The sequence below is a fragment of the Cryptomeria japonica genome, chromosome 3 (assembly GCF_030272615.1).
Source record: "Cryptomeria japonica chromosome 3, Sugi_1.0, whole genome shotgun sequence".
Taxonomy (NCBI): Eukaryota; Viridiplantae; Streptophyta; class Pinopsida; order Cupressales; family Cupressaceae; genus Cryptomeria; species Cryptomeria japonica.
The window spans coordinates 244881661-244953749 of record NC_081407.1 but is presented as its reverse complement, the minus strand read 5'-3'; positions in this window follow the sequence as shown (position 1 = coordinate 244953749).

Here is a 72089-nt window from a genome sequence, read left to right as displayed (position 1 = left end):
TGCAAGCTTTTTTCGGAGACTTTCTTTGTCTGCAAGCCGTACGAATGATAACACGACGTGTTGGTGTCGGAAATCTGAGAGCTTCTCGACTGGAAGGTATAATCTACTATACTTAGGCAGTAAATAGGCATAAATTACATAAATCATATTATTAAAGAGTGAATCACAACTCTAAATCCAATTATTACTCCTAAATAACAATGAAATAAAGATAATTATCAATTGAATTAAAATGATCTATCTAAGACTCCCTCAATTGGAACAACAAGGTTTCCATTTCTCTTCTCCATTGTTGTTGATGTAGGTGGCTCTCAGGTATTGCACTTGATTTCCTGCATAAGATAAGCAACAATATTGAAGACTGTGATTCTATGATTCTAGAAAAACTAGCTTGAAATGATGAAAAGAGGTTGGATTTATAGATTTTCAACACAAAGGGGATGAGAAATAGAACTCAAGTGTTGATTGATAGACAACTGAAATTCACTGATCAATGAACTCAATTGATTGATTTGTTAACTCATTTGATTGAGTAGTCAACTGGATTGATTGAAGAGTGAGATGAATAGATGGATTAGTCAACTCACTTGATTGATTAGTGAACTGAATAGATTGGGGAGATGACTGAATTGATTGATTAAAAGATTGAATTAATTTTCAGTTAAAAAGGATGATTGATGTGTTAACTGAGTTAATTGATTTGATCTATAGTTCTGATTTTAGTATGTGTTGTAGGAATTTGAAATTGAATTTGATTTTCATTTTCAATTTGGATTTGAATTTGGTCATTCGAATGCTAAAATGCACATGAAATTAACTCAAATTCATATTTGGGGAAAATGTGAATTTGGAAATATGAAATTAGATGAAATGAAGTGAAATTCATATTTGAGGAAATATGAAATGAAATTAGATGGATATATTGGAATTATAATTTGGGGAATTGGAGGAATAATTAATTAATTCAAATAATTCAAATGAAATTATTTAATCGTAGGAAATAGAGTTAAATAAATAATAAGGATTATTTAACTAAGGAAAATGTTGTAATTAATTAAATAATTCATATTTAATTAATAATTGTGATAGGGTTAACTGATTAAAATGATTTGATAATAGAAATTGAATAGTTAGAAATATTGAATGTGATGATCAAAATAAATAGTTAGTTTAATCAAATAATTAAAGAAGTACTTAATTAAATAGAATAATTAGTATGCGATCAATTAGACATTTTTAGGTGTCTATATTTTCCGCTCTTTGAGAGAATGTCGAAACGACATTGTTTCAAAGAAAATGAAAAGAAAAACTATCACAGTATATGCTCCAGTGACACTAGGGTATAACGCCCCCTTAGAAAATGTGTACGAAAATTTTTGGATCGAAGACCAGTTTTTCAGAAATATGCTAGATAGTGATAATATGAAGTTTGAAAGAGTTTTGATCTTGTTTGCTATGTCTAAAACTACGCTAAAGCTGGAGGGTTCCATGGATGTTTATGTTAAGAAACCCTAATTTTTGAGCTTATAAATTGAGGATTGGTATGGGTTTGAGCTCATTTGTATTTTTTGTTTTAAAAGAATTTCTTAGAGAAATTAGAGCTTATGGCATCCTTGGAGCAAAATGGTAGGTCATAGAGTGAGGCTGCATTTATCCGAGAGAGTGTGATCTTATCAGAGACCTCCCGACACTGGTGGCATGGTGAGTTGCTTGATTTTCTGCTTGTTTTTATCTGTATTTTGCAAAAACAATTCATCAGTTTTTGGTGTGTTATTTTTTATGTATGTCGTAATTGTGTATCAATATTGTCGCAATTGACTTAATTATGTTGCTATTGAGTTTAACATTTCACACTTGATGTTTTATGTCGCATATGTTAACGTTGTGTCGCACTTGACAAAATTATATCGCAATTGAATGTTTTGGATCACATTTGCTTATATCATGTCGCATATGATACATTTGAATCACAATTGGCATAAATATGTCACATTTGCTTATTTTAATTCGCATATGATAATAATGAATCACAACTAATAATAAAGGTCTTTCTTCTTTCAGTTTATGCAACCTGATCATTTTGATGAAATAGTTGACTCATTTTTTATATTTTCCAAATGTAGATGCATTATCCAGTACTTCTTGCTAGGTAGACATGGCCAGATAGTCTTGATTGACGTCATGAGTTGGATGCAGAGGATAGCGCTTTGTTACGATAGGTTGGATTATATTATATTATGTGTTTTCCTGAGGTTACAACCAATAGGGCTATGATTACTGCTTTGGTTGAGCGGTGGCATTCAGAGACATGTTCTTTTCATCTACCCATTGGTGAGGCATCTATCACACTTGAGGATGTGTGGCATATTTTACATATTCTGATATCTAGTAGATAAGTTACTTTTTATCGTGATGATGGTATTTCAGATTTGTGTACTTTGTTCGAGTGGGAGGAGCATGATCTACATATCTGTGGTCGTTATGATATTTGTTGGGATGATTTTGATTATGATGATCTCACCATTGTTCTTGCTTGTATTGTTGTTGGATTATTGATTCCTAATAGATGTGCCCATGGTTTTCCTATTGGATGGGGACCTATTATACATGATATCATTATTGACAGATGTTTGTTTTCTTGGGGTCCTTGTCTTCTTGCCACTTTGTATCATCAGATGTATGGGGTCATTTAATTGCAACAAAAATCAGTTGGATGTGGTATTACTTTTGTTCAGACATTGGCTTGGGAGCACATAGATATCTTCTATCCTATGTTACATATAGATTTAGAGCCAGAGCAAATATATGCTTATGAGTATACTATTGGTGTGAGGCATAGGGCATTAGGTAATATCTTATATTGGCATCACCAGATTTATATCTTATAGTACTTCTCATGGAGACCTTATCTTACCTGTCCTGGTTGGACTTATGATGCTCAACATCTTCCTTTTTGTCGACAATAAAGATATCTTATTGGTCAAGATGTTGGTAGTCACAGGTTTATTGATATGCATCTTCTTGGCCATGTGCTCAGACAATTCGGGGAAGTACAAGGTATTTCAAACATGACAACTTATTTTGCTCACACTACTCAAGAGGTTGGTGATTGGGCTTCTTGTATATAACCTCATGTTTCTATTGTTGAGTTTTATTCTCTTGCTCCTGTTTTGTGGGGATGGTGTCTTGGTGTAGTAGATCTAGGGTCCACAACATAGTATAGTATATGGTGGATACAACATAGGCCTATACCTTTGACATATCCAATAGTTCTAATTGGTGCTCAATAGATTAGACACAACAAGGGTCCCAAAGGGAGAGGTGGAGAAGATAGGTGTAGAGGAGGTAGAGATGGAGGAGGTAGAGGTGGAGGAGGTAGAGATGGAGGAGGTAGAGGTGGAGGAGGTAGGGATGGAGGAGGTATAGATATGATAGAAACAGTTGCAAGGCAGGTGGATAGTGATAGGGAGGATGTGGATATTGGTGGAGAAACTACATCCATTAGAAATTTTGATGATAGTGATGAGTTGGGATCAGGGTCATCGAGAAGCAATGGAGATGAGGGAGGGGATGATGGTTATGATGTGGATATGCCCTAGCCTGCAAATTCTATAGGTGTAGATAGAGGAGATGAGGAGGGATTGAGAGATCAGGTTAGGCATTTAGAGGACTTGGTTGCTACTTTACGACAACGATTAATGGAGGATAGGGATCAGTATCAATGTGCGATGGAGGATTTGACTACGGAGAGATTGGATAGGTGCTGATAGAGATTGATTACAATGGGAGTGGGATGAGGCAGTTAGGAGGACTCAGATCACTATGGATGCATATTACTAGTTATTTGGGCCAGTGATGGGGGCATGTAGCTAGGCAGATAGATATTTTGCTGTAGCACAAAAGACTATTTACTATAGGCATGTTTATGAGAGAGATATCCCCAAGGGTCAGAGGGAACCTAGTTTTAGTTCTTTCATGAGGAGAAGATCACGTCAATCTACCTCTCGACAGACTAGCAGTGGGGGAGTGATGGGTCCACCTAGAGCATCGTTAGGATAGGCTGGAGCTAGTCAAGATGCACCTACTGATAGAGGCAGTATAGGTTGAGAGATTGGATATTAATTTTGATGTTGGAGATACCATGTATTTTGACATATTTTTATATGATATATATAATATGCGTTCTTGGTGATCTTTTTGATGGTGAACTTCATGGTCTAATGTCTCCTTATTTTGATGATGAATGCAATATGAATGTGATATCATGCAGTGATTTGATGTTGTGATGCATAAATTTTGATTAAAACTTTATTATGATTATGAAATGGTAATGAACATGTAATGTGATGATGCTTATATATTTTTGTGTGTCAAAATACATGTTGAAGATCTTAGAAGAATTGTTAGGTGTTAGACGTAGAATAGATAGAAGATAATCAATCAATTGAATCAATCTTTTTAAGCCAAATTTTGATGTGATAATGGGTGATATGATAGAAAATTTGATGAGAAATTCTTCATTGTTTTATTCGTAGTGCAATACATTATCATCATTGAGCCTTATTATATAACAATGGAGCTTATTACACCAAGGTATGAGGAACCAAGATGTATAGATATCTCATTGCAAAGAAACAAACACATAATAGACAAGGAATGAACCCTCTATTCTGGGAATTACACTAGGGGTCGAGGTATGTGTGACATTCACAAGTGAATGCTCCTATCATAGACACCCACTAGAGAAATTGCCCCAGAACTTCATTGGTTCAAACCACAAACAAAAAACCAAGAAAAGGATCATGCCCATCATGGCTTATCTAGTCAGTTTTGGATATCCTTGAGTAGCTAAAAGCAATGATCTTTGCCAATTTGATAAAAAAAAGTCAACCAAAATAGACAAAACTCATCAGTTAGATTGACTGTTCCTTTGCTTTGATATGTTTGGTGTGATTTTGATAATGTTTGGTTTCACAAGTTTGGGACCCCACATAAGACCAATCTATGTGATTTCAAGTGTACCAATTCTATTTAAGACAAGATGTTGATCATGTTGATAGTTTGATAAGTCGATAGATTAGACAGTTGATCAATGTGATTGCAGACATCTTGACAAGATAGTTGTATCCTTTCTTTAACTTCGTGCAAAGTGGTCGCTGGATAGCTACTGGGGTGTTTGATTCTTGCGAGACAATTTATTGCAAGTTTTAAATTGGTATTTGAATATTTTTTCATTTTGCGGATCGATATTGATTTTTTTAGGATTTTTTCAGAATCGATTTTCGAGTGTTTTTTATTTTTTAGGATCATTTTTTGAGTGTTTTTGAATTTTTTTAGAATCATTTTTTTTTAATGTTTAGGATTTTTGTAGGGTATTTTTTTTGAATGTTTAGGATTTTTCAGAATTGTTTTTTGAATGTTTAGAATTTTTTTAGATACGTTTTTTGAATATTTTTTATTTTTTCAAGATAATTTTTTGAATGTTTATAATTTTTTCGTAATTGTTTTTCGAATGTTTAGGTATTTTTTCAAGATAATTTTTTGAATGTTTTTGAGTTATTTTAGATATGCCCCCAAGTATGCAGACCTTACATGATGATACGTAATTTGATGGAGACAATGAGTTATGCTAATGCAGGATGCATGGCAAAAATGCAATTCCTATTCAAACAAGGATGAGTGTGTGTGTCTTTCATTCTGAAATGCACTGATTAGATTAAAGGTGTGAAAAATTTCAGAGATAGGAGCTCAATCCATTCTCAAAATACTTAGAACATCCAACCTAATACACTATGTAACCAAGATTTATGAATGGAGGTGCGGAAAACTTCTCCATCAGTTCTTGAAATTTTGATCTTCTTTTGCCTATATGTGTGCAATTGAGTTCATGCTGACTCTTATAATCATCAAAGACCCTTGGAATCCTATCTGGCTAGCAAGCTTTAAGGGCTCCAATAAGGTTATGCACTCTAATCTCTCAAATATTGCTCCATTTCCAGTAGGTTCCCATAGCCTTGATGGAGTTACTTGCATGTTCCCATAGTCAAGATTTCTCTTTTCTCTTGCATTTGTATGCATGATATTTCAATAATATATCATTTTTAAAAAAAAATTATTTTATTTTGTTTTATTTTTTTGAGATTGACATAACACAGTTTTCTTTTATTTTCTTGCCTTGACTTGTAAGTAAAGAAACCTACTTGGGTATGACAATTACAATAGTGCTAAAGCAGAATATTGGATTTTTCACTAGCCACATGATCAACTAGGTATCTTGTAATGACTTAGAGCTTTTGATTAATGTGTAAGATATAGCAATTGATAGATATTGGGCAACATGAATTGATTAGGAAACCTCTACCCAACCAAGGATAAAGCATAATCAGAATGTGACATTGAAGAGGAATGATCTACAGACTTCCTAAGGACTTCATGAACAAGTTTCTAGGAAATGAGGTAACTTTCATTCCTTCAGGTGCTTACAGGTGAATAACTTAGACAATCACCTTGTTTTATTGATGCAACTATATGAGAAAGGGATAATGCTACATGGTAAAGAAATGTGCAAATGCACTACTAAAAATGAACTCACCCTTAGATGTAATATCTTTTTAGGTGCATATTGTTGATGGAATGAGGGAGTGAATCTTCCTCCATTATTTGCAAATGATAAGCGCCATTTCCAATTACTTTTGTTATGACAAAAGGACCTAGATTTGAAATCCATTCAATATAATCTATAGGTCTAGTGAAACCCACATCTAATCATTTTTGTAATTCAATTTTGGCTAACAAGGCTATGTGAGGGTGCATTTACCTGAGCTTTTATTTGTATGGATTTACCCTTGGAAGTAAAGGCAAGTGATGTAAGACTAATTCTAGGTCTAATCCAGGTATATTTGCATAAAACCATGCAAAATTGATGGGTCTTTGCTTAAATAATTTGATAAATTTCTCTTTTTCCACTTGATCGAATGATTTTTCCAGGTGAATGTTGCGAACCTTCCCAGCATCGTGGATGTTGATTTCCTTAGTTTCTTCTACCAATAATGTTGACTGTTCTTTATCAATAGGTAGGGCAACTATTATGTGTTCAACTTTATCATCACTATGATGATTAAGAGAAGAGCTTGCTTCTCCAAAATATGCAGTTCTATCTAGATCTACTGCATAGCCAACTTTGTGATCATTTTAAGGGAATCCATCCCTTGCACCCAATAATTTTGCTATAGCTTCGTTATTTTGGAACCAATCTAATTGTGGCTCTTCTTCTTTCCCCCAATCAATCAGACATGGATGCACGAGGGGAAATTCATTGTCTCTTGTCATTTTAGAGGATCCAGATATAATGCATACTTGATTATGATTTGTTGTTTCTTCATCATATATTGGTGATGAGTTGTCTTCATTGTTAGATGGAAATTCATAGTCATGAAAATCTGTGATGCTTTCCATGTATATTTCACCTTCTAATTTTGTATCACTTATCTGCTCTTGTTCTGGTAATTGAGTTTGTTGTAAATGAGTAGGCCTCTTTTGTATTATAAATAACCTTCTTAAGCCTGGTATTAGTTTTTTTAGTCTTTCTTCATCTAATTCAAATGGAGGTGCTGAAGTTGTTTCTCTTGGAAAGAGTATTGACAATAACCAAGGATTTGGTTCATCTACTGGTGTTAAGCTTGTATCTGTTACCACGTTTTCTTGTGTAGATGATTTAGGTATTGTACTGCTAGTTGTCTCTATGTTAGGTTCTTGCAGAAGTCATCTCATGTCTTCACCAACTGATTCTATGATAGGAGATGTTGGTAGTCTCTTTCTTTTTTGAGGTGGAAAGAAATCCATCTGGCTTATAGGTATGAAATATGAGGGTACCTTTGGTTTGTTCAATATATCCAATGTTCATTATCTAGCTTCTTTTATTGGTGGCACATATTTATATCCCAAGCCTTGATTCTCTGGGTTTTCATTTGGCAAAAGAGGTTCTAATATTCCTTTCTTTTGTAGCCCTAATCCTGTGGTGCCATCATATCCATGCTTTTGTAATATCTTGAATCGATTTCAATATTGATGTAGAGGTATCCTGGGTACTACCATGTCATCCTCCTCTCTATATATCCAGTAATTAATATCTTCATTTAGAGATTCTTCTTGTAGATCTCCCCATCTAATGAAGGAACAAGAATCTGAATATTTTACTATTTCTTTGCCTTTATCTTGCTTCATTGTTGTGTTATGAGGCTTTCCAAAGGACCTGGGAGAAAATGATAATTGTTTTCCATCTGATGTGCTTGAAATGGAATATTATCCACAACCAACTTCTTTATTATGCAAAGAAGCTGTGGTTGGTGTATTTTTTTTTGTTTCTTTAATTGATAATGATTTCATTTGTAGGTGTATAGGAACTTCATGATTGTTTAAGCTTTCCCTTAAATGATTACAATGTTGGAAAGGGTTCGGGTCACCATGGACAGTGATCTCTATACCATTGTATGGGAACTTTACACATTGGTAAAAAGTTGATGGTACTGCTTGTATTGTATGTATCCATGGGTGACCCAACAATATGTTATACCCCAACTCTCTGTCTATTACTTGGAAGGCGATATTTGTTGTAGTTGGTCCCACTTGTACTGGTAAAGCCACCATACCTTTGGAAGGGTGTTCCTCATCATCATAGGATTTTATATTGATTCTCTTAGTAGAGTCAATATAATGTTCAGAATATCCCAGAGCTTTGATCAAATGTACAGTGCATATGTTGAGGCCCGTGCCATCATCTATTAGTACTCTTCAAACCTTATTTTAGTCAATGAAAGCTTCCAAGTGCAACGAGTCATTATGCATGAGTCGGTTTGCAGGAACATCTTATTCAGTGAATGTGACCTTTGAGGCTGACAAGTTTCCCACTAGTGATTGAAATGTGTTCTCATCAATGTCCCTAGCAATAACCGAATCTTGTAAGGGTTTATCCAGGACTTTTTATGGGCTGGTGATATGCACATCAACTCAAATAATGAAATTTGGCCTGGAGTTCTCTTCAATTGATCCACTATATTATAGATGCTAGTTATTGAAGGTTGGTTTAGAGGTACTTCTTGTAATGTGATTTTCAATCTTCTTGTAATGATGACACAATCTCTACTTTTAGGATTCACTGTGATTGTAGCTATCATTTCATGTCCTTCACTTAGTGTGTTAATGGCATAGTCAAATGCTATATTGCTATAATTGGCAGTATTGTCTTTTGTATTAGAACTGGAAGCCTTCCCTTTATCATGTTTGACAAAAGGATCTTTGAAAATGGTATTATTTATATATGGTGCTTTATTATCCACTGTAATATCACCTTGATTTATGAGATCTTCGATGAGGTTCTTCAATTTGTAGCAGGTTGTTATGTTGTGACCCTTATTATGGTGATATTCACAGAAGTCATTGTCATTCCACCAAGCAGGCTTAAATGGACCTACTTCATATGGCCTAGCTTCCAGTAAAGTTATAGCATTACTTTGTATCAACTTCTTCAGTGCTGATTCAATAGGTTCTCCAAGGGGTGTGAAGTTCCTTCTAGGTGCGCCTATCCTTGGAGTTCTTGGATTATTTGATTGTAGCACATTGATTTCATTTGTCTAAGTTGGTCCTTGTAAATATATTGTTGGTTGAGCTTTATTCACAATAGGTGCATCAATAACTCCATTGTTTGTGACATTTTTGTTTCTAGACCAAAATTTTGATCTTTCATTGCTTGTGATGAATAATGAGAGGGGGGGTGAATCAGTACAGACAAAAGCATTTTCCACAACTCAAACATTAGAGACTTAAACAACATTACCGATCTAAGTAAGGACACTATCTATAAAACACAGTGAGATTGTGAAAAACTCAAACCGATAATACCTAGATCAATTCAAGACCTAATACCTTATCACAACTTCACCCAAAAGCTTAAGAAAGTAATACATTAGAAACACTTATGATCATTGAATCAACTTGCATTACCACTTAACATAAAATAATAAACCATCACATGAAAAGAATCACAGATGATACACTCATAATTCATGTGGAAACCCAACTGGGAAAAACCATCGTGGGGATGAATACCCACAAGCTATTATTTGAACTCTTCTGAAGTCCACTCTGTTAGGAACCTAGTCTGGTTAAAGACTTTTATAATAGGTTATTCTAGGAACCGATCCTACAAGGGATTACCTAGTTAAGGGATGGCTAAATACCCAGTTAAAGGTTAGAACCCTGTTAAAGGTTACCTTGCAAGAGGATTTGAAGAACTCATTGAATTGAGTCACCCTGTTAAAGGATTTACACAAAATCCTGTTAAAGCTACCCAGTTAAGGGATTTTCCAACAGCTGAAATGACTAGAAGTCAACAGGTAATACACTGATCTGATAACAACACACAATGCCAAGGCAGATCCACTTTAGCTCCTTTATTTCTGCAATCACACTTTGCAGGTAACAACACACTTCTCTGGTCTGGCAAGAATCGAGGATCTCTTCACTAGGATACACACATAACATTTGCCAACAACTTCAAAATGCAAATCATCATTGACCTTATAGGAAACAGATAGGTCGGTAGCATAAACCCTAAACCCTAAACATTTAGGTTAACAATACAATTGGTCCAATCTCGACCGTTCAAACACTTTGCATAAGGTAAAACAATATTGAACACATCTCAAGATGTTCTCCATCGTTCATTCTTTGCCGCTTCTGGAAGATGATAACCCATCACGCACACTCCACCGTTTACAGAGACCGCACAATCCCAAGGTAGATAGGATCAATCTCCATGCAAGATCCTCAAGAAAATCCTTCATGTGCACAAGGATGACATGGCAACATGATCTAATCTTCATCTCAATTCTAACCCATCATAGGATGTCATCGGTCGAATCACACAGACTTGACATGCATCAACTGGAAACCCTGAGGCTGAGACTACGAATCAATAGTCATACTAAATTAAACCCTGAATCAAAACTTCCACATACCGGTTCTCATTCCAACATACCGCTTCACTTGAACCAACATATACCGGCTCACAACATCATACCAGTTGTCTTGCCAGTTTGCTTACTTCAATATACCAGCTCACTCTTCAGCACATTAACATCAATGACAACATACAATTTCACCATGTCATCAAGCTCTACATAAATGCCAACAATCTCCCCCTTTGGCATTGATGGAAATATACAAAGATATCTCTCTACTTCACATATTCTCCTCAATACTGCAGATATCTTCTCTGCTTCACATCTTCTCCCCCTTTAACAACAATGCCAAAGTGGAGGCACACACATCCATGTTCCACTATGCTGCTCCCACTGAGGAGTAGCATCTTTCAACACACCAATCCTGAAAATATTTGACAATGCAATACCAACCTAATGTGGAGCACATAGCTTAGTTCACCTCTTGAAGGGGCAACATCCCTAATTCACATCTTAAATAGGTAAATGTAGCCATCAGTAGAGGCTTGGTGAATATGTCTACTAGTTGCTCCTTACTGGAAACATGTTCCAATACAAATTCTTTGTTCTAAACCTTCTCCCTTAAGAAATGATACTTGAGCTTGAAGTTCTTGGTTCTAGCATGCAAAACCAGATTCTTGGAAATATTAATTGCACTTGTGTTTTCACAAAATATACTCACCGGTTCAAATACAGGGACTTTGAAACCACTTAATACATTCTTCATCCAAATTATCTGACTGTAGCTCATAAATGTTGCTACATATTCTTCTTTTGCGGTAGACTAAGAGATACAACTCTACTTCTTACTCATCCATGAGACTAGTCTACCACCAAGAAAGAATGCACCACCAGTTGTGCTCTTTCGGTCATCCACATTACCAGCCGAATCGGAATATGTAAAAACTTTGAGGTTGAAATCATTATTGTATGGATACCACAATCTATAGTCTATAGTTCCCTTTAGATATCTAAGAATCTGCTTGACTGCTACCAAGTGGGATTCTCTTGGACTTTTTTGGAAACGTGCAGTTATGCCCACTGCATGTGCAATGTCCAGTTTGTTATGTACTACATAGTGCAACTTACCAATCATTGATTGGTATTCTTTCTCATTCACCAATGCTAAGTCATCTTATTTTGGTAGTTTACAACTGGTTAGCATCAGTGTACCAACCTGTTAGCTGTCTTCCATGCCAAAGGTCTTCAACACCTCTTTGACATACTTGGATTGAGTGATAAAGATACCATCTTTCATTTGTTGATTCTGAAGTCCAATGAAGAACTTAATCTCTTGGATTAGAGACATTTCAAATTCCTTCTTCATCTCATCTACAAATGCATGACTCATCTTGTCATCTCCACCAAAAATTATGTCATCAACAAACACTTCACAGATCAGGGTCTGATCTCCTTCTAACTTCAGATAGATATTTCTATCTTCACTTGTTCTTTCAAATCCAATCTTTACAAGATGTGAGTGTAAGCATTCATACCATGCTCTAGGTGCCTACTTCAATCTATACAAAGATTTATGTATCCTATACACCATATCACTGTCTTCTGATAGGGAAAACCCATCTAGTTGTTCTATATACACTTCCTCTTCAAGTATTCCATTTAGAAATGTAGATTTTACATCCATCTAATATAATTTGAATCCCTTGAAGGCTGCATATGCAAGAAGCATTCAAACTCATTCCAATCTAGTTACAGGAGCAAAGGTTTCTCCATAGTCTTCTCCTTCTTGAGCATAAACCTTACACACCAATCTAGCTTTGTTCCTTACTACTGTGCCATCTTCATTCAGCGTGTTTTTGAAAACCAATTTGGTGCCCATGACATTTTTATGCTCAGGTATGGGTACCAAAGACCATGTACCATTCTTTTCTATATGGTCAAGTTCCTCTTGCATAGCCTTTATCTAGTCTTCGTCTTTATGTGCCTCTTTAAATGTTTTAGGCTCAAATTCAGAGATCATGCAAGATTTTTCTTTGACCTTTCTTCTTGTAAGAATTCCTGCATCCTTATCTCATATGATCTGCTTTGGATCATGATTCATCTTAACATACCTAGGAATGATTTTAGCTATTTCCTCTTGCTTTTCTTCTTCATCTTCATCTTCATCAGCATCAGCATCTACTAGTGTAGGAGCACTATTACTGGTACTAGGCTGCTTTGCAGCCAGTTCCCAGAAGGTTACAACCGATTCATCTACCACTTGATCACTGTTGTTTTCCATAGGTTTCTCAAAGGTTTCATCAACTCTAACATTGATACTTTAAAAAATTATCTGAGTCCTATTGTTAAAACATTTGAGAGCTTTTCTCTTGGTGGAGTACCCTAGGAATATTCCCTCATCACATTTTGCATCAAACTTGCTCAGGTGTTCACTCCTCTTGATATAACACTTGCTACCAAACACTCTAAATTAGCTTACTACAGAAGTCTTACCGGTCCAATACTCATAAGGTGTTTTATCCTTACCTTTCTTTATGAGTACCCAGTTCATTGTGTAAACTGCAGTGCTCACCACGTCTGTCCAAAAAGTGTGAGCAACCTTTCCTTGAATCAACATGGTTCTGGCTACTTCAACTACAGTCTAGTTGTTCCTTTCTGCTAGGCCATTGTGTTGTGGATTCCAAGAGGCAGACAGTTGCCTCTTGATGCCATTTTCTTCATAGTACTTATTGAACTCACTAGAAGTGAACTCACCTCCTTGGTCAGTTCTAAGGCATTTGATTCTCTTACCACTTTCCTTTTCAACTAGTGCTCTAAAGGCTTTGAACTTTCCAAAAGTTTCAGACTTGTCTTTCAAGAATGTGACCCACATCATTCTTCAACAATCATCAATAAGAATCATAAAGTACCTATCTCCTTGAATGCTCCTAGTCTTCATAGGACCACATGAATTAGTATGCACAAGATCAAGTAGATTTTCTACTATGAAGGATTTACCTTTGAGGGTTGAGGAAGACATTTTCCCCAGTTGACATTCTGCGCACAGAGGATTCTTCGATTTGTTCAACACAGACAATCCTCTAACTGCCTTGATCTTACTAGCCTTCACAATGTTATCAAAATTAACATGACAGAGTCTCCTATGCCATATCCAACTGTCATCAAACTTAGCCATTAGGCATTGACTGATATTTATATTTAACTGAAATAGGTTACCTTTGGTCTGCATACTGGTGGCCATTAGTTCACTATTCTTTCCTTTTATTTTGCATACTCCATCTTTGAATTCTAGAGTGAGTCCATTATCATTCAGTTGAGTAACACTCAGAAGGTTATGCCTGAGACCTTCTACCCAATATACATTATCAGAACTGCTTTTTTCATTTAGAGAGATGGACCCTCTTTCTTTTACCATACAAGGTGCATCATTACCAAATCGGACAACACCTCCATCATATTCTTCTAGATACATAAACTTTCTCCGGTCACCAGTCATATGGTGAGAACAACCACTGTCAATAATCCATTCATTAGAATTATCAAAGCGGGAGACAAGAGCCTTCTTGTCTGACACATCTTCCTTGACATCTACAAATACTATGTCTTCACTTTTTTCATCTTTTTTATTCATCATTAGTGACACCTTCATCAACTGCAACAAGACAGTTTCTCTTATTTCCTCCTTTGAACTTTTTGAACCTCTTCAGTTTGTCCTTATTATCACCATTAGGATAGTTAACAACAATGTGTCCAATCCTATTGCAAGAAAATCATTTCAAAGGGAGCTTACCTCTATATTTATCAATTCCCTTAGGAAGTCTCTTGGCCAGAAGAGCTTCAAATTCCATCAGGATTTATTCATCATCCATATCTCTACTTTGTCTAGGTTCACAACTAGTACTAACTTCTTTACCCTTTCTAGATAGTGTAGTAGATGCTTTAAAGGCTGAATTAGTCTTTTGAACACTACCATCATAACTATTTAGCTCATAAGCGGTCAACTTAGCAATGATAGAATCAAGGGACACCTTTGTCTTGTCAATAGATCTCAACTCTTGAATAGCGGCAACCCTTATTGCATGGATCGATAATAAGGTTCTCAAGACTTTTCTCAAAATGGTGGGATCATCTATTTTGCCTCTTGCACTCTTGATGTTTCCAACAACAATTTTGATTCTTATCCCATACTGTTGAATGGTCTCTCGTTCAACCATTCGCATATCTTCAAACTTTCCTCTAAGGCTTTCTTCCTTAGCCTGCTTTACATGCTCATCACTGCAATAGATAGACTCTAGAGTATCCCATACATCTTTGGGATTGTCTTTATCCTGAACATCTATAAAATCAACATCAGATAGGCTACTGATAAGATATTCCATTACTTGTCCATTCTCCTAAATTTCTCTTCTTTGATCATCGGTGAGAGTACCGGTAGGGACAACATAAGTATTCTCAACATAGTTTCAGCATTGAGCACCCATGCTCTTAATGTATATCTTCATTATGTCCTTCCATATCTTAAAGTTGTCTCTGTTGAACTTGGGACCTTCCCTCTTCATCATTAGAATAGGATCTTTTCCTTAAGCAGTTAAGATTATAACACAGAGGACCTGGAGGAAGCTCTGATACCAATTGATGAATAATAATGAACAATAACTATCTAACAGGTACTAAGAAGGGGGGGGGGGGTGAATCAGTACAGACAAAATCTTTCTCCACAACTCAAACAACAGAGACTACACTAACCGGTAAACAACATTACTGATCTAAGTCAGGACACTATCGGTAAAACACAATGAGATTGTGAACAACTCAAACCGGTAACACCTAGATCAATTCAAGACCTAATGCCTTATCACAACTTCACCCAAAAGCTTAAGCAAGTAATACATCAGAAACACTTATGATCATTGAATCAACTTGCATTACCACTTAACATAAAACACAAAACCATCACATGAAAAGCATCACACATGACATGCTAATTTTTCACGTGGAAACCCAAATAGGAAAAACCATGGTGGGGGTGAATACCCACAAGCTGTTCTTTGAACTCTTCTGAAGTCTTCTCTGTTAGGAGCCTAGTTTGGTTAAAGACTTTTACAATAGGTTTTGCTAGGAACCGATGCTACTAGCGATCACCTGGTTAAGGGATGGCTAAATACTCGGTTAAAGGTTACCTTGCAAGAGGATTTGAAGAACTCATTGAATTGAGTCACCCTGTTAAATGATTTACACAAAATCCTATTAAAGCTACCCGGTTAAGGGATTTTCCAACTACTGAAATGATTAGAAGTCAACAGGTAATACACTGATTTGATAACAACACATAATGTCGAGGCAGATCCACTTTAGCTCCTTTACTTCTACAATCACACTTTACAGGTAACAACACACTTCTTCGGTCTAGAAAGAATCAAGTATCTCTTCACTAGGATACACACATAACATTTTCCAACAACTTCACAATGCATATCATCATCGATCTTATAGGAAACAGATAGGTCGGTAGCATAAACCCTAAACCCTAAACATTTAGGTTAACAATATAATTAGTCCAATCCTGACTGTTCAAGCACTTTGCATAGTGTAAAACAATCTTGAATACATCTCAAGATGTTCTCCATCATTTGTTCTTTGCCACTTCTAGAAGATAATAACCCATCACACGCTCTCCACCATTTACAGAGACTTCACACATTCCCGAGGTAGATAGGATCAATCTCCATGCAAGATCCTCAAGGAAATCCTTCATGCACACAAGGCTGATGAGGCAACACGATCTAATCTTCATCTCAATGCTAACCCATCACAAGATGTCATTGGTTGAATCATACAGACTTGACATGCATCAACCGGAAACCCTGAGGCTGAGAATACCAACCGGTAGTCATACCAAATGAAACCCCGATACACAAATTCCACATGCTGGTTCTCATTCCAACATACTGCTTTACTTGAACCAACATATACCAGTTCACAATATCATACCGGTTCTCTTGCGAGTTTGGTTACTTCAATATACCAGTTCACTCTTTAGCATATTGACATCAATGACAACATACAACATCATCATGTCATCAAGCTCTGCACAAATGCCAACAACTTGTGCTGGTGGTTGGTCCACTATCCTTGTGGTGTTTCAATATCTGTTGTTCTAATAGGCCTCTCTAGCATTTGATGTCTTTTTCTATTATGTCATTGAAATTATTTAGGAATTGCATTTGTAATGGATATTTAATCAGAGACACAAGATTTTCATTAAAGATGTCTACTTGTTCTGCTTCGGGGATGTGACTGAGGCATCTACGATATAGGCCTCTCCATCTTTGTAGGAATGTGGTGAAAGTCTCACCTTCTTTTTGTTTCATTGTAATAAATCCATTAATGTGATTGGATTATCTATGTTGAAGGCAAAGTTGGATATAAATAACTCAGCTAATTTTCCCAATGAAGTAATTTTTGGCAGAAGATGCAAAAACCATTCCAGTGCTGTCCCTCTCAGGCTCTTTGAAAATAATCTCATCAAGTATGTATCATTATGAGCCACTTCAATGCATGTTGTGAAAAATTCTCTTATATGATCTCAAGGATCTCCTTTCCATATATATTTGTCAAATTTTGGCGTTTCAAAATGTGGGAGAAAAGGTGGCATGTATAATTTTCTATCAAAAGGATACAAACAAAGATCTTCCATGGTGTAGCTCTTTTTATCATTCCCTACTTGTATATTGGCCATTTTCTTTTGAAGGTTCTCTATTTATTGAGTCAGAAGTTCTGTTTGGGTTATTGGTGTGTTGACTTGATGAATTTTCCCAACAAAAGGAATAGTATTTGAGTACCTTTGAACTTGTTGAGATGTAGACAAACTAGGTAACTGTGTCCCATAAGTCCCAGGAGGAGGTGTGAAGTATGTAAATTGCAGAGTAGCGTTTGGCTAAGCAAAGATCGTTGTCCCTCGATTCATATTCTGACTATTATAGGAGGAACCAACTGAGACTTCTGGTTGAGTTATATTTTCCAAGGTAATGGTGTGAGATATTAGAGCTTGTAGCGTCATATTTGGCATTGCCCATGTTATAAGATTGGCACTTGGTGGTGTCACTATTGACTATATTGAGGTTGTAGCCATATTTGGTTTTGCCCATGTTGTAAGATTGGCACTTGGTGGTGTCACTGTTGACTATATTGAGGTTGTAGCCATATTTGCATTTTGAGATATACCTTGTGTTGTTGTAGCAATTATTGCTTGTGTCTATGTTGTAATGGGTATTTGAAGTATATTATTGTTTAATTTCATTCTTTGTGGAAGTATTGTTGAAATATCTACCCCTGGTGGTAGTTTGGCCCCATTTTGTACTAATAGAGCGAGATATCTATCTCTATCACTATTAATGAGAGTGTCGAGAATCATTAATGTTACAAGATCTTGTTGGGCTGCTTCAAGTTATTTATTTGTCAAATTATGTCTTATTTCATCAAAGGAAGGCATCTTGTTTAGGTTTTGTTGATATTGTTACATGTGTGTAACCCTATGTTTGTTGTTGTGTGGATATATCCATATTCCGTGTAGGGTTGACCAAGGGGTCGTTGTGAGGATCCATTTGGTTTTTTGCCTTTTGAGCACGCGTTAATGGCATGAATATTGCTTCGAAGTGATCTTGACTCTCTAAGATGTGTATGCAAGACTCAATTAAATGAAACTAAATATGCATCTATGACACCCTAAAATGAAGACAACGTGATCTATAATGATGACTTGTTATCTAGGATTTCAAAATTTGGACACGAGATTTTCAGTGTATTGCTAGAAAGCTTGAAACTCTACCTCTTCTTTAATTCAGTCTTCTAGGTCTATGTCTATCTGTACTAATTTTCAAACTTCTTCATCTATGACAACTTGGACTATCTCATATTGGTTTTGATCAATTATTAATTTGTCAGCAAAGGTATTTAAATTATTAATTATTTCTAATTGAATGTTGTTTGCCCCAAGATTTGGTTGTTCAAATGAGAATTGATCATTTCCTTTTAGACCCATGTGTTGAAGATTACTATGCAGACAATGCAGACTCTAAGAATGCATGAATGATACCTAAAATGATGGAAATTTTTTCTTTTTCTAACACAGTTTGAGGAATGTTGCTATGGTTTTCTCTACCAATTGTCTAATGTCTTCCTTTTGAGCTTCTCTTTGTAACTTTTTCCTTAGTTTCTCACCAAGGCGAATAGACTTTCAGATTTCATCATCTATGACGACCTCAACTGTATCATATTGGGAACGATTGACTCTTAATTCCCAAGTGAGGTTATCTAAACCATCCATTATTTGTAATTGGTCATTGTTTGGTCCAAGATTTGGTTGTTTAAATGGGAATTATCCATCTCCTCTAATACCCATGGACTTAGGTATGATTCTTATAATCCGATGCGACACTAATCTTAAGGTACTTTGGTGAAATGACTTGTATGAAGACTTTACATGATGATTCTAATGGATCTTCTATATGAATTGAATACCTAGGACCTATGATCTCTTGAAAGTAATATTTTCATTGAAATTTTGAATTTAGTAAAAAAGGTTTGGTTCTGACATTGGTTTTGTTGCCAACACTTGTTTTTGTTGTTGAAGTTTTGGTCTTGTTGAACACTGAAACTTTTGAGTTTGTTTTGATTTGAATCTTGCAATGTTTTGAATTTGTTGAAGCATAGAAAAGGGCACAATAGTGACATAAAAAAGAATAAAACCATGAATATAGCAATTGTTTAGAAAGTTTTTCAGATTTCCATGAATGTTGGAATCATTTTCAAGACCCCATTTTGTTTTCATTGTATTTGGACAATTTGATATCAAACAAACTCTCCTAATGTCAAAAGGTCACAAGTATTATCACAACCCACATCTTAATTCTCCATCAACTCAAACAAGCGTGTCATACCCTAGAGTACACCCACTTTTTTGCCTTTTTCCAGAAATTAGACCAAAGAATATTGCTCCTTAATTGGCCCATTATCCTAGGAGATTTATGGTGAGTGTCTTGGGGGCAGATTCTTCCCCACCCTTACACTATGATAAAACAAGTGTCTGGTTACTGACTTAGCTTGGCTTCTAATTTCTATGGTGTTTAGACAGGGTTCTGTTCAAGTGGTCATTATCAACAACTTTTTACACTCCACTAAGGGAGGTCTCCTAGTCTATAGAGGTTACACTCTACAGATTTTAACATATCGTATAGGCACTGAAGGAGGTATAACGTCGTTGTGACAGCATGTAACACTCATCGCATATTATTTTCATCACATATGTATTTGATTATAGTGGCTTGGATTACTTGGCTTTAGCCATTGGCCACTTAGGTTGTTCCCCTCTCACCAACCTTAATGGAGCCCTAAGGGAAACTTAGGAGGGCATCCCTTCTAAAGGATTTAATTGCAAAAAATAAAGGAAAGCATGAAGGAAGAGAGTTTGGTTTTCTAATCACCCATTGAAGGGGAGAGCATAATACCTATCTCCTCAAAGATAAAAAAAAACAAAGTTCTTTTTTTAACCTTCCATTGCAATGATTTTCTATTCTAAGGGGAGATATTTCTCCACACAAACATTGTGTTCATTTTAACCAGCATAGCAATGATGAATTTTTTCTTTTTCTTTTATTAAAGCACCAAAAAGAAGTGTTTCTAAGCTACCTCTATAGAAAAAGAATAACGTTAGTCAACACACGGTGGGCTATCGAGCCTAATTTTCAGGTTATAGAGTTTTGTCTTTTCACAAACAGAAAGGTATTCTGGTAAAAACTAGAACTGTAATAAAATAGAAAATGAAAAATTAAATCTATCAAATGTGAATTGATATCATATCAAATGCAAAATGATAAAATATCAATTGGGAATTACTATGTAAGCAATTGCAACATGATGACTGATCAATTGCGATATGATGTGATAGCAATTACGACTTTTTTTAATTTTTATTTTTCAAACTATTAACATAAAAATAGAAGAAAAAGACAGAAGATAGAAGAGTTATTCTGCAATGATATTGTTCCACACTACACAAGACAAAACATCAATTTTATCAAAGAATTTGTATTTGGTTAAAAGACGATGGATGGTTCTATGATACTAAGCGATCTCCTCTCTTTCTTCGATCTCATGGAGCTCCCTTTCAGCCTTTATAAGTCTTCAATAAGCCTTTTGTTGTTTCCTATTCTGATTTTCCTTTCTTGCATCTGAAATTCAGAATATCACCTTTCCTACCATTGGATTAGATATATTTTATATGTAGAAATCAATTTTTCCATATTTTAATAAAATTTCAGGGTTGGATGCGCAAGACAAAATAATGCAAAAATGACACAATTTTTTTTGAATTCGAAATCCTTAAGAACAATTGCGATATGCTTAAGCAATTACAATATCTTGTCTAATCAATTGCGATATGATATTAGGGTAATTGCGATATGAGATCAACAATTGTGGATTTCTGCGTATGCAATTGAGATATCCAGTTTCCTGTGCACGTATAGATCTGCAAATTTTGTCAAAATAGAAATGAAGGTTAGAGTAATTCACGTCGGGTTCACCAAATGTACTCAAATATTAAATAGACACAAATTTCATGAATCAAATTATCAAAGAGTGAATCACAACTCTAAATCCAATTATTATTCCTAAATAACAATGAAACAAAGCTAATAATCAATTGAATTGAAATGATCTATCTAAGACTCCCTCAATTGGCATAGCAAGGCTTCCATTTCTCTTCTTCATTGTTGATGTAGGTGGCTCTCAGGTATTGCACTTGATTTCTTGCATAAGATAAGCAACAATATTGAAGACTGTGATTCTATGATTCTAGAAAAGCTAGCTTGAATTGATGAAAAGTTGAATTTATAGGTTTTCAACACAAAAGGGGTGATAATAGAACTCAAGTGTTGATTGATAGACAACTAAAATTGATTGATCAGTGAACTCAATTGATTGATTTGTTAACTCATTTGATTGAGTAGTCAACTGGATTGATTGAAGAGTGAACTGAATACATGGATTAGTCAACTCACTTGATTGATTAGTGAACTCAATAGATTGGGGAGATGACTGAATTGATTTTGAGTTAAGGATGATTGATGAGTTAACTGATTTGATCAATCAGTTCTGATTTTAGCATGTGCTGTAGGAATTTGAAATTGAATTTGATTTTTATTTTCTATTTGGATTTGAATTTGGTCATTCAAATGCTAAAATGAACATGAAATTAACTGAAATTCAGATTTGGGAAAAATGTGAATTTGGAAATATGAAATTAGATGAAATGAAGTGAAATTCAAATTCGGGGAAATATGAAATGAAATTAGATGGAATTAATTGGAATTATAATTTGGGGAATTGGAGGAATAATTAATTAATTTAAATAATTTAAATAAAATTATTTAAACTTAGGAAATAGAATTAATTAAATAATAAAGATTATTTAAATAAGGAAAATGTTGCAATTAATTAAATAATTGATATTTAATTAATAATTGAGATAGGGTTAACTGAATAAAATTATTTGAGAATACAAATTGCATAATTATAAATGTTGAATGTGATGATCAGAAGAAATAGCTAGTTTAGTCAAATAATTAAAGAATTACTTAATTAAATAGAATAATTAGTATGCGGTCAATGAGACATTTTTAGGTGTCTATGATATTGTATCATTCTATAAACTCAGTTTCTGTGTATTTATTGTTATTACATTATAATTTTGTGCTTAGGTTAGCTTAGTTAATTGGTTATCCCCTAGCTCGTCTTAGGGCCAGTTCAAAGAGGTAGCGGCAGACTAATTTGCCTTCTAAGATTCATCATCTTGGAGGGGGGCAAATCTCCTCCCCTACAAATTCGTGTTAAGACTTTGGCTATAAGGCTGACTAAGGTGCTTAGAAATTTTATCTCTATGAACCAAACATTCTTTATAAAAGGGAGGTGCATGATTGTAAACCCCATTACATGTTGTAAGGAAATACATTGGAAAACAAATATGGAAAAAATGTAGCTATGATTCTGCTTGACTTAGAGAATAGATATGATTTAATTGAATAACCATTTTTTCTTGATAGGCTAAGAGCATTTGGATTCCCATTTAAATTTTCATAATGGTTGAATATATTATTCAAATATTTATCCAAGGTTATTGATGTCAATGGTCAAATTTATAAGACTATTACCTTTCAAAGGTCTACTCAGAAAGGGTGCCCAATTGCATCTTGTGATAGCTTTAGATGCACTACACTATATTATTAAGTTAGACTCATTTTCCCTCTAATCAAGGGTACAAAAATCTCCAATCAGGTACAAATCCTAATGCATGATTTGTAGATGGCACTACTCTCTTGTTGAACCTCCTAAGGCCAACTTTGACAACAAAACTAAATGGTTACATAAAATTTGTGAAGCTTCAAGTTTAAAGATAGCTCCACATAAATCCACTATTATTAGATGACTAGTGGATCCGCATAATTGTATTGCTACAAAAGGGTGGAGATGGTTTGACCCCCACAAAGTGGTTAGATACCTTGGAATTTCCTTTTTAGTTTCTCCCTCCCTTAAAGACATGTATAAATGCATATTTAAGAAAATATAGAAAAGAAACATGTGAAATGGTAGATTGACCTCCATTAATTGGTTGAAATTGTTAAAGAGGTTTAAAAAATCATGGAATCACATGCTACTTATCACTCGTCTTAGTGGCTCTTGGCTAAGTTTCAATTAAACAAACTTCAAAAGATCTTAAGGGAGTTCCTATGGTCAAATGGAAAGGGTAATAAAAAGAGGTATAATATTTCTTGCGATTGGTGCTATCTTCCTAAAAGTTAGGGAGGTTTGGGCTTGAAGGATTTGAAAATTAATGACATTGTCCTATTTCCTAAATAGATCTTCAAAGCTATGCAAGGAAATGAATTGTGGAAGGTTATTGTAAGAAATAATTTGAAATTTTCTAAACCCAAAAGGGGAAAACCATGGTGTCCCCTAAATTTGCATGATATGAACTCTTTGATCAATCTGAGGTTTCGACCTATCAATAGGTTGTATTTGTTAGGCCCAATATAGAAAGCTAATGTACTGAGAGGGGAGGGGTGAATCAGTACTCCAAAACTTTTCTTTGATAATAACCTTACTGTCATGCATAAACAGAATAGTGCAGTAACATAAAATAAAACTAAAATCAACAAATAACAATCATACATGATTCACTCCATAACACATATATTTTGGTCACGCAGAAACTCTTGGTTAGAGAGAAAAACTGTGGTGGGGATGGCACCCACAACTTCACTACTGCAATAATAAGAATGCTCGGTTAGAGCTACATTTAGCTATTTCTGATAGCCTACCCTGTTAGGAATATCAAGATCAGTTAGATCTACCTTACTAAAGGATTTTTACAACACTATATAAGTGTAGCACCTGGTTAAAGGATTTACAATTTAAAAACTTGGTTAGAGTATTTTACCTTGTTAAAGGTTTCTCTTACAACTTCAAAATATTACAATAAAATCATTACAAATATCTGCAACTTTACATCTGAAATGCTAAAGCAGATTCTATGTGCTCTGAATAAGATTACCTAGCTTGTAGCATACCTCAGTAACCCATAATGAAACTTGGTAAACCCTTTTGTTTACTCTGTTCTTCGACTGTTCACTGATAACCTTCTTGGTGACCTCTTTGTGTCTCTGTAATAGTCTTCCTTCATGCATACACTCTATTAGCTCTTATTGCATCTCATATATCTAACCCTAGAATCATGCTGTATAAATAGATCTCTTACAGCGGTGATTTGATTCATTGCTTTGATCTTACAAAAGATTATTCAAATGAATAACTAAACAAAATATCTCATTGGTTAGATTAACCTTGTAATCATAAACAATCTCATAGTGTAATTCCCAATGCAAAAATGGTTAGATGTGCCTCGATGTTGTAACACATTTTCATGTGCATGTCTAGGTTCAATGTATCTGGTAAAACATTTCACTCAGTGAATATCAACTCAATGAGTTAACTTTACCACTTGGTAGCCATGAAACTTTACTTAGTAAACAGCTCAGTGAATACTGCATTCTATGACTGCTTTCTTCAGTAACCGACTAGACTGTTCATACTGACTTCTCTGTGTGTATCGACTACATGATTCGGTAATACTAACCAACTAGAATATATAGTATGAGTTTGAATATGAAACTAATGGCAATTTGATAAGTAGTAACAATCTCCCCTTTTGACATTAGTTGAGATGTTTGGCAAAAACTACTTACAAAGTCATAACTCAAAAACTATATACTTGACAAAATGACTATACTTGACAATATGTACAATAGTCAATAAAATATTATATGCAGATATACTCCCCTTATCATTATCCTATACATAATGTTCATGGTGAAAACTATGGATAACACGTGCTGATTAGTTCATACCGACACTATGTCTCCCCATAAACCCGTTTGAGCAAATTTATCTGATCAGTTGTAGGGCATAACCCCTACCGGCTGGGAGCCTTCTGTATTTACAGAGCTGAAAGTGCCGCATGTATGGCCACACGAGCGAATGCCCTTACTAGCACCTTTTTTTTTTAGAAGCCCAAATCCTTCTAGTTGTTGGGGCAGGAGGTCGGACCTTTGGTAGCAGCCCACACACATACGGTTCTTAGTAGAGATACAAAGTTCACCACGGGGAGTTTTCATGGGGATTGATGCTTGGCTGACCTGAGAAGTGAGTGCCGAGGGTGGAGCCAGTGAGGTCAAGCATCTAAGTATCCGCTCTGAATAGCATAGCCTTGGGGGTAAAACCTCATGTGGGATCAACAACTATTGTCTTGGCCAGCCATAAGAATTGTGCTTGACTTATTTTAAACATTCAAAACATTCAAGACCAAATAGCAAAACATTGTGTCTTTTGTGTCTTCAAGTGTATGCAAAACATTTTTTACATCAAACAACACACTTTTATTGGAGTCATTGTTAGTCTAAACACTTGCAAACATTGAGTCCTCATCAACATGTGTCCTCTTGTCATGAAAAACAGTCAAACATTCAGATTTGGTCACAACCAACAACTTCACAAATTGAAAATTTTTTACAGTCCAGCAAACAAGAGCAATCAGTTTCAGAATTCTTGAGCTTCCTAGGTTGTTTCTCTAGGTTTTCATCTAGCATTCAACTTGTCTTTGGGTCTCACAAGTCCATCATTGCTTTACATCTTGCATTAAATTTACATTTGTCTAAACTTGAGTCAAAGGGTCACTTGCTTGTCCTCATCATACTTTGTCAACACACTACATACAACAACATTTTACTAAGTGGTCCCTCATCAAGGTCTATCACCTTTGGGTCTCATTTGGTCTTACTTAGAGTCAAGGTCAACTTACCTCATCAAGAGAAACTATCCTCTCTTTGGAAGTCACACCTACTCTACTACATACATACTTGGTCTTACACTTTGGACATTGAAAGTACACCTCAGATTCATTTACATTCCATCCAACTCTTGGTCTTCCATACTTTTTTGATTTTCATCGAGTCTCACACATCTCGATCAATACCTAGTTCATGGTTGAAACCCATTCCAAAAAATCTAGGAGAGAAACTAAAGAGGCTCAAGAGTCCGTAAACATGAGTTCTTATGAGTATGACAATGATATCTTTTTCAATTTTGATCATACTACATTACCTAACATGGATGCCTATAGAAACATTCCAAATGTTGAGAACATGGACACTACAAACAACAATGATACACACAATGATGATATGGACAACTTTTCAGTACATTCAGCAAATGTGGAAGAATCCATTATGGATCCCCGTTTCAATCGATTGGTTGAGGAAATAATGAGGAGGGATAGACAATACTTCTTACAAATGATGGCACAAAGTGGAGCCAAGATACCTCATGATTTTGACATGTCTCAAATAATGGAAAATTGACCTTTGCAACAACCTCACTCCAACATGGATCAAAGGAGGCCTAATAGTGGAGGCAATAGAAGACCACATCTTGTGCCTGAATCACCATCATCTTTGTTTCAAAAACCAAAGGTCCCACATACACATGGTCAAGCATATGATACTTACCTTCACAGACCATTATGGAAGTCTTATGCAGAGAAATATGCTCAATCACATATCAATGCTAAGGATCAACCACCAAAGCAATTGGATATTCAAAGGCATGCTCAAAATCTGGACACAAGGAAACCCCATGTCAAATTTCGGGGCAACACATTAGAACATGACATGCCTGTAGAGTATGCTATACATGGATAAAATAGATATTTCGTTCCTCAACATGAATCTATACCAAGTGGTCCATATATGCAGAATCACTATAGACCTCCTCCCTATGAACATGTGTATGATCAATATCATCCATATATGCAACATGCTGCTCCTCCAATTGGTGCCTCAAGCATGGGGTATGGTCCAAGAAGTCGATCTCCACCTAAGAGCAATTTGGAGCAACAAATCAGCAACTTACAAAAGAAAATGGAGGACATAAATACACCGAAGCCAACTTACACAATGAGAGACATATGTCCTTATCCATTTGACAAGAGCATTCCAATGCCTCCATTTCCTACACACTTTGTGACGCCTAAGTTTGATAAGTATAGAGGAAAAGGGGATCCTAAGGCACACATAAGACAATTTTTCACAGCTTGCATTGAGGTAGCAGCAGAAGAGACATATTTGATGAGATTATTCCCACAAAGCCTAGGTGATCAAGCTATGGAATGGTTCTCCCAACTCCCACCTGGAATTAAGTCATGGGGTGACCTAGCAGAGACATTTATTCAACATTTCTCCTACAACATAGAGACAGACATATCAGTCACTACTTTGTGCAACACCAAGCAAAAAGATGGAGAGTCTTTTGCATCATTTTTACAAAGATAGAGGAATCTAGGTAGCAGATGCTCTTGTGAAATTCCACAAAAACAAATGGTAGAAATGTTCACCCAGAATGTTAACAAAGACATTGGCTATGATCTAAGGAAAGCTTGTTTGTCAATCTTCAAGGACGTCATTGAAAAAGGCTTAGCAATAGAGAAGGTCCTAATTGAACAAGGAGTTATTAAGATATTCAAGGAAAATAAAGATGACTTTAAAGGAAAAGACAAGCCAAGATTTTGGAATAAAAACAAGAACACAGTCAATATGGTGTTGTTGATGCCAACACAGTGCGACCCAAATTCATCTTTTTGGGATCAAGTTCTACAAACAATCAAGTGAATACTCAAACAACTTCCAGATCATGAAGGAAGTACACCCCATTGGGAGAACCACTTGAGTCAGTTTTCAAAAAGCTAGTGGCAAACAAGGTAATCACTATTCTAGATTTTCCTCCATATGAACCAAAGGTCAAACCAAATTGGTGGAATGATGACGAATATTGTGAATTTCATAAGAGCAAGGGTCATAAGAAAAGAAATTGTCATCGACTGAAGAACATCATACAAGATCTCATTGATAGGGGTGACATTGAGATCGAAGGACACTCATCCAATCAAGAACATGAAATGTTTAAGGAACCATTCCCAAAACATGACAAGGGAAAAGCTAAAGCCATAGAGGATCAAACCAACTATACCAAAGCATCCTACAACTATGATTCAACTATCAATCACATTTCGATGGACAATTACGTCTCTACCATTATCATCAAGGACAAAAACCCTGAGACCCAAGATTGTCCTAAAAGGTGTTGGATCTTCTTCCAAACCTACCTCTGAATGTTATGTTACAACCAGTCGAGGTAAAATCACTTTGCAAGGTGCTCCAACTAAAAACACCCCATCTTCATCAACCAAGCCTAAGTATGACCTTGTAGAACAATTAGGGAAAACACCCGCCCTCATCTCCATTCTTGAGCTCCTACGCATATCCCCCGCACATAAGGCCATTCTTGACAAAATTATGAGAGACACTGCCGTTCCTACTGAATTGAACGTAGACCAGTTTCAAGCCATGGTGGGATACCTTTCTGTTCCACATTCCCTTACATTCACAGAAGCCAATGACGCCTCCATAAGTCAGCCACATAATGCACCACTACACATTGAAGCCTTCATACACAAACATCGAATAAAATGAGTCCTGACAGATGGAGGAGCTGGTCTAAACATTTGTACATTGAGCACAATTAAACAATTGGCATATTTTGATAAAGCTGTGAATTCTACAAATCAAATCACCATCAAGGCATATGATGATGAAGAGCGTTCATCCAAGGGTACAGTCACCTTACGTCTCAGAGTTGGGCCAGTTACAAAGGATGTGGTTTGTCAAGTCCTAGATCTAGATCTCACTTATAACATATTGCTAGGATGTCCTTGGATTCATGAAATGAGGGCAGTCCCATCTACATATCACCAATGCATTAAGTTTCCTCACAATGGAGTGGAGGTAATAGTTAACAGTGATCCTAATCCGTTCATATACTGCAATATCCTGAGATCAAAAACTGAGACCATCATTCCCAGTAATCGCGAAGCTATTCCTTCTTCGACATACATTAATCCTGAGTCATTAAAACCTTCGACATCAAAACAAGGTGAGCTTAAAGGCAAATTTCAAGACAAGGGCATGGAGGAATACACTTTAAATTAGACCATGTACTTATAACAAGTCATGAGTTCACCAAAAGAATATGGAAGACCACATCCTAATAAGCAAGTATCCATCATTGTACTTAAATGGGACCCTACTACCTTTCAAAGATGGGGCGAACTGGAAGAGGACGACTTATACAAAATGCTTTACAAAGATCTTGAAGATGATACACAAGATCACATTAGTCTACCATGTGAGAAATATGGCAAAGGTTTCAAGATCCTACAAAAATTTAGGTATGATGGAAAAAGCCCTCTTGGGTTACGAAAGGAAGGCATCATTGAACCTTTACAACCTAAATTGACATTCGAAAAGGAATGCTCGAAGGGACTTGGTTTCTTGACTTCCAAGGTCCACACTCAAAGGATAGAAGAAGCCTTACAAATCAAAGCTGCCAAAATTCAATAAGAGGATCGCTATTCCATAGACTCCAATGAATGGGAATGGGGTTCAGACAAATCCTCCAGTGACTACGAGCTCACCAAGACATTTAGAGAGCCAGATGAACCCACAGAAGAAGAGGAATTTTATAAAAGATTCAAAGTTGGTCAAGAAACAACCCATGATGATTCCACACAGTCCTTGTCTCAAGGTCCTAGGTTGAAATCACGTAGCATGAGAACACCTATCCCAGAATGCGCTACTAGTGATGATAATTTCGATTCATTCGTGATCGAGACCGATGAGGAGAGTGTCATCGATGACCTTGATAATTACCTTGACATACCTGAATATAACTGCATCTTCACTCTTAGCTCCGCTAACTTCGAAGACATTAAAGGCCTTCCCCTTGTTCACCACCAACTCATTGATTGGGATCACGAAGGACCTGCACAGTTTGACACATTCAAAAATGATGAAGATTTTATTGACTATCTTGGCATACGAGATGATCTTCCCCCTGGGCACCATAAAGCAGGATACACTATAGAACTCAATAGCGTGGCATATTTTGGTGAGGGTGTTGGACCTTCCAGTCGCAAAAATGCGAAAATAAGAACAAACCAAGGGTCTTATGGCGAAAACCACACTGTGGCGCTGTCTGACCCCAAAAAAGTAAAAAGAAAGGATGTATCTGAGGGCGAAAACCTCTCTGAGGTGCCCGAAGATGGAAGGCTTGACATTCTCCCAAGATCATATGAGGAAAAGTCATCCATGTTGGTAGAGGAGACTATCAAAACAAACATTGGTACTGAAGAGGTTCCAGACAACATGTTCCTGGCTCAATCGTTGACGGAGTCAGAAAGGTCAAAATTCATAAGTTTCTTCAAAGATCGACAAATCAACTTTGCATGGTCATACGCTAATATGCCTAGATTGGATCTGGATTTGGTAATGCATCATTTGACAGTTAAACCAGGGGCAAAACCAGTGAAACAAAAATTAAGAAAGATGCATCCACAAGTGGCATTACTAGTCAAAGCAGAACTTGAGAAATTATTGGATGTCAGATTCATACGCCCAATTGATTATCTTGAATGGATCTCCAACTTAGTGCCTGTCAGTAAACCAGATCACAGCATCAGAATATGTATAGATTTTAGAGACATCAACAAAGCTTGTCCAAAGGACGACTTCCCATTACCAAATATTGACTTGATTGTTGATCTCACAGCAGGTCATGAAATGTTATCATTGATGGATGGATTCTCTGGTTATAATCAAATAAAGAGCGCACCCGAAGATCAACACAAAACATCATTCACTTGTCCTTGGGGAACTTTTTGCTGGAATGTCATGCCCTTCAGGCTAAAAAATGCAGGTGCTACATATCAAAGAGCCATGACTACTATCTTTCATGATCTCATGCACATAACTATGGAAGATTATGTCGACGACCTCTTGGGAAAATCAATAGACATAAATACACATTTGGACATACTTTCAGTCATCTTTGATTGGTTGGAAAAATAAAAGGTAAGATTAAATCCCAATAAATGTGTTTTTGGAGTAACCTCCAGGAAGCTCCTAGGATTCATTGTATCCAAAAGAGGAATCGAAGCTGATCCAACAAAAGTCAAGGCCATATTGGAGATGCAACCACCAAGAAATATCAGTCAACTTCGGTCTTTACAAGGTAGACTCTAGTCCATACAAAGATTCATAGCACAACTTGCAGATAAGTGTAATCCTTTTCAGCACTTGCTACATAAAAACATCAAATTCAAATGGGATGATAACTATCAACAGGCTTTCCAGATGCTCAAAGATTATCTTTTGAATCTGCCATTTTTAATGCCACCAGTTCCAGATCAGCCTCTGTTACTATACATATCAGCTACTCCAACAGCACTGGGGGCACTCTTAGCACAACAAATTGCTGAGGGCAAAGAAAAAGTAGTATACTATATTAGTTGCACATTGGTGGGATATGAGCTAAAATACACACCAATCGAGCATGCATGTCTCATCGTGGTCTTTGCTTCACAGAAATTATGACATTACATACTCACCCATAAGACTAAGTTGGTTGCAAGAATTGACCCATTGAAATACCTTCTCAATAAAGCGACACTTACTGGGTGACTAGCCAAATGGGTAATGATCCTAAGTGAATTCAACATCGAGTATGTGGATAGAAAAGCAATAAAAGCACAATCCATCGTAGATCAATTAGCAGATTCTCCCATGATAGATGATGTTCCTCTAAGTTCAGAATTTCTAGATGAATCCATTTTGACAATGTCACATGCAAAGCCATGGCAACTGTACTTCGATGGCTCATACACACAGCATGGGGCAGGACCTGCCATCCTCTTTATAACTCCTCAAGGGGATTCTATACCAAAATCATACCGCTTATCATTTCCTTGCACTAATAATATAGCAGAATATGAGGCATTAACAACTGGATTACGGATTGCAGTTCAGTGGAAGAACCAGGAACTTTGTGTTTTTGGGGACTCTCAACTTGTAATCCATCAAGCAACTGATGATTACCAAACAAAAGATGAAAAATTAATGCCTTACAAACAAATGGTGGATGACCTAAAACAACACTTCACAAAGATAGACTTTGAGCAGATACCAAGAGAGCAGAATCGAGCTGTAGATGCCATGGCTATAATTGCTTCACTAATCGATCTACCTCCAAATGAGACCCGCTATGAGTTCTTGGTGGATAAACTTTTGGTTCCTTCATATGAAATCATTCCTACTGAGATGATATGTGTTGTCGATCCTGAGTCCCAGTTATATGGTTCCATTTTCACATACCTTCATGACAATACCCTACCTCCTGATCTATCAAATAACCAACGTCGCACTTTCATTCGTCAATCCTCTCGATATGTCATTTTAGTTGATATCCTATACTGGTGAGGTTTAGATGGCACTCTTCTTAGATGTTTAGAAAGTGACGAAGCTCAGATTGCGTTATGTGAAGTACATGAAGGGATATGTGGTCCACATGCTAGTGGTCCTACCTTGGCCAAGAAACTCATCAGGATTGGATATTACTGGCCCAATATGGTAAAGGACTCATATCAGTTTGTCAAGAAATGTAAGCAATGTCAAATTCATGGAGACCTCATACATGCACCAGCACAAGAACTTCAACCAATTGCGTCTCCTTGGCCCTTTTGTCAGTGGGGACTCGATCTCATAGGCAAGATTCATCCTCCTTCCAATGGTCATAAATTCATTATCACCGCCACAGAGTATTTCACGAAATGGATTGAAGCCATGCCTCTCACACAAGTCACTGGAAAACAGATTGCTACGTTCATCCTCAACTATATCATTTGCCGATACGGTATTCTTGTTTCCATTATCACTGATAACGGGCATCCCTTCAAAAACCAGGATGTTCGTGAACTTTGTGACCACTTCCATATTTCCCATCATTTCTCCACGCCATATTATGCCCAAGGTAATGGTCAAGCTGAGGCATCTAATAAGACAATCCTTAAAATCCTAAAAAAGATAGTCGACGATGCTGGCCGTAATTGGTATATCCAACTTAATCCTGCACTTTGGGCCTAGCACAAGTGTCCACACACCTATAGAAGCTACACCCTATTCACTTGTCTATGGTGCTGAAGCCATCTTTCCTATTGAGGTCGAGCTACCCTCTTTACGGGTTTCTTTGCAAAACATCATCAGTGATGAAGACTATAGGGTCTCTCACTTACAAGAGCTTGAACTACTGGATGAACAAAGACAAACTGCTTTTAATCATCTCAAGGCTTACCAACAACAAATGAGTCATAGCTACAATCACAAGGTCAAGCCTCGCACATTTGAGGTAGGTGATTTGGTTCTCAGAGAAAATCCCAAAAATCAGCAAGACAGAGAGAAGAAGGGCAAGTTTGAACCAAACTGGCTTGGTCCTTACATCATCACAGCAGCATATGGATCTGGGGCATATCAGCTCTCAACTACAGAAGGTGAACCTTTGGAGGATCCTATCAACAACATGCACCTTCACAGGTTCTACACATAGCTCTTTGGAATATCCTAATTCAAAAATACAAAAAAATCAAAAAATTCAAAAGTACAAAAAAATTATAAAACAAAAAAAATTGTTACTTGGTGAAAACTTGGCAAACAGGTGCCTTGTGACACAAAAAAAAATTGAAAAATCGAAAAAAGTAAAGAGGAAAACATTTCGTCCAACGGTGAAAACCACTTCGGCGGTGCCCTGGGCACGTACCATGGTGAAAACTGGGTCACCAGCACCATGCGTAGAGACATTTCTCCTCCCTCCTTTAGGATTCACTTTCATCACTTCACTTTGCACACACTCATGACCAATTCATCCATAATAAACTTACCCGTTCCCATAATGGCTTGTTATTGATCTACCCAAGATTGGTTAGCCATTCATAATAAACCTCCCTTTTCACCTCCCTTTCCATCCATAATAAATCAGCTCCTATCTGTGGCTAAGGCAAATCCTACGTCTAGTGATGGGTGTGGAACTAAGAACATCACATGTTTCGAGGAGTACAGTTTCTTCCAGCTTCCTTTAGTCTATCTGCGCACAATCCGCAATAAAGCAACATTTGCATCACAGATCCGCAATAAAGTTTCATCTTCTCCACAATAAAGTATCAATTTCATGGATTCAGTCAGTTTCAAATGAGACACAGTAGCAACAATGGGTTTCAACAAATCAAATCTTTCAACAGACTCAGACAACATATGGTTCCGTGCTATCTATCCTTTTTATGAAAGTAAACATTGTGACCACAATCAAATAAGACTTATACAAGTGACAAGAGACACTGAATTTGAGGACTACAGTGGATGTTGGTGTTGAGTCTTGGTTTTCTTTTGATTTTATCTTTTGGTGACATGTCTTTTAGCTTTTCCAGGATGTCTCTGACTAGAGATTCTATCTCCAGGATGTCTTTGACTAGAAAGGCGAGGATGGGGTATCGTCACCTATTTTCTTTTGCTGTCTGTGGATTGTCTTTTAGTAATGCTATGACTTGTCCATGGATATGAGGACACTGAGAGTCTAGTGTGAACTGGGGCATTCCTTGTTTGTGACTGTCTTATCTCCATGCAAATAGGTACAATGACTTTCTGGGTCGAACATATGCCTCGATTGTCATTACCTACTTGCCATAATAAAGCTCAATTATGATAACGCACAAGAAGCTCTTTCACTTTCATATCTTCTATCTTCCATCTCCCTTTCTTGATTGACTTCCATCGTCCTTCTCGAGTCTGCATAGCCTGCTATCACATGATTGAGTATAATGACACACCAAAAACATTTGCATTTCATGTAGTTGCACCTGCATTACCACATATAAGCATTTCATACATACATATAGATATCACAACTGCATCACATACTGCACACAACACCTGTTAGCACAATTTACATTTGCATTACCATATTCATCTGCATTACATACATTCATATTTGCATAATGCATACACATATAAAACATAAAAGAACAAAAAATTATATTGCATTGCATCATATACATATTTGCATCCATATCATAAGCATCACATAAGAACATCTCATCACATAGGTACACATGCATATAAGTTGCCGCAAAGATGAATCATCTCATATATATATATAAAGTGTCATGATACAATGATGTCAAAATCATATGGCTACAATCACTCGCAGGTGTCTACATCATCATACAAAATGGTACAAAATTGATACAGAGGAACCCATTGATCACTCCTACCAATACTACTAGTAGTGCTAATCCTGTTTGTGTCATCGTGTCCCATGCCACATGTCCCACCCTCATCTCTAGTCCCAGATCCTGGAACACTCATCTCAGTGCATCCCTGTCTCCATCTCGATCATAGGGTACTAACTCCCCATCGATCGTTATCCTCAGTATCCTGTATACATCCTCTAAGGTGACTGTCATCTCCCCCATTGGCAAATGAAAAGTGCAAGTCTCAGAGTGCCACCTCTCCGCCAGTGCAGTCAGCAATCCCATGTTCGCTCAAAACTCAAGCACATACAGAATATGTCTCAATCCCATAGCCTCAATCACAACTTGGTCCTTGGATGTCAACTCTGGTTGTAACCTCTGAGTCGATGGGAATCTCTCCCATGACTCCAGCATAGGTAAATACTCCTGCAGTCACACAAATCAATCATCTCAGTCCTAGTGACACTCATTGTTCATCACAAAGTGTTGCTTCTATCCTAGTGGTACTCCTTGTTCATCACAAAGTACTACGTGTTTGGCACTCACTGTTCATCACAAAGTACTACGTGTTTTGCACTCCCTGTTCATCACAAAGTGCTGCTCACATTTGCACTCCCTATTCATCACAAGTGCTGCTCATATTTTAGTACTCCTTGTTCATCACAAAGTACTATATCTTGGTACTCACTTTTCATCACAAAGTGCCTTGATCTATCTTATCCTAGGGCCTATGCTTGAGTGAATCCTCTTGAGTAGTTTCCTAATTGGCAACGTATGTTCTATCACAAAATTGTCAATCCTAGCCCTATTTGTTATCCTAGTCTTCCCTAGAGGACCTGCTTGAGTGTATCCTCTTAGTAGCTTATCCAATCGACAGCGTATATTCATCACAGAACTGCCGATTTGACCTAGAAGACAAAAATTCACATTTTTGGACACAAACGTGCTTTCATGACATAAATGCTCTTTAGACCGCATAAACATGCTTGGCACCAACGCAGACGCGCCTACACGTTTTTGACATTTTTTGGACCCTATTCTAAGCACATTTATTACTCTACCTATCATGCATTAATGACAACAATAAATGCATCAAAGTACAAGGAGGTTTTGTTGTACTTACTGGCTCTCTTGCCTCTGCTGGTCTCTAAAATCGGCGAACGTGATCGAATCTGTGAGCCATTGCCATTGCTGTTGACTGCTACTGCTCTATTCTCACTCTGCACTCTGATCTCTTGGATGTGTGGATGACAATGAGGATGTTTTCCCCTCATGGTCTATCTTATAGACTACCCTAGCCCTAGTCTCCTGTGTCAATCTTCGTTATCCCATGACTTTGTCACTTTATCTGGTCAGTCCATTCTAGCCTTTCTTTCTTATCAAGAGATTGTTTGTGGTCTTTTCACACAATTTCATCCAATCTCTCAAGGGGGCATATCATTCCCATCTTGGGGCAACTCTGTATCAGTTCATATTATCTTCTTTGAAACAACGCGACAAGCTGCATTGTCTCGAAGAGGGGCAAAATGTAGACACCCAAAATTGTCCAGTCTAATTAAATAAATATTTTATATATTTAATTATCTAAGCTTAATTCTTCTATTAATTAAATAAATCTTTATTTATTTAATTAATTCATTTATCCTCTTCTAGCCTTATTTCTCATTTAAATAAATACATTTATTTATTTAAATTATCCTTTTCCTAAATTAAATAAATATCTTATTTATTTAATTGATCCCACTTCTTCTATTAATTATATAAATCTTTATTTATTTAATTAATTCATTAACCTTTTCTACCCATGACACATGTCATTCATCTCTTAATTCATAAACTACCTACCCCTTTCATTATTTTATTATTTCTTTTACCTACCCTCTAATCATAGCCGACCTCCTTTTACACCTCTCAATCTTATCCCTCCATTTCATATAGTGTCTTCTATATAAGGAGATGCTTCCTTCATTATCAAACCCCCCTGCTAACTACTTGATCAATTGACTACTTGGCATATGCGATCCTACTTGCAACCACATTCCGTTCTTTTTTGAGCTCTTATGCACATAAAATCTGAGAGCAAATATATCAAACAAGATCAATGGAGATAGGAAGAATGGAGATCGAAACCCTATTGGACATGTGATGGTATAATCTTTGTGATTTCGTTTGATTTGCATTGTCTTAGGTAATCTTCATATGTTATGGTGGATCTTTGTTGTTGTTAGGCTAGGGTTTTGTGGTTGAATTCATTTAGCCTTTCAATATCATTATTATTGTTATCCATTTTCACCATATACACATAACTCTGAATTTTGCATGTTCGGTTTTGTTCTGTACTTGTGTGCTCTAAATGCTCTATATATTCTACTCGGTATACTCCCCTTGTATACAATACTCAAAATTGTGTTATCAAAACGGTACTACTCTCCAAGTGTAGAATTACTCCCCCTTTGCTGGGCTTTCCTCTTTGTAGTATCTTAATATTACTCCCCCTTTTTGACAAACATTAAAAAATTAATTTCCATCCGAAGGCGGTAATTGATCAAAAATAGTCTTATACTTGGTTCGGGCGTCGATGAGGGTGACTGAGAGTGAGTCCTTGAGACTTTCCATAAGGGAGTTTTGTGCTTGAATATCATATAAGAGTTATATCAACCCATCAAGAGTGCTTCCCTCTTATGTAGTTGATAAGCTTGTAGCTCGGTTGAGCTACTCCTGTACTGATGATAGATGAAGAAGGAATAATGTTTGAAGGGTCATTATATCCATCCTAATTTTATGCTCTTCATTCCTCAGTTCTAACTATTGAGCCATGAGCTGTTGTAGCTTTTTGTAAAAAATTCTGAACTAAATTAGGCTCAGTGGTCAACTTGGATGAGAGATCGGTGATCTCTTTCTCAATTGCATCAGTTTTATTTTTGATATCTTTAATAAATAAAGAAAATGTACACAATTTCTGGAATAAATAAAGAATGTGCTTGAGTTGAGGGGACAACTCAGCAATGAATTTGACAAGTTTTACCTTGCCAACAACAATTGATTTTTGTACTTCCTCTATCATTTTTGCTATAAGCTCTTTATCCTTGAGCTTGCTTAAGTACTCGGATGCATCAACTCCAGATGTTTCAATCTGATTAAGGAGTTCATCCAACTAAATATGGATGGCTGCATCGATTGACACTGTTGCTGATGGTAGCATTTTTGTGAGTAGTGTCCTAACCTTCTGAAGTATTTTGTTCTTTTTCTGTATGACCAGTTGCTTGTCTTCTTCGGCCTTTTCTTTGTATAGTTCACCGAATTCAGTGAGTGCTTCCCCTTTCAATTTGGAAATGTCTACATTGGGCAACACGATCGGTTTAGATAAGTCAAATTTAAAACCATGCTTTCTCACCTTCTTCTCTTTTCCTTTGGTCTGTGGCACTAAGACAAGTGCTTGTGAGGCTTGCTGACCCTCGGTAGGTTGCTCGGTAGATGCAACACTTTGATCTATTCCTGTAGCAGTTGCAGTGTCTTTGGGTGGTTCAGTGCTAGGGGTCTCAGCTATAATATTTGCAGTGCTTGTCTGTGCTTGAGACGTTTTATCTTTGGTTGTGTCACCTGCAGCTTCAGATTTGTTGCCTTTGGTAGCTTGCTCGGTGTCCTTGGGAGCTTTGGTTGAGACTGGTGGCTTCACTAGCGGATAAGGCTGAACTTGTTCTAAGACCGATTCACTAGAGACAAGTTTTGCATAAGTGGTGCCTTCAATCATTTCCTGCTCCGGTGTTGCTTCATCCATTACATATTCTTTAATTTGTATAGTGTCAACCAGGTCTGGACCTTGCTCGGTGACATCTAGATCTTGCTCAGTGACATCAACAATTTCAATTTGAGATTGTTCACCAACATCCTTTTGTTTGAAGATCTCCTGCCACTTGGCTTTAGTCTCATTTTCCACATCAATATATAGCCCATTCATCAATTTTAAGGCTCTCTGTTTCACAAGAAATTTTGAATTGTACGTGGACAAATGCTCCTTGATTTCAGCTACAGACATGTCAGGAAATAGATGGACTAGACTTCTTTCTCTTATTTGTCTCTCCAAATCCATTGCATATTTCCATCTATTGTCAATATGTGAGTAGAGTTCACTCGGAAGTGACTTTGCTCGTTCTAATGGTGCTAACTGAAACTTTAGAAGTGTACATATGATAGCTTCTTCAATCTGTCATTTCTCATCATTATTCCTAGACTCGTACTTAACATATCTGAATCCTGCAAATCCACCGTATTCTTTGAGATTGGCACAAAAGTTTTCAACACTGTGAATGTTTACCTTTTTTCTTTTCACAACCTGGAATTTGTTTGCACCATCAGACTCTGTATCACTCGACTCTATTGCCAAAATGAGTCTCCGAGTAGATTTCTTGTAAGTCTTAGTTACCTTAGGAACAACAACAGTCTTTTGTTTTTTGCTCGGTGATGTAGCTGATGCTCTGGTGTTGGGTCTCTTTGTTGGTGGAGTCGTTAGGGCCTTTGTGATGTCCTGTTTCTTTCTTTTTAGAACTTTTCCCTTTGGCAACTCTATGCTCAATGTTATTGCAGCCTCCTGTGCTTCTGATTCTTCCTCGGTAATGGCAAGATTGCCTTTGATAGGTGTAGAGGAGGATTCTTCTCTGAATTTCTCAGATAAAGCCTTTATCTTCTTTGTAGCTTTTCTTGTAGCCTTAGGAACTACAATGCTCATTTTTACTTTCTCCTTCACCTCTTTATAGGTTCCATACCTTAGTTCAGTTGCATTCCTTGGCAATGATAGATAGGCATCAATTTGTTGATGTGTGATATCATAATCAATTTCATAACCCATTGGTTGCAATGATTGAATCCTCAGTTCAACAACATTTACATAGCAATAATCAGTGTCGATTTCAAAACATATATTGTCCTTGTATTTTTCAACCAGTTGTGGTGGGATCCTATACCTGTTGTGCATTTTCTCTTGGAATTTGCTAAAGTAATCATCCATGATATCATTAAAGTTATCTCCTAACTTCTTGATGTAGTCATTGATCTGATGGGTGATAGGTCGATATAGCTCCCATACTACTTTACCGACTGAGGGAAAGAACTTCTCAAAATAGAAAAACATACATACAAGTAGTGAACCAAAATTTAGTGTGTTTGCCGAGTTGTTCTTTTTCAGCTTCCTTATTGTGTTCAGGTTCTCAAACAAGTTCTTTAGTAGCACTTCACATAAGTCTACTTTCATTCCCTTCTTCACTATTTTTAGGCCAGGTCCACTACAACACATGGTACACTATTTTCCCTTGCAGATAGGAAGAAACAGTAACCAATAACTCTGAATGTAAATTTTAGTTTAGCATCAGCGACATTATTCAATTTTAGTCCTCGGTAATCGGATTCTACTCCGGTTAGACTGATTAACTCCTTTTGTGATATCACTTTCTGTGCACGAGCATGATCGTAGATGGGATATCCAGTGATCAGGTGAATGACTTCCTTCATGATCTTGAATGGTTTCTCTTGTAGCCACATGAAATCATCATGTACTTTGCTCAATACAAACTTAACCCATTGGGGTTTGAACACACGGGGATAGACTAGGTCTTCAGTTAATCCCTTGATTTTGATATGCTCAAATTTGCTATTCAGTTTGCCATCAGTGCACAGTTCATCATATGTTTCACTAATCTCTACATGACTGAGTTCCTCAACACGGCATTTGGTAAAGAATCTGACATCTTCTACCAACAAGACTCGATCCGGGATGAGTGAAAATGCAGTTTTATCATTTGGTTTTGAGGCAACTTTAGGAGTTAGGGAATATTTCAGCGAGGGCTTCTCCACATTTTGGACAAATACAGGGTCTTGGATCTTGGGCGCCATGGTAGATTTTGGGTAAGATTCGACAAGTTATCCTTAGGGTTTACAAGTGACTGACTCTTCACACTTGGTAGACAATAGCAATTTGACTAGATCGGAAACCAGCTAAATAGTGTGAATAGATTGATGTGAATACCTCGAAATTCACTCTAAATGAAGTTTGATCGCTTTGATTCACTTTGCTCTGCTTCTCCAAATCTTGGGTGAATGAAAATGACCGCGAAAACATTTTTAAGTACTCAAAAATACCTTATTGGGCTCCGTGCAAGTTAGGTCAAGATATTAAATGCACTTGGTTCACCTTTTACTGATTTACTCCAATTTTTTTTTTCACCGAGTACCCAACTTAGCTTCATTAACTGACTTGACAGGTTTCCTGTATAGTATATAAATTGACTAATTGTATCTTAACTATGCAGATTTTGAATTTTGTACATAATAGAATAGGAACTGTTATGATTCAACTTTTAAAGAATGCAGTCCCTTCATACCATTTCTTGACTAATTTGAAATAGGTGCACCTAACTCGGTAGGTAAGGTGCTTTCTTCATCAGACATAATTTCTTTCTTTTTCTGAATCATCTTGAATTTTTTTTTATCTCTTCAATGTCTCTTCTTGGTTGATCTCTGCAATCTCTAGCTAAATGTCCAGCTTTGTGACAATGAAAACAAGCCATACTAGGATTTCTCCATGATCTTCGGTTGTCCATTCCAAATCTTATAAAATAGTTGGCACTTATATGTCCATATCTTCCACAACATTCGCACCATATCCTTGTATTGTAATCCCATGGTACTACTGCATAATGTCGATAAGGATAAGAGTGAGTTCGGTAACCTCCAGTGTTTGCTCGGTGTGGATACTTCATGTAGTTCTTTTTCTTAAACCAACACTTCTCGAGACTATGTCCATATCTATTGCAGTTTTTACAAAACCCTTTGAATTTTGCCTTTTGATAGTTGTTAATAGACTTTGTCCTACATTGATTAGGTGTGTGACCATATTTATTGCAATTGTAACAATATCCTTTGGACTTAGAGATATTCGGTTGCTTACCTTTTCTGTTCTGGCATATGTTAGCAGTATGACCTTGATTTCCATAGTAGTAGCAAATAGACTTCTTCTTTTTGATGTTATTCCTTTTTCCATCTTGTTTTGATGATTCTCCTCTCTCGGTAGTATGAATTCCTTTCTCGGTAGAGTCTTTTCCTTTGTAACCAAGTCCTCCATCTTTGTAGAGTCTTCTTGTATTCAGTTGCTCATCCAACATCTTTGATGCTTCATAACTTTTCTCCAATGATTCTTTGGATTTCTTTTCTATTTCAAGTTCACCAGTCAACCTTGATACTTCAAGTTTCAATGATTGATTTTCATCATTCTTCAGAATTGCTTCATGATGTGCATAACCTAGTTGATCTGTCATATTTTGTTGAATACCAGTTAACCTTATGATTTCATCATCCTTATCAGATACTAGAGCTTCAAGTTGTTGTTTCTCTCTTTGTAGATCTCTTGCTTTATCCTCAGCTATCCTTAATGCATCTATATTTTCAGTCATTTGTGTACTGAAATGTTCATGTTCTATTTTCATTGCTTTTAGTTGATTAGCCAATGCTTTGTTCTTTTCTTTCAACATTCCAATCATTTCTTCAGTCTCTTCAAATATACTGTTCTCAGATGATGTCTCAATTTGTTCTACTAGCTCTTGAGAATCCTGCAAGTCATCAGATAATCTTCTCCTTACTTTCAAAGATTTTTGCATTTGCCTCTGCATGTCTGCAATCACTTGATTTGCATTATCCAGCTCTTCTTGAAGATGCACAATCCTCCAAGATTGTTTGTAGCCTTCCATTGCTAAGATCTTTCACTTTAGGTAGTTAAACCCTTTTCCAAGATTCAAGCTCTGATACCAATTCTTAGGCCCAATATAGAAAGCTAATGTACTGAGAGGGGAGGGGTGAATCAGTACTCCAAAACTTTTCTCTGATAATAACCTTACTATTATGCATAAATAGAATAGTGTAGTAACATAAAATAAAACTAAAATCAACAGATAACAATCATACATGATTCACTCCATGACACATATATTTTGGTCACGTAGAAACTCTTGGTTAGAGAGAAAAACTATGGTGGGGATGGCACCCACAACTTCACTACTGCAATAATAAAGAATGCTCGGTTAGAGCTTCATTTAGCTATTTCTGATAGATTACCCTGTTAGGAGTATCAAGATCAGTTAGATCTACCTTATTAAAGGATTTTTACAACACTATATAAGTGTAGCACCTGGTTAAAGGATTTACAATTTATAGACTTGGTTAGAGTCTTTTACCCTGTTAAAGGTTTCTCTTACAACTTCAAAATATTACAATAAAATCATTACAAATATCTGCAACTTTACATCTAAAATGCTAAAGAAAATTCTATGTTCTCTAAATAAGACTACCTAGCTTGTAGCATACCTCGGTAACCCATAATGAAACTCGGTAAACCCTTCTATTTACTTTGTTCTTCGACTGTTCACTGATAACCTTCTCGGTGACCCCTCTGTGTCTCTGTAATAGTCTTCCTTCATGCATACACTCTGTTATCTCTTATTGCATCTCATATATCTAACCCTAGAATCATGCTATATAAATAGCTCTCTTACAGCACTGATCTGATTCATTGCTTCGATCTTACAAAAGATTCTTCAAATGAATAACTAAACAAAATATCTCATTGGTTATATTGACCTTGTAATCATACACAATCTCATAGTGCAATTCCCAATGCAAAAATGGTTAGATGTGCCTCGATGTTGTAACACATTTTCATGTGCATGTCTAGGTTCAATGTATCTGGTAAAACGTTTCACTCGGTGAATATCAACTCAGTGAGTTAACTTTACCACTCGGTAGCCATGAAACTTTACTCGGTAAACAACTCAGTGAATACTGCATTCTGTGACTACTTTCTTCAGTAACCGACTAGACTGTTCATACCGACTTCTCTGTGTGTACCGACTGCATGATTCAGTAATACTAACTGACTAGAATATATAGTATGACTTTGAATATGAAACTAATGGCAATTTGATAAGTAGTAACAGTATTTGCCACACTCTAGAAGCATAGATGCAGATAAAAAATTTGGTATCTAATGGGGCAACAATGAACATTTCTCCTCCTATTAATGTTACTAATAGACCAATTTGGTGGAACATTGTTCCAACTGGAAGACCATTGGCTTTGAATCAAGGTTGTTTTGCTAAGACTTGGGACATTTAGGGTTAGTCATCTATGAGAAATATTAGTTGATGATAATATTGGAACATGGGAGAAAATAAGCACTAAGTGTCAGTTGAATCTAACCCATAATAAATCCTACATTATGATAAAAAAGCCAGTAAGGGACTAGTTCCCAAGAAAAATGATAAGTGATTCAAATTTGTTAGAGAACATCAAATGACAAGATGATGCTAAAATTATGTTCACTATAGTCCACGAGATTTATAATATTCTTGTTGGGTCAAGAGATGCCAATACTTGTCTCAAAAAAGTCTATAATTTAAATTGGTTAGAATTTGAATGGCTTAAAATTTTGAACCACCTTTGGCACAAACATGGTGAACCAAAGAAAACTTTCTTTTTCTGGCTCCTTACTCTCAAAAAGATTATTGTTGATATTGTTTTCACTCTCAAGGTTGTCTAGCAGAATCTGTAACTGTTGTTATCTTCTTGAAACTCTTGAGCAACTTTCTTTTGAATTTAAATATGTCATTGGTATTTAATGCTTGGATAGCTTATTAATTGGAATGATAACATAATTTTTTATTGGTTTTAAAAAATCACTGGGTATGTTTCAAAGTTTTTGGTAGTGTTTTAAGTAGATTCTCACTTGACTTTACAAATGAAGTTTTTTGGTTGCTATGGAAAAAGAAGAATGAAGGGAATTTTTAGTCCAAAAGAAGACTCCTTACAATGTTCATTAGTGAACTCACTTTTCTTATTATAATGTTTAAATTTTCATTAACTATGGATATTCCCAAAGACAAGTTCATGATGGAAGTAATAACTTGAGAAAGGAGGAACTGGAATTAATAAACAAATATTTGGAGGAAAGAAGGATTATCGAGGTAGATATTGATGACTGCAATAAGAAAAACAAAAAGAAGCATGAATACAAATGGGACATTATAGTTGATCTAGACACTTTTGTGCCTCCATTAGGAATCTATGAGTGGGACAATAATATAGGATCTTGGGACTAGAGGATATGTTTCTTAAGTGTATGGTGATCTAAGTTGTATAAACTCACATGTTATTTTTTAAGCTTTTGGTTACTTGGTGATTGCTACTTATATATACAGGAGTAGATGCTCCTTATAATGCAACTCTACTTTGATATACTATCTTTAATAGAAAAAAAATGTGATAACTTAGAATACACCAATGGGGAAGGTTATTATGTTAGTTATTATTGAGAATTCCCCTTTTTATTTTCAATATCTAACATGTTGGCTCCTAAAGTTAAAAATAAAAATTAAAGTTACATAAAATTTGAAATAGGGAATGCGGTTGAACTTATTAATATAATATAGTAGAATTGGACCAATCCATAGAGGTTAAATTTTCCTTTCTATCTATAGTATACTAGGAAAAGTATGTGTTTCTTGAGGTCTTCAAAATATGAAATTATTTACAAAGAAATGAATAAATATTAAATAATTATCTGATAAAAATGTGAAATGTTTCTTTAATCACTAATATTTGGCATTAGAATAATGATATAAAAAGACTTAAAATGGACCTATGATACATTCAAGAAGTAGAAAAAGACTATTCATAGATATGAACCATGAGGTATATTAGTTTATGTGTGCCTATGATTCAACTCCATTATGTAATTTATAAACATATAATAATGAACATGATACCATAATATTCTAAAAGTTCATAATTTTGAGAATACTTGAGAATAGAGATTTCATTTGGGAAAACTTTAATACCTATTTGTACCCAAAACTATAAACTCCAAACATTGAAAAAAATACATTAAACATTTAAATAAACATAACTATACACAATGAAAATAACATTATGGAGGGAGGAAACAAAATTAGGTGGTAGGTAAATGTCACAAAGGTAGGTACCTATTCTAAGGTTCAAAACACAAATTGTTATTAGTGTTTCTATAAGAAAAAATGTGTTAATGAAGATTTAATTTTTTTTTACAAAATAGGTACACATTTAGGAATGAGATCTAAAAGCATAATAAGTACCTATTTGTAGCGAGTAAGAATTCAAGATTAGGCCCCATCACTAAATGAGTACTTGTTTGTAATATATATGCACTTTTGCTCATGTCCTCATGCCTAAATGGGTACCCATTTTTTATGAAATAGTTTCTCATAGCTACTAAGTTTATTTTCATGTCTAACACTTTCACTAAAATTAAGTCCATTAGATTGCACTCACCTAAGAATCTTGAAGATCTTTATGTACTTTGTTTCTGTTCTACTTTCCACTTGAGCAGAAAATAGTGAATTTGATAACACATGGGTATTTCTTTTTTAAATACAAGTGCGTCATCTATTGTAGAGTAATCTGATATAATATTTTTGCATGCAAAATTTTATATTATCATCTCTTATTTTTTGTGGCATATATGCACCTTATCTAAAATGATTTTAGTACACTCACTTGTATGGGGGCTATCTTGTCCTAGTTCACATGTCTCAAATTGAATGGATTTTTGTCTTCCATTTTTTTATTCTATTTTAATTTTGATGGGTCTCATCCCTTTGTAATTTGAGGTTATTTTAGGTTGTATATGGCTACATAACATGGTCTTGTTACTAGAACCCATTTTTTCTTACCCTAGTTATGCTTAAGACATGTGTTAATATAATATTTTATTCAGCTTGGATATGTTTTATCCTTAGTGTGATATTTCATTCACTAATTAAGTTTACTTAGGTAATCCATTTTTACTTAGGTAGGACATGATTGAGTGGCCCATTTTCTCATTCTTTCATAATTTATTTTAGATTTAAAAATTTAAATATTAGGACTTAGGTGTAATATTTTATTCACCTTGGATATGTTTTATGCATATTATCATATTGCATTCATTTTTTTTGTCTGTAAGAAATTTTGGACATGAGGTCTACTCCTATGTTTAATTAATAACAAAATAAGAAAAGCATTAGCCCTCTAGTAGGGGTGAAATAGATTGTCCCTAGTTAGGGATTTATTACATAAATTGGCCAACAAATTAATTGTTATCACAAACAATAACAAAACCTATACTAAATAAAAGGGAAGAAAAAATATCTTGTGTACAGCCACCAATGAATAAGTTATGCAACCAACCCATTTAGTTGTAGTGGTAAAATTATAGTTTTTGATTCTTTCCCTTTATGAATAATATTGATTTAATTTGAAGAGGAGGTTTATTTTTCTTCCTCTTAAGTTTTGTCCAATCTTGGTCAAAAAGAGGACTTGTCTCAGATATTTGTTCTATTGTCCCAATTTATTTAGCTACAGGTTCCCATGTGCTAGCATTCATAAGAAGCATCAAGAGCCCAAAAGAGTCCAAAATGATGCCTTTCTAGGAAGATTCGATGGAATATGATGGACATATTGAAGCTACTTAAAACTAAGAAGGAATAATATCAATAATCTCTTTCAAAATTGCCCCACTTTTTTACATCTATCTCCTATGAGGAATTGGCAACTTGAGGAGATACATGATCCTTCTCATATTATTTTAAAGGATCTTTAATAAAATAATGATTTGTAAGGGAAGCCATCCACCAAGATTGGTGTTAAACATTATTTCTTAGGTTTGGAGCAATTGTTAGCTAGGTGCCCAATTTCAAAATATTTACAATGGAGATATCTCTTGAGATATCAAAATACACAAGGATGTAAACAAACATTGTGTGGGTGAAATTGGAGGTATCGATGTCTATAGGTAAATATTCACCCAAAGATTCACCAATATCTTCATATAATTCCTCAAATTGAAATTGTAGTGGAAGATTTGGAAGGCAGGCCCAAATTGGCTTTACAAAAAAAATGATCCAAAAACGGGGTTGAATTTTGGATACCAAGGTTTCATGATAAATAGGAACTACCCCCAACACCATCATTCCTGGAGAATGACATCTTGGTCCTATTTACAATCAAACACATAATAAACAATAATATTTGTTGTAAGGGTTAACATCCACATTACCCTTTAAAAGAGGTTGTCAGGTTATTTAGATCCAATTGTATGGATTTAGAATCTTTGTCCATAATTGGTTGAATTGGCTAATCAAACCATTGCTAATTAAAAATTGCTCACCATTAAAAATACCCTTCTTTAAGTTGTAAAAAAAAATTAAATTGGAGGAGTTGCAATCAACTTAAGAGGGATTATCATGCCAATCTTGGAGAACACCTATAAATTAGATGCCAACCCTCTTTGTATAGCTTATGCATTCCATGCTATAGACCCAGCCTGGAATCACACAACCCCATTGGTGACGGCTTCTAAAAAAGAGGGTCCCTATGTAGAATTAGGCTTTTCTTGACCAAAACACCATTGGCCAAGAATTATTCCATCTCTAAACAACCCTAAGGGAAGAAGGCATGGGTTGCACTAGGTGTGGTGATGTTGATGCCCATTGTGCAAAAGTGGGGCACAAAGGGGAATGACACATTGAGCCACAACCAAAACACATATGGCTAGAGGAAAAAACTTTGGATTGCATAGGAATAAGGCATGAGGAAGCACAAGCCAGGCCCATGATTTGTGAAACATTGCCCATAGAGATGTTTCCACCATGAATGGAGCCATGTATGTTAGAATTTGAGTCATAGGGGAAAGTAGGAGTCATATGAAAAAGCATAGAGCTAGTCATTATAGGAGTTATATATGAAATTAAAAGGAAATATATTGCATTCACTTATTAATTTCACTTGGGTAATTCATTTTTATTTAGGTAGGACATGATTGAGTTGTGAACAAATTTATGTTCACTTAGGTGTAATATAAATTATTAACCTTGGATATGATTTCTCCTTAGTGTGACACTGCATTTAGCTATTAAGTTTACTTAGGTAATTAGCCAATAGGCTTTTATTATGCACTTTCCAGTGCACAATTTCTCAAAAAACCTATGTCACACCATCTTATTGCCTACCAATGCTAGAAGAAGTTATCTTTAAACAATTTTTAGATTATTTTTATTTGGTGAGTGGTGAGTGATGTCTAATGATAATACAATTTTTTGTGGATTCTATCACTTTGTCAGGCCATGTAGCCATATGTTTCAAGCATATTTGTTATACCACAATTAAAAGGAATGCTTCTCCATAGAATATATAGGGATATTTAGATATTACTAATAAAAATATTAAAATAATAATCATAGCATGAGAAATTTATTATGGAATCCTTTTTAATATAATTTTTAAAATGGGCCAAATTTGCCAACAAAAACTATTTATTTGAATAAGTAGGTAGGATAAAATGACATTAAACAATATAATTTCATGGAAGCTACACTCTTGAATTAAAATTTATAGGTTACTGTCATAGGTATCAAAATGGTTGATTGAGATTGGGCTTGTTATGGGTCATCACTTACATTTGAGCTATTCAGAATTTTTGTTTGAGATATTTTTTCTCAAATAAATTTACATGAGTTCATACTCTATAAAGCTACATTGTACAAGACTGTTAAATGCCAATTGATTTTTTCATGGTAAAGCATTAGTATTTTTTTGATAGATTTAGTTGTGCAAAAGCTTTCAACTTTGCAAATTCTTCACAACAAGGTCTTTAAGTTTTTTGTGACATTTTTCCTAACATATATTTAGATGAGTTCTTTTAGCTTCCATTCTCGTTATTGTCATTGGATTTTTCTTGAAAATTTTTCTCACATAAACTTAAATGAGTTCATACTCTTTAAATATTTACATAAAGGTATGTTAAATGCACAAATTGTTTTTTCACAACAAAGTATTGGTAATTATTTGGTAGATTTAGTTCTGAATAAGCTTTAGCTTTGTAAATTTTCCATCTTGTGAAGAAAGAATCCCAACACTGATTAGACATTTGTTACAATCATCCATTTTTTTAATTATTACTCTTCTTTCATAGACTTGAAATTTAGGGCAAACTCATTTTATTTAAGATACATCTCTATGTTAAGCTACAGTTTTTTGGATTTAATTTTTATAATTATTTTAATTGAGTTAAAAGATGTTGAATTTTTTCTAGCCGTTTAAAATATATATTTTTTCTAATTATTTTTCATTAAAAAAATCTAATTTTCTTTTGTTTTATTTAGATTGAAAGTGAATTAAATAGTTGTGATTTCAAAACATGCAAATTTTAAGATTTATAAAAACATATTTATTGAAATTGAAAAACATCTATGCACTAAAGTTCAAAATTATAAATAAAAATAAATGAATTCTTAAGAAAAATGATTATATAGAACCTCATTTAGCAACACTTCGATAAAAAACTACACTTAAATTTCACCCTTTATACATCATTATCATCCTTTCCAGATGGACCCATTATCAAGTAAAAGGCTCAAGATTGGACGTCCTTGGTTTTAAAAAGAAAATAATCTCACCTAGAGAATGACCACACCAATTATTAACTCCAAATCACACCTCCCTTAAAATGTATTATTTTGAACTTATAATTCTATCTCTCACTATGTTCCTACTTCTCTTGATGTGGCTAAAATAGATAATTTAAAAACAACCCACTAGTTCTAATGCAAATGAAATAAAACTTGCATCATCTAGGCCTTACATATTCTACCTTTTATGTAACTTATAGTAATAACAAATTCCCCATCAACTCAAATCATTTTCCACCCATTTTGTATTGCCAAGTTGAACCCTCAAAACATTACTCTAGCCTCAATGATACTATTTGAGTCCTAGACAAAACATAAAGCCATTTCACAAATTGGTTGGCTCGTGGAACCTTTAAAAACCTATCTCCCTATTGAAGAAGGATTTCCTTCTAGTCATACCATCAATATTTATCGTAGTCAAATTAGTCATTGGAGTGTTAGAAATTATAAAATAGATATTCATTCATAAACTGGAGTAAGTGTTAGAGGCTACTAAAATGTTAAATATAATTGATTAATTAAAAATAAAATGGCACAAAATAAATAGTTTCTTGAGAAAGAATGCTTACAATATCTTAATCGATGATTGAATAAATAGAATGAAAGAGATGAAACATATCCTCTAGGATTCTAAATCCATCTAAATGAAGAAAAAACAAAAAAATATTATCAAAAACAAAAAGAGTTTATGTTTGTATAATTTAAATTTATGAACATATAAAACATGTGATAGAAGGAAATTGTGTGCAATTCAATTATGGTTTTTCTAAGTAAAAATAAAATAGAACTTGCATCTATAGGAGGTTCGAGGGATGTGCTAATAAGAAATTAAAGGGAAATTTAAAAGTATTTAAATATTACATTAGATGAAGTATTATTGCAAATATAAGAATAGCATATATGTATATCAAATGAATGATTATGCTATAATTTAACTATAAAAGACAAGTGACATTTCCGAGTTTGAAATTGAACGTTATCATGAAATGTTGTGAACAAGTCTATACTTGTAATTGACAAATTTGAATGAAAAACTTACAAAATAAAATCTATTATTATATTTAAATTCCATGTTATGATTCCAAAATGAATGTAGAAACACACATAAGATGTAAAAAAAACATAAAAAAGATGTAATATTATTCGTTAAACAAACCCATAATCTGGAAGATATTAATTTATGCATAGCCAACGTAGCTACATTCTCATACCATTCTCTACTCATTTTTTATTTGTCGTTATCCCTTTGTAAGGAAATTTGGACCCAATTCTAAGACTTCTTCAATCCATGAACTCCTATGTAATCAAGCTCAAAACAAAAACAAAAAAAAAGTGAAATATTGATGAATTGTGTCAGTGGGGGAAGAGGAAGCACTAAATGATCAAACTCATGCAAAAAGAAGGGGAATTAAATTGGTGTATAAATTTATAGACTTAGATTTTTAATCTAAAATTTGCAATTATTTGAGTTGAAGTAAAGGTACATGTCACTCAAAGGAGAGAGGGGAATACCCACAAATTAAATCTATTTATTTTTATAAAACCATTTATTTAATAAGTTCTAGGTTCGAAAGGTTAGGGGTAAAAATTGTATTTCCATGCACCGTGTGTGGTTATTTTATGGAATATGCAGATCATTTTTTTCTTCAATGCCCTTTTACTATAGATTGTTGGTATTGGTTGTTTGGCAGATTGGGTTGGATTGCAACTATTGGTCCTAACCTGTGTGATCAGTTTAAAGCATAACCTTCTTTGTATAGCTCTTTGAAATTTTCCACCCTTTGGGAGATAGAGTCCTTCCATTATAATTTGGAATATATGGCTTGAACGTAATGGAAGGTTGTTTCGGAACAAGCATGCCTCTTGGGTTGACATGATTTTTAAAATTCAAAAATCTATATCTGAATTAATGGTGTCTTATCATTTTAAGAATAATAAAGATGCTAAACCTTTTTGCAAATGGTATTTCTTCATCCATGAAAATTAGCCTTTTCTCTAATCCCTTCTGACCCATGGTTACCAATCTAATAATCCTTCTTTCTTGTCTTGATCTCAGATTAAATGCCCCTCCCCCCCGCCCCTTGAGGTTTGCATAACCTTAATTATGATGGGGCTGCTGAGGGAAATCCTGGCCTCTCAGGGGTTGGGGTTGTCATTATAAATTCAAAGGGTAAAGTTGTACGAGCTTTCTATAGGAAATTGCCATCTGACACTAGCAATGTTGCAGAGTTCGAAGCCCTACTCCTTGGTTTATCTTATTCTATTTCTTTGAATATTTCCAATCTTATCATTGAAGGCGATTCTATGGTTGTTTTAAATATTGTCTCATCGAAGAAATCTTCTTGTTGGAAACTTCAATATAGACTTGATCCGTTTCTTAGTAAACTCACTTTTTTTTTCAGTATTATGAGTTTAAAGAATGCTATTGTGAAATAGATATGTTAGTAGATATTTTGGCTAATAAGGCAATTGACGATGATCCGATTCTTCAAGAAGTGGATGAAAATTCTTTTCCATTCTTTTCTTGACATCACTATTTATGCACTTGGAATGATGAGTAAAGATTTATAAGTTTTGATACATGATTTATATAAGGTAATGCGCCCGTGGGTGTGTGGTATGTAACATATACTTGTCATGTGTTTTGCATGACACAATGCTCTGATAGAGAACTCATTAGCTCATTTTTCCTATGTAGCCTTCATATTTCTTAACTATATTGGAGTAGTGTCCTTATTGCTCTTGTGCAGAGGAATGGATTAAATCATGTTTGTTGGTTTGGTGGTATTTTGGTATGAAAATGTCGTCTACAAATGTAGCTATTTTTTAGGGTAAGCTGTAGATTTTGGATTTCTTTGTTTACTCTTTTCAAGGCTAATAACGATGATCTTGGCAGAATGTTGAGGATGTGTATATGCAGGTACTTAGGTTGGATGACGTTTGGGTTTGTATTCAAGGAGCTTCATTAACACTATTTCTGAGTTTCCCAGTCGTGCTACATTGTCTTTTTGCTTCCTTTAGCGCTTTTGGCAGTTGTATGCAATTGTTTCCTTTACTCCATATTATACTACTGTGGTATGAAGTATGTAGTGAGGTGGATGTTTTATTTTGGGTTTGGGTATTTGGGTATCCATTGAAATGTAGAGGTTGCTTATGTATTCTTTTTTCTTTTTTCGATCTTCAGTAAGATCTGGGCTATGTTGAAGGTTTTCTTTCCTCCATTCTTTCCTATTGGTGCCTGCACCGAATGGAGGTGTAATCTTTTTATTTTAATAAATTATATATTGGCTTTGCCCTTTTACTAAAAAAAATTAAAAAATAAGAATTATACAATTATAATAAAACTAGAGTATAATGGTGATAAAAAATATAAAGTAAATATAAACATAAATATGTCAAATATAAAAGAAATATTTTTTTATTTTTATGAATTATCTTTTTAGTTGTAAAAAAAAATTAAATAAAAATAAAAATAGTTTATAAAAGTTTAATTATTATAGTAAAAATAAATAAATAATGAAATATAATATAAAATGGTGCAAAAAAGTTGGAAATTTTTTTATCGTAATATTGTAATAAAATAAAATAACTATTCAATAAATAGTTTAAGCAAATTTTTATTTAAACTAGTTTATCAAAAGTAAAATAAAAATTGTAGAATCTTGATGTGTAATCTCTTCTCTAGTGCATCATATTTTTTTTATTTTTTTAATAAACTTTAATATATTTTTTTGTCAAGATAATCAATCTTATATTTAGATGTGTTGGTATTTGCATGAATATTGCATTAATGATATGCTATGTTGTCATTGATGTCAATTAACCGGTAGTGATATTGTTGATATTATTGTAATATTGTTTTGTAACCAGTAGGAATAATTTGGAGAGTTGAATCGGTAGTGAGTAAACCCTATCTATTGTTTTTGATAAACCCTGATGGATTAAGTTTGGTGAATTGGTTATATTGGTTTATGGTCTGATGATGAGCAGAAATCATTGTGACACGTATGATCATTATATGAAGACAATTTCAAGTGATTTTGGCGAGTTGCAATGATTTTTTGTCTAGGGAATGACCAAGTATATTGCATATAATACAAAACGCATGATGAGTTACTAAGTTTGATGAAGTGGTGATCAAGGAGTGATCAAGGTTTTCTTGATTGATGTGCAAAGATTACTATGTAATCTAAAGGTCATACTTGAAGCAACTTGTTTGTAATCTCTATGAGAATTAGGTTTTTGTTGTGTTACCAACCTAATTGATTTGTTTATAAGGTTGGCAAAGTTGTTTAGTTTAAGAGTAGGCAAAGAGTTGGAAAAGATCATTTGAGTGTGTGGTTTCTGAGCGAGATGATGTATCTGCAGTTTGAGTAAAGGCAGATAGGAGCATGAAATGGATTTGATCAAGCAAGTGAAATGCTATTTAGATAGGTCAACAAATACCTATTGTTTTCTAACAATTACAACAAAATTGAAATCCCCTAATCGGGTAAGCTCTAACAAGATTGGTACTATTCAAATCCTATAATAAGGTGATCCATTAGCTTGGATTTTCAAATCCTCTACCAAGGTTACTTCTTACAAGGTATTTCTTCTAACAAGGCATTCTAGTCAATCCCTTAACTGGGTGGTTCCTAACAGGGTTAGTTCTTAATAGCACTTTTGTAAAGCTTTAACAGGCTAGGCTCCTAACAGGGCCAACATCAGAAGAGTTCACATAGTTATCTTGGGAGTCTCATATCACCATGGTCTTTACCATTTGGGTTTCCACATCAAAAATATTTGTGTCAGGTGGTGAATGTTTTCATGGTTATGTTCTTATGGTTGATTTACTTAACTACTTAACTACTGTCACAACCCTCCTTTATCACTTTTTGATTTGATACAATTCTATTATATTTTTGGTTGAGCTATTGAAAATGATTGAATAAATATTACAAAAGAATAAAAATGGAGACACACACACACACTTGGAGAATATAATTCAAAATGCATTTGTAGGAGGAATTAGAAGCTTCTAGAGGAATCTTCAATACCTTGCATGTAACTGCCCCACTAGGTTTTTAATCAATTTTGCATGAGTCCAATATTGGAAAAGAATCTCATTCTTAATTAATTTCTCTAGATAGTGGAATTAAGGGATTTTTCCTATATATTGTATGCAAGTTTTCAAAAGAGGGAGTTGATTATGTTTTGAAGAAAATTTTCTAGGTTTCCTTGGTGTTAGTAGTAGGAGCTTCTTTGGTAGTCTCTTTTTCGTTGTAGGATTGTTAAGTTGTTCTTGAAGATTTCTCTCAAGTTGCAAGGAAGGATCTAAAAAGGATAGCTAGAAGATTGGAGAGGATTCAACATCGAGCTTCGATAAGCCAGGTTCTCTTCTTTTGTCATCTCTCGTTTACATATGAGAAATTTGTATTACCAAAAAATATAGCTTCTAGATCTTCCTTTATATAAAATTTTTTATTGTAAATCTTTTCTTTTTATTTAGGGATAAATATTGATAAAATTATTTTTCATATAATGCATGTAAAAGATAGCTTTATTATTTATTTAATTTTCTTTAGAAAAAAAAAATATATATCAGATCTTGCTTTTACTTTTCAAAAACAATTTCCAGATCTGTGCAAAAATCATATTTCCCCTTATTTAAATTTCTTTTTCTCTGTGTGATTAAATGATAATCACTTGTGTATGAATCTTGGTCCTTATTATTCCTCTCTCAAATTCATTACTCTCGCTCTTGGAATGGAAATCTAAATGTAAATCTTATTTCTTTAAGTAAATCTTGCTTCCCTGTGAAAAAATCTCGCCTCTGTGTGAATTCAGGTTGATATTCTGCATATGAAGTTATTTAAATTTTTTTTTCCCTGTGAATAAAAACCCATCTCTCTCTCTCTGAATGTAGATTTGATCATAAATCTGAATTCCTTATGAGCAGTCTTACTTCTCTGTGAATAGAAAACGTCTGATAATAAAATATAAACCTCATTCTATTCTTTATTCTCTGTGAAAAATGAAGTATAAATCTCTCTGTGAATATTAGTTCTCTACATTGCTGAAACAATTTAGTTCTTTGTGTTATTTCATCCTTGTGAATAAATTCTTATTCTCATTTTTTTTACATTAATATTTCTATTACACATATATTTGTTTATATATTTCTCTCTATGCTTAAATAAATTGAAAGTGGAAACTATATATACATATAAAGTATTTATATTATCGTTAAAATTTATGCAAAGCAAATTTACATGTGAACCCGTGCAAAAATCCATAGATTAAACTTCGCATGGAATACTGGGCCGATGCAGAGGGGAGGACAGAGTTATTATCACTGCCGGGAGGGGTACCCCACTACCCTGCGGTCGCTGTTACGATAGTGCTCGCAGGGGAGTGGTACCCTCCACTAACCTACGGTCACTATTAGGGCAGTGGCTGCAGGGTAGTGGAGGGGACCACGACAATCCCCTCACCACTATAGGCATGTACCCATAGGTCCGTAGTGGTGATGGGACCCATGGGCCCCCTCTCCCACTTGCCTATTAAAAGCCATGATTTAAATTTTTTTTTTTTTTTTTTGCAATGAATTTGTTAAATTCTTTATATATATATATATATATATATATATTTACTTAGTTTAAATAAAATCAAACTTTGCTAGATTTATAATTAAATTATCTTTAGTAAATTTACAATTAATTTACCCTTATTAAATTTTATAATTGTAAAATTAAATTATATCAAATTTTATAATTAGATCTTTCAATCTATTTAAGATTCGTTGGGCCACTTAGTTGGCATTTTGGATTCATAAAAAATAATTAATTCATGATTGAACCAAAAATTGTCAAAAGTCTAAACTAATTGCTATTTTTGGAACTTATGACTATAATTAATTATTCCCGTGGTAGGAATAAAACATTGCTTAATCTTGCACGCAAGTTACACTATTCTTGTATCGTGCAAATTACTTATACATTAATTGCATTTATTGACGTTTTCATCTCCATGCAAGTTACATGTTTTTAATTATCAATATGTGAGTTCGTAATTGTCATTATTAGGTAAGTTAGAGTTCAAGTTTGAAATATTAATTGTAGAAAGATGGTATTTTTTTTATCAAGTGGTACATGAATACCATCGAGGTAGTTATTTCAATTAATTAAACCTTACAATAACTAATTACGTACATTCATTTCATAATTGTTTTAAGCATGATGTTTTTTCATAGCTCCTTAGTTAGAGAACTAAATAAAGGAAGTCGGAAAACCAAAACCCAGGAGTGTTTAGTATATACAGTGCCTCTAGATCACGCTTATGGGTAATGCCGTCGTGTTGAACTACTGTACTTAACGCCTAATAAAGTTGCATCATTAACGTCTATGGCATCATCCCTATAAATCATCGGGGAGTAATAAGGGACACTTGGAAGTTAAAAATCCAAGGGCCAGGTAATCCCCCTTGGACCGATAATTTAATAAGATAATCCTTAAATGATTTTTACATCCACTGAGTTAAACTATAGTAAACCCCCTTTAAGGTTGATTGAGTGAAATGCTTTTATGAAATTGATTTAACCTTGAAGAGTTGTTAATGATTGGCAATTGGGTCAAGGGTGATGCTTATGATAGGTATTAGGATCTAGTTGCTTTAGGCCACAAGCAATAGGACACCTTGAGCCTTTGCTTAAGTGCTACCACCATGGATAGCAACCGCAGAGAAACTGTCTAGGACATTAACCCTAGAAAGAGTTGCGTACCCACTAATCAGTTTACATCAAATCATAAAGTAGAAAATAGAACTACATACTTTATGCCTTGATCTCATGCTGAAACGGGTATGTAGGCAGTCTAGGGACGGAGTTGCCCCTAGTACTTAGGCGTTCGTGGATGGGGTCTAAGTTTTGGTAAGAAGAAGGATTGAGTAGAACCCTAATTTGAAAGATAGGAATAATGAAAAGGGAAAAGTAATTCAATGCATACTCGGAAGGAATCCCGTATGCATTCGCTTGACTTCCCAAGGCTTTAAGACAAATTCCAAGGTGGAATTCAAGCTTGTATTATGTTATTTTAATTTCTCCTAAGGACGGTGACCTTGGTGCACTCCTATTAGAAGAGTGTAGTACTTAGTGAGTGACTTAGGACCCGAATGGTCCCGATGAGTCTAAGTCTCTGGCCAGAGCACCTCCTATCCCAATTGGATAGATGCCTACCCCATATGGGTAGATGCCTATCCCGTATTGGATAGATGAAACCTCCTACTCCGTATGGACAGATGCCTAACCAGTATGGTTAGATGCTCATCCCGGATGGATGAATGCCTAATCCTAATGGATGGATGCCCAGAGTATGCGATTGAATCAAACACAAATGATTAAAGTAAAAAAAAAAGTGGTCAAAATTTGTTGGCTTAAGTAAGGTGGGTTATTATATGTGGGGATGAATGCCTAATCCTAATGGATGGATGCCCAGAGTATGCGATTGAATCAAACACAAATGATTAAAGTAAAAAAAAAAAAAAAGTAGTCAAAATTTGTTGGGTTAAGTAAGGTGGGTTATTACAACTACTTTGATAATTTATGATAACCGAAAGCATTGAGAAATGAAGTTTGTTGACATATGAAAAAGCATTTGGATGTTTATGAGTTTGAAGTTGTTTACTGTTAATTTGTTGTAACAGTCAACTGGTTTATCTTATAAGTATTTATCTTGATCGTGGTATTACATGGATAGTTCTAATTTTACTTTGAGAGATTAATTTTTGAGATTGGTGAAGTTTGTATCGGTTTTTCTATCTTCTGATTCACCCCCCCTCTCAGTACTTGATCAGATACTTATTCTTTCTGTATGTGGGAAAAGTGGGCTGATAAAACTCAATATGTGAAAATATTGCTAAATGACTTGTCCACACACACACAGAGGACTTCTTGGTGCAAGCTATGGAGTAACGATGTATTACTCAGCTTCCCAAGGTGGGTCCCATGGTTCTCTATCTTACAATGTCCCTCAAACCAATGTTTTTGCTCTCAGATCACTGAGCAAAATGGTTTAGGGATGGCAAATGCAAGAACGAGGGATGCTTTGATGGATTTTAGTATGAAAGGTATACTAAACTATGTATGATTTTAAAATGCAATAAACTAAATGATAAGATGACAAGATTAGTATGAGTACTATCCTAACATGATATATTTAGTCTATGATTGAGCTAATGATAAAGAAAGTACTCTAAACATGCATATTTAGAATAATTTCTATTCTAAAGAGAGGCTAAATGATGAGCATAAAATGATATATGAGAGCTTAAATATATTTGAGCATAAGTATGATACTACAAATTTGAAGGATGATTGTTGAAAATGGAGGAATGAGAGCTCTATTTATAGCAAAAATAGGGCAATGGATGGTCAGGATTGAAAGAGTTGATCAAGGGTTGAGTTTGAAAGTTGGGGATCCATGTTTGCAATTGGCACCAATGAAATGGTGACAAGTGTCAACATAAGATTGGGTTGAGAGAAGGGGTTGGAGACATTAAATGCCTGAGAAGACCTTAGGGTTATCTAGAGATAAGGGTCAAGCTTAAGTTAGGCTTACCCAATGGATTAAGAGTTAATCCAAGGATAAACCTTTGTGCAAATGATTAAGAGATAATCATGGTCAAAGCATTAAAGGCCTGATGAGACCTTTGGGTTGGGTGAAGGTTGAGTTAAAACAAATTATTTAACCATGTAAGAGGGTTTGAGTTAACCATTAATGGTTATGAAGACTTTGGGGATTTAAGTAGTTGAAGGTTTGAAGCCTTTAATGGTTATCAAAGACTTTGAGGAATTAAGTGGTTGAAGGTTGGAAGCCTTTAATGGTTATCAAAGACTTTGAGGGTTTGAGAAGTGACCTCCCCTTGTTTAGGGATGTGACAAAGTTTAGAAGATGGGTTAGGCTAATTAGAAGCGATTAGAAGAGTCTAGAAGGGATTAGAAAGGGGTTTAGGAAGGCAAGTGGGAGATGTAGGATTTTGCAAGTGGATGGAGGGATAATAGGATTTAATTGATTTAAATGATTTATTTCAGTTTGGTTGCAATTTGGGGAAATTAAATAAATTAGATTTATTCAATTTAGGATAACTATTTAATTAAATTTGAATTTAATTAAAAGTGGATAGGGGGGATTTAATTGAATAAAATGATTTATTCATTAAATGGGTATAGTGAATTTAATTGAGTAATTTACTTAATTAAATAGAGGAATGCGGGTATTTTAATTAAATTGGATTTAATTAAATAGAGAAATGAACATAAAATATTCATTTAGGAATATGGTCATTTTTATACGTCTACATTTTGCCCCTCTTTGAAGTGACATGTGTGCACATGTTATTTCAAAGAAAATTTGTTGGATATGCTATCAAAATTTGATCAATATGATGTTATGGATATGAAAAATTGGTTTGATATGAAAAGTCGATATGATGCCCCAGATTTGATGAATAATATTGATGATGCCCTAGATATGAAGAATTGATTTGATATGAAAATTTGATATGAAACTGATATGAAGAATTGATTTGATATGATAATGCCCCCTCGGGAGATGAATAAATTGTTTTGAAGATTTTTTATTTGATTTGATGAGTTGCGTACCTTGTTTCAAGTTCAATGTGTGAAGCCTGATTTGTGTTACAAGCTGATATGGGTTGGAAACTTGAGTTGTGTTACAAGTTGACATGGGTGGGAAACTTGAGTTGTTTTACAAGTTTATGTGAGTGTGGAGACTTGAGTTGTATTACAAGTTTTGATATGGTTTTTGATAACTTGAGTTGTTTTACAAGTTGATATGAAATGATAGGATTTTGAACTTGATGTAGATGAGCAAATTGTTTCATGTTGTTGATGTGAGTTTGATTTTGATATCTTTGTTTTGATGTGGAAACTGATATTGGATTTGATGTTGAGATTTGATATGATAATGCCCCCTCGGGAGATCATTCGTGCACACAAAGCATGAATGATCTCTCGAAAGAAGAAGAATGTTGTTTGAAATATAGAAGAGTAGATAGTGATGGCATGCATGGGTTTGATAAGATTGATTAGATTGATTGGAATGAGAGCAAGTCTTGTTTCAGGTATGACACCTCCTGTATAAGACATGGATGATCGAGCATCTGGTTTTAGGAATGATATCGCCTGTATAAGACATGGATGATCAAGCATCTAGTTTCAAGAATGATACCGCCTGTATAAGATATGGATGATTGACCGTCTGGTTTTAGGAATGATACCACCTGTATAAGACATGGATGATCGAGCGTCTAGTTTCAGGAATGATACCGCCTGTATAAGACATGGATGATCGAGTGTCTGGTTTCAGGAACGATATATCCTGTATAAGACCGATCAAAATGTCTGGTTTCAGGAATGATATATCCTGTATAAGAGCTGATCAAAACATCTGGTTTCAGGAATGATATATCCTGTATAAGAGCTGATCAAAACATCTGGTTTCAGGAAAGATGCATCCTGTATAAGACATGATAGAAGATAGTTTGGAAGAATGATAGAAGATAGTTTGGAAGAATGATGAAGATAGTTTAGAAGAACGATAGAAGATAGTTTAGAAGAATGATAGAAGATAGTTGGAAGAATTATAGAAGATAGTTTAGAAGAATGATAGAGATAGTTTTAGAAGAATGATAGAAGATAGGTTGGAAGAATGATAGAAGATAGTTTAGAAGAATGATAGAGATATGAAAGTGAAGAAAGATTCCATGATGATGTGATAGATATGCATGCGAGGGATGCAATGATGAATGATGAATGATATTTTGAAAATGAGATGTATGATATGATATGCAACTAATTGTAAAATGATATGCAACTATGTTAAAATGATATGCAATTAATTGTAAAATGATATGCAACTATGTTTTTGGTAGCATCCTCCTTCTATATTTGCCATCCATGTATAACCACATGTTGTTTGCTTTCTATGTATATATCATCATTGAGCATTAATTTGTTTAGGATATGTTGAAAATTTATACAAGCATAATGGTATAATTGAACCATAATGACCTAAGAAAAATTTACATGATTATTTGATTTTGCAAGATAGCACAAGCGTCAAGGTATAATTGAACCAGGACGACCTGAGTGCATATTGCGTAAACATACAAGAGTAAACCTTTGTCCCATACAAATTCGAAATGTCCTCAGCGATATGCCACCTGATTTCTTCATAGGACAAATTTGCATGGTAAAAGACTTCACTCACAGATAGAAGACAAATAAAACATCACATTCCTTCCTTGCTTCTCTAGTCGTAAGACATCCTTGAGTCACTTAGGAGATATGATAAGCAAAAATTAACAACCATAAGTAATCATGCATGCTATTGGAAATGTATTCTTGTCAATTAAAACATCTTGCAAATAGATCTTTGTTTAGTTGAAATTAGTTCAAGTCTGTGATGTTTATCCTTCTTGCATTGTCGTTTGGCATTTGTTAGTTGTTTTGATCCTTGTTGTCTTGCTATGTTTTTGGTCTGATGTTGAAAATCTTGAAGGCGAAATGCCCCTAGCGAGGTCAGGATTTTGCCCCTTGTTATTGATTCTACTTTGATATGGATATGTACATTGATCACCTAGCCATGGTGGGATATTATTTGGATAATTGTTTCAGATAAACCAAGGACAGTGACTACACTAAGTATGTCCAAGATTGATAAGCATTTGTGAATTTTTGGTGATGCCTCAGATGGGTGGATATGATATGTACAATATGTTTTGTGAAACATGTATTTCCATCAATTGATAAAGATAATGCTAACTAGAACAAAATCCAGCAGTCATACTGATTGATGTCATTGTTATGATTTGGTTGATGATTGATAAGAATGTCTCATTTCAAAGAGTGAGTACCCCGTATAAGACCAATCTGTCTAGTTTCGAGTGTACCTATCCTTGTATAAGACATGTTGATGTTGATTTTGATAGATGGATTGATTATCAAGACTTGATGATTGATAGAAATGTCTGGTTTCAAAGAGTGAGTATCCCGTATAAGACCAATCTGTTTGGTTTCGAGTGTACCTATTCCTGTATAAGACATGTTTGATGTTGATGTTGATTTCAAGTAATGAATTGATTAACAAGACATGTGATAAGTTTGATTGCAGACTTTGAGAGTTTTCCTGTTGTTGATCTGATTTGATGGATGGTCCATGTGTTCATGCTTTGATTTTTTTTTATTTTGTTGATTTTTAGTTTTTCGATATTTTGATTTTTTTGAGTTTTTGGATATTTTGATTTTTTTTTTGAGTTTTTGGATACTTTGATTTTTTTGAGTTTTTGGATATTTTGATTTTTTTGAGTTTTTGGATTAGAAGAAAGATGTATTTGCTTGCCCCAATGTATATCAAGACAAGGAATGGATGAATGGATGACTGAACCATCGAGATGGAAATAGATTTGTTGTCCATAGTTTTGATCAAGATCAAGGATGAAAAAGGGGATATGGATAGAGATAGGATATAGATAACACTAGATGATGGAAGCAATGACTAGATAGGATAGATAGATATGAATTAGAGTGAAGCAAGATTGTAGAAAGAATTGGATGATAGAAGAAATGAATAGAGAGGATAAGGGATATGGATTAGAGTGAAGCAAGATTGTAGAAAGAATTGGATGATATAAGAAATGAATAGATAGGATAAGGGATATGGATTAGAGGACATGGGAGATATGGTAGGAAGCATAGAGTGGATGAACTTTTCCCCCAAGCATAGAGGTTTCCATTTGCAAAAAGGTGATATGTAAGATTGTCATAGAAATTAGCACCATCTGAATAAGTGTTCTCGAACTTTTCAAAGATAGAGACCCAACCCACACTTAGAACCTTTGCAAATTTCAACTGAACATTTCTAGCAACTAGGAAGAAGACTCAAAAGGGAATAAGAATCCCAAACTAGATCAAGGTACTTAGTCTTTGATTACCCATGTGTGTGCAAGTGGGTTCATTCTGGCTCATATGATCATTGTAATCTTCAGAATCCAGCATGGCTAGCTACATGAGTTACCTTGACTTCAAAAGAATCCTGGATAGAGCCTCGTTGCCACCGAGCGTCCATAGCCCCGACGAGGTTATCATTGTAATCTCACAAATATTGCTCCATTGCCAGCCAAGCATCCATAGCCTCAATGGAGTTACTTGCATGTTCTCATAGCCAATCATTTTGATATTGGATTTCAGTGCATTTTGCTTTTCTTGATATTCATTTTCTTGCTCATGCTTTTGATATTTCCTTTTTTTTTTTCTTTCTTTTTTTTTCTTGCATTGGCTTGTAAGTGATGAAACTTACATGGGTCTGATAATTACAGTGGCGCTGAAGCAAGATTTTAGATTTTTCACTAGCCATGTCTTCAATTTAAGAGATCACAATGATCTAGAGAAATCAATTAAGTGTATGAGATATAGTAATCAAAAGATGTCAGTACCAAGATACGATAAGTGGTTCTTTTCTGGATTGAGTGTGTATCCCAACCAAAGAAATGTTAAAGAGGAACAACATCAGATTCTTAAGCATTTCATGAATAGATATCTAAGAAAAGGACTGAACATTAGATTCGAGCATGGGCAAGTATGTGACAAAATGACACAAATTCCTATTTCACAGATGAAGGATTTATGCAAAGGATTGAATGAAAGGGATGGAAAGAGGTGTTGGATTTATAGATAGAATGTTTGAAGATTTGTGCGAGGATTGATAGAAATGTTTTTCAGGATGAGTGTTGGTACTTGAGAAGTGATGAAGAGATGGAGGAAAATTGAATTTTGGGACAGAAGGACCCAAAATAGATAGAGGAAATGATAGAAGAATAGTTTTGGAAAGATATATAGATAGAGGGTTGAAAGAAGTTCAAAGATGTGTTCCTTTGTTGATCTTTCTTATGGATCATTTGAGGTGATGGATTTGTGGATGGAGGGAAGTAAGGACCCAAGATGGATGAAAGGGATGGAGAGTTTGATTGTGGAATGAAAGGACCTAAGATAGATTTAGAAGAAGAAGAGTTTGACTTTGGAATGAAAGGACCTAAGATCGATTTGGAGGACGAAGAGATTGACTTTGGAATGAAAGGACCTAAGATAGATTTGGAGGATGAAGAGATTCCTTGATCTTGATCTTGACTTGGAGTAGGATCATTTGAGTTTGTGCTTTTCTCTTGATTTTGAATTAGAATAGTGGAGGAGATGGAAGGAATATCATGATTTTTCTTAAGAGATGGATGTTGAATGGGACTCTACTCTTGAGATGAAAGAGGGTCATCGTGGATGGAATACCAAAATTTTAGGGGATCATCATAAGATTCTTGATAGGTGGGATCTTGATTGAAGATGGGATCAGATTGGGAAGTCATGATATTGTGATCTTGATTTAGGCTAGGACTCATTTCCTTTGACTGAGCTTCCTTTTTCTCGGTTTGATGATGAATGGTCATACGAATGATAAAAGTTGATGTTTTTGATAGTTTGATGTAGAGAAATTTACTCCTGTTGATAAGGGTCCTAGGACTAGGTTGTCTCTTCTTTAACTTAGTTTTTGATGAAGACTTATTCATCTCAAAATATGAGGAGTGGTCATACACGAATGATCAATGGTTTGCTTCGATGTTTGGATTGAGATACTTCGTTTGGAAACTTAAGTCTACTTTTATCAAATGAAGGTTTAGATGCCCCCTCACGACAAAGTGTGTCAAATGATATGGATAAAGTCTCCCGATATGGAAACTTGATTTGACAACTTAAGGTTTAAACTTGGTATGTTGTTTGATAGAATCCTTTAGATGATGGACCTTTTGATCAAGGTGATGATAATACCTGATTTTGATAGGATAAAGTCTTATCTTTAGCTAGTTTTGGATTTGACAACTTTTGTTCTACGACTGATTTGTTTGATTTGGAAATGATTTCTCTGGTGTTTTGATTTGATTTCTTGTGACCATGTTCAATATTGGACCTGAAAGGATACTCAAGAAGTTTAAAAAAAAAAATTTAGAAAGGCTTGTTTTGCTCTCTGGTTTTCTGAGTTTTGACCATGTGCTAAGCCAAAGACTAGATGCGCTAAAAAAAATTCTCAATGCACTAGAGAAAAGACTCCACGCGCTATGCTGCCCCTTGATATGCGCTAGCTAGTTTATTTTGCTTTCGCCTTGGTTCAAAAAGGTCATGTGCCAATATGGGCCGCCAATGCGTTAACTGTTAAACCCTACGCGCTAAAGTTTGGCTTCCATGCACTAAGTTGATGCTTCAACGCGCTAAACTGTTTTCAAAACGCACTGCTTGAAACTGCTAGAATTGGATTTCTATGAATCGCTAATGTTAAGACTTAATGCGCTAAGGTGAAGGTTTAATGCGCTAAAAGATGGTCCCCATGTGCTAAGAAGTTTCTCTCACGTGCTAAACTGCTCTGATATATTTTGACTTGGTTGTTTTTCTGTGATTTTTGAAATTTTTAACACTTGTGATTTTGATGGATGATTTTTTTTTTTTTGGGATACTTAAGCTTACTAAGTTGAAGAGATAAAATCTTGATTACTTGGTTTGGTATTCCCCTAATCTTGTTGGATGAAAGTCTTTCCTAAAAATAGTTGAAATGATGATAACCATCTCAAAAGATACTTTGTTGGATTTGGAAATATTCTCCACTTTATGATTCTTCCTTGTTTGAACTGACTTTTGAGTTTGATTGTTGGATACTTTGCAAGATATTTTAACATTTGTGACAAGAATGCATAGCACACATGAAGACAATGATCATCCTAATGCTAAACATTGAGTGTATATTATTTTGAGGATGTGTTCAAATCCTTGATGTTATCACTAGTTTGATTTACAACAAAAGACACATCAGATAGACTCTTTATTCAAAGGTCATTGACAATATCATAGCCCACTAGTCTCGATACTCCATCAGCTCAAACAGCCTTGTCACCCCCTAGAGGGCGCTCATTTTTTTGCCTTTTGCCAGAAATTAACTCAAAGTGAATTGCTTCACAATTGAGTAGTTATCTTGGGAGATATATGGTGAGTAATCTTGGGGGTGCATTCTTCCCCACCCTTGCACTATGATATTGCCAATGTTTGGCAACTTCAAAGTTTCTAATACTATGGTTCATAATCAGGCTTCCTGTTCGGCCGTCAATGATAAACTCCCTCAAGAGGTTTCCCAACCTTTAGAACAAAGGCTTTACGTATCGTAAAGATACTGGGGGAAGGCTAATCGCTGCACGTAACTGTTGAAAGGGACTTTTGTCACCCTCCACTTTTGATTATAATGGGTTGGAACACTTGGCATCAAATTCATTTCCCACTTAGGTCGTTCCCCTCACACCAGCCAAAGAATGGCTTTAAGAGTTTTTCAACCCCTCGGGAAGGCAGGCCTGCTAAAGGATGTAAATGCTTGAAGTACAAAAAGCTTAAGAGTGGTTTGGCTTTTTGGTCACCCAGTTATGGGGAGAGCATATACCTTCCACTTTCGAGACAAGGCAATCAAGTTGTTCTTTTTAGCCTTCAAGACAATGATTTACTAACTTCTATTTGGAGATGTTGCTCCAACAAGCATGATGTTCTTTTTAACCTTTCATAGCAAAGTGTGTATTTCCAAAACTTTTGTAAAACAAGCCTGGTCAACAAAGTAAATCGTGATGTTTGGTCAACAAAATTAAAGTTGATAGGGGAAAGTTTTCCCTCTTTTCTTTGCACAAAATGAAGATGAGGCTCTTTTACTTTCCAAAATGAAGTGAATCCTTTTAAACACCAAAGGATGGTGAGGTTCTTTTTAAAACTTTTGCCAAAGTAAAGATTGTTGGTTCTTTTTACAGCTTCCAAAATGAAGTGTTTTTCCTCTAATCTTGCAAGAAAGCAAATATGAAGTTTGTTGTTCTTTTTACCTTGCAATAAAGAAAAGATGAAGTTTTATTTTAAAACACCAAAAATGAAGGCATGAAGTTCATTTTATGCATCCAAATGAAATGATGAGGTTTATTTTAACTTTTGCAAAAAGGAGAGTGAGTTCTTTTTAACCAACCTTTGTTGAAAGAAAGTAAAAAAAGAAACTTAAAGCCTCTAAACTTGCTCCTTCCCCTACACAAAAAATATTAGAACCTGCACACAGTCAGTGATCAAATGTTAGTGTGGGCTTACACAAGCCTAAATTCTGATCTTGGTTACAAATTTTACAATCCTGATCCTGAAATGCCCTGAAATTTGTCTAAGTCTGAATTTTGGAGGATCTTCCAAAAACTAGATTTTGCATTATAACTCCTAGAGGTCCGAAACCCCTCTCAAACATCCTGACAATATATATGGAATGTAACTTAAAGTATAAGATCATTAATTTTTGTATCCTTGTACAAGGTAAGTAATGAATTGACTCTATATTTCTTAGAGTGGAGAACCATTGGTATCATACCTAGTGTTAATGGCAATGAAAGCCAGCAAGAAGGATGGAAGTGATAGAGGAAAAGGGAAAGGATAAGTTGGGGGTAGTGTTAGAAGAGGAAACACAAAATGTCATTGGCATAAGAATGTTGAATGCAAGAAGCATACTAAAATGATGTTTTGTTTGCATTTCACATGAGTTTGTGAATCCTAGATTATAAATTTAATGTTTCGATTATGGGGGCTTGAAAACAAAGTATATGGGATGTTAGTGGTAAAGTTTGTATTTCTATAAGAAAGATTTTGTTTGATCATAGTAAATCATTAGGCAGAAAAAATGTCTTCAACATAACATACTCTCTTTCTTGTGTGTCTAGGGTGTTTGCATCCTCTTCAAGGTAGCCTATACTACATGTTTCATGAATATATTGACTTTCTATGAGATCTCACTGAAGTGCATACAGATTGTGTGGTCAAACACCTTCACACTATTTTAAAGATCCAAATGCTTGATAAATGTATAGACAAGTTGGGGAACATCCTTCATTTTTTATTCTCTTTTGATCTTTTGGGCATAAATTTTGAGAGCTATAATGAGGGTGTGCTCATGAAAGGTCAAAATAAATAATATTTTTTATTATAATTGACAACGATGATACATAATAGACTGAGATCATTTTTTTGTTAATTTCTGGTCTTTCTAATTTTATACATTGAATGGAGTTCAACTTTTCATATGTAAAATATAAAATAAATATTTATGATAAATGTTTAATAGATTATAACTACTCTATAATGGACAATATATCTTCCAGATCTTCTCAAGTAGGGGGAATTATAGTGGTGAGCTATGGATGATAATTAGGTTGATGATTGTTAAGGCATAGTTATAAATTTGTGCATGATTATTTTAGTAGTTGCAATACTCTATGTGTCAGGGTGATGAGAAGCCTTGGATAATTGCTTATTTAAGAAGGAACAATCTCACACATCTTACATTATCTACGAAGGTGACTATTTGGTACATGTTTAGTACCCTAAAAGAGCATGAAAGAAGGTAATGAGCTTGGTGGTCTATATAATTGCATCTCTTGATGTTTAAGAGCAATCACTAATTACAAGATTAAGTGGGACGAGAAGAGGAATCAAAATGTATAGTTAAGAATGGAGAGTGTAAGAATTTTTTTTTAATGAAATCCACCTTTTAATCACTCTTGATCTCCATAATTTATAATCAATGAATCATAATATCCATTAATTCCATCCTTTATGTCTACCTTTCAATTATACTCCATAATCTATAGTGTAAAAAATCTTAATGTCCATGTTTTACAATCATACACTTCCATAATTTACAATGATTATTATTTTTAAATCCACCTTTCAATCACACTCTAGATTTAACAAAGAAACAATATTGTTCCTAATAAATGCACTAGAATACTTAAAATCAAGAATCAATACTAGCTATTATCTCTATAATAAAGAAATCATACTGTCCATAATCAATACTCTAGAATACCTGACTATATATCTAGATCAATACAAGCTATTATCCGCAAATAAGATACACAGATACCAATCAGCAAGAAAATCTGAAAACCATTGAGCTTAGAAATTCAAGTGGTAGTTAACGACGGGAAAGAAAACAAACCCGGAATCTTTTACGGAGACAATGACAAGCATGGAAAGCAATTTGAAACGCAAATCCAAGATATGTATGAAATCCGACTTTAGCTCTAAACCAGTTGTGTGACGGAAACATCGTGAGCAGAGCAGGGGAGAAAGGATAAATATAGACAAATATTTGGGAAGATTTTATGTCATCAATAAAATTATATGTAATAATGATTAGCAATTGCATCTTAATGTGCAATGGGTATGTCAAAGAGCTGTGGAAGTCAATAAGGGCAAAATTTGGTCTACTTTTTTGCATAAATTTGTGTAGTACACAAAGATAATTGGTAGGCCATGATGTTTGTGCAACAAAGATCTCAATGGAGAAGTGATAGCTTTAAGTCAACCATACATCTAATTACAAGGATACAATCATAACTGAAACAAAACCTTTGAATCGAGATGACAATCAAGTTTCACATGTTATATAGATAGAGATAGAAAAGAGGATAGAGATATAGATAGTGTAGTGCCTCTCCTCGACCTTTCCTTTGCGTCATTCAAATAGATTTATCTAGGTTACTATTTGATGATTGAATTGGGATTACGATCCTAACTGTGTTTCAGATGCCTATTTTGATTATAAGACATTATGTGGACCCATGCTACTTTGATGATTTATATGGATGATGGTACTATCATTATTGATCATATGACTTGATGGATATATGTGATTTGATGGATTCCATATGTATTCACAT